General features: G+C 38.4%; 1 protein-coding gene across 2 annotated transcripts; it reads left to right on the forward strand.

Annotated features, from left to right (window-relative positions):
* The first annotated feature begins 1,076 nt into the window (after positions 1-1,076).
* Positions 1,077-44,968, forward strand: NAALAD2 (N-acetylated alpha-linked acidic dipeptidase 2). 2 transcript variants are annotated; one of them, XM_074372835.1, is made up of 19 exons: positions 1,077-1,451; positions 2,158-2,269; positions 10,025-10,211; positions 13,175-13,276; positions 13,983-14,108; positions 16,017-16,203; positions 19,313-19,406; positions 20,367-20,465; positions 24,229-24,314; positions 24,595-24,714; positions 24,815-24,897; positions 27,108-27,171; positions 28,528-28,595; positions 31,345-31,436; positions 32,651-32,741; positions 33,483-33,747; positions 36,562-36,643; positions 37,819-37,911; positions 44,544-44,968. In XM_074372835.1, the coding sequence occupies exons 1-19, from the start codon at positions 1,088-1,090 to the stop codon at positions 44,731-44,733; spliced, it is 2,505 nt and encodes an 834-aa protein (XP_074228936.1). In that variant the 5' UTR covers positions 1,077-1,087; the 3' UTR covers positions 44,734-44,968. The 2 variants fall into 2 exon arrangements, with proteins under 2 accessions (XP_074228936.1, XP_074228937.1); XM_074372836.1 differs by having other exon boundaries at positions 1,243-1,455.
* The last annotated feature ends 9,158 nt before the right edge of the window (positions 44,969-54,126 follow it).

Here is a 54,126-nt window from a genome sequence, read left to right on the forward strand (position 1 = left end):
TATTTAGTCTGGATTGGAAGTGTCATGGCATCGGTGCATGATGGGTACTTCTGATCTGCAAGGCTAATTTTATTGAAATGAGGGCATAATGAACAAAAGGTTACATTCGGACCCTGGAAATTCCTGCCTTTTCTGACCTTTCTTTGTTGGTCTCCAGGCCAAAAGGTGTGGCCCCTCATCAGCCCAAAGATTCCTGCTTTTCTTTCTCTGCCCAGGGACCCCCTGGTGCTTACATGATGTATGTTTTCCTGCATTTGGCCTGTGCCCCTCCTTTCTGCCCAATTCCTGCCCTTTGCTCTGTGTCCCCCTTTCTCTGCTCATATCTAGCTATCTGCCTGCTCTAACACCTTAAGTAAGGTCAGTATGGCTTCAGACAACGCAGTGTAGTTGGGGGTATTACCAGAGATGCACTATCCTCTTCATAGTCCCCTCGGCAGACAACTTTGCTCTGGCCGCGAAACTGATTTCAGTCAGATATGGGGAATCCGTTAGTGGATGCTAAAGACTTCCTCTAGGCTGAAATGGCTGAATGAAGAAGGTGTCCTGTTTTGGGGGGGCACCATCTTATAAACCTTCTTATCTTTTAAAGAAAAAGTCTGGGATAAACATGATAGATAGCAGGGGGAAGCAGGGAGTGTGACATTTGTTGAATACCTACCATCAGTTATGGTGCAAGGCACTTTCATGGTTAATATTAATTTGAACCTACAACATTCCAGTGAGGTAGGGGAAAAGCCCAGTTACAGAAGAAGAAACTGACAATTACAGAAATTTGGAGGCTTGTTCAGGGAAACGAAAACAAAAGAACCCAATCCCATCAGTTCGGATGTTGTAGGTGGCTGAAAAGCACGTGGTTAAGGAGCAGCCAGGACCAGAAATGCTCCCCAAGTGTGAGCAGTTAGAAATTAGCCAGAATCTGGCAGGAAGGTAATCAACACGGAAGGAAAAACAGTAGTTAAATGCATTTGCTGCCGAAATTGAGCAGTTCCTGGAAAGAGGCTGGTAAGCAGAGTTTTTCAGGGAACACTTCGGGACATGTTTAGCTGCTCCTTCCCACCCCAGGCCGACTTTGTCCAGGAGCAACAGAATGGACGTTGCCGGCCAACAGGAAGATTGTCTCCTCCCCTTGCAGGGCTTCCTCTCTCCCCTCCAAAACCCCCGGGGCTCACAGGGGCCAGGAGTTTGGGGCCGATTTCCACTCGCTTCTGGACGGAGCTGGAGGGCAGGGGCGGGGCTTTGCGCCCGGTCGGCGGCGGCCGAGGTGGGCGGCGACCTGGGCGTCCCCCGCGTCACCGGGCGCGCGCTTTCCGCTCTCCCGCGCTCCCGAACCTCGCACCGGCGGCCGGCGTCTCCCGCTCAGCCCCGCCGAAGCCATGGCCAAGTCCAGGGGTCGTCCGCACCTGTGGATGTGCTTGGCTGCAGCGCTGGCCTCTTTCCTGGGCGGATTTCTGGTGGGTAAGTGTACCGACCCGGGGCCGGGGCCGGGGCCGGCGCCGCCGCCCGCAGCCGCCCCTCCGCGGAGGAGCCGGGAGCCGGGGCTGCGGGGCTGGGCTGCGCGCGGGGCGCCCTGGCCGGCTGAGCGCCCGGCCCGGCGAGCTCCGCCGCTTCAGCCTTCCTAGTAGAGGGTGGCCGAAGTTCAAGTGTGTTAAATGCGCACCGCCTGCACGATACTGTTAAGGGCGGCTGCAAGGGCAGTTTAGAGTTGCCACTATCCGCAGGGGTGAAAAAGGTGATTTCACTTCCAAGCATCGTTAAGGAGGCAAAACTTGTAGCGAATATGGGCAGCGCTGCAAAAAGCTGCCCTTCCGTAATCATTTATCACGTAAATGTTTGTGGAATGCTCCCTGTGTGTGAGGCGCTGCGCTCTGACCCAGACCCCGGGGGGGGAACAGGAAAGCCAGAGGCCCGTGTGATGCGTGACACGTGGGGAAGCGAAAAGATACCCCTCCTCCAGACTCCTTTAACCGGCTCAGAATTAGCAGCAGAATTGTAAGGTTTTCTGCATCTGTGTGACTTTTTTTTTGTTATTGTTGTCAAGCTCACCATGATGTATTTCTCGGATAAGGGCTGTTTGGGGGGGGGGGCTTCTAGTTTTGTAAAGTCAAAAGCAGTTATGTGTGTCTGTAGTGTGCATACGTGTTTGTATTCTCCCTCCAGGCTGGCTTAGTAAGCCTCTCAAAGAAACAGCCACTTCAGTGGGCCCTCACCAAAATGTAAGGGGCGAACTGCTGTCTGAGATGAAAGCTGAAAATATTAAATCATTTCTTCGGTAAGTTTGTTTTGCATATTTGATGTTAAAGTGTTTAAAATATTGCAGAGAACTGTATCAAAACTGACTATATTCATGTGAGTAATCTTGTTTGTGTGAAATTACATGATAATACATAAATTCATGGTTGTTGAAAATGTTCCTTTATATCACTCTTTAGGTAAAATCTATTTGAATGTTGCAAGAGTAAGTCTTCCCTAACTTAATGTGCAGAAAAATTATCTGGTTGCTTTATTAAGAGATGTTTCAACTTCATGTAACTTTGGACTGCAACTGAATGTTATTCTTTGTTCACCGTGCCAGGGTTTAATCTGTGATTTTATTTAAAAGTCATACTCTGTCAGGAAGATTAAGATGGTTGTAAACTCTGATTTAGAGGAAAGGAGATTAAAGCTTCATATTCTGTCTGCCACAAATTAAACCTTTATCCCATGTTGCAAACATAAGTAACACAAATAGGACAAAATGAAAACAAAAGAATCAGTGGAAATCTGCCAGTCTCCTAACAAGAGAAAAAATAACTTTCAGGGGAGTAATTATGAACTCCTTAAAGGCAGTTACCATGACATTTATTTTTATATTCAGACTCTTTCAGAGGAGTATCATAAAAAGTTTTATTGAAGTATAATTTACATAAAATAAACTGCATATAAATCCTACAATTTGGGAGTATTGACAGATGTGTAATATACTCATCAGAACACCTCCTCAATCAGAATACAGAAAATTTACAACATGCCCTTTGCAGTTTATTTTTCCATTCCCTCCCTTACCATGGACTCCTTTGCATTTTCTAGAATTTTATATAAACAGAATCATACAGTATGTGCTATTTTGTGTCTTCTTTCTTTAAAAAAATTTTTTTTGAGGGAGGGAGGTAATTAAGTTTCATGATACCTTATTATGGTTTTAATGTACGTTCCGCTTGTGGCTAATGATACTGAACATCTTTTTCCAGGGCTTATTCACTGTCTGAAAACCATCTTCAGTGAAATTCCTGTTCCCGTCTTTGACCTGTTCTCTATTTGGATAGTTCCTTTTTATTTTGTTTTTTCCTCTTGTCCTATCGAGCTTTGAGAGTTCTTTGTATTTCCTAGATACAAGTCTTTTGTTGGCCTTGTGATGTACAGATATTTTTCCCAGTCTGTTATTTGTCTTTTCACATCTTAACAGGGTCATTTGCAGGTCAGAAGTGTTTAATTTTAATGAGGTTTAATTTATCAGTTTTCCCTTCTATGGATCATGCTTTGGGTTCAGGTCTGAGAACTCTGTGACGCGTCCTAGATCCCTTTTCTCCTCTTTTTTCCCATCGCCACATTTTATAGTTTACGTTTTACATTACAGTGTATGATTCTTTATAGAGCTAATTTTTGCATAAGGTGTCATGTTTGGCTGAGGGTCATTCTTCTACCTGTGGATGTCCAGCCGCTCTCGCCCCGTTTGTTGAAAGGCTGTCCTTCTTCCACTTAATTGCTTCTGCTCCTGTGTCAATAATCAGTTGGGCATATTTGTGGGAGTCTGTTTCTGGGCTCTCCGATGCTCTACTGATCTTTGTGTCTTCTCTCTGCAGCACCACACTGTCTTGATTATTGAAGCTACGTGGTAAGCCGTAACAAGGCATTGACTGATTCCTCCCACTGTGTTCTTTTAAACAATTGTTTTAGCTATTCTATATCATTTGCCTTTTAATATAAAATATATAATAAATATGTATATGTCTGGAAAAATTCTTGCTGGGATTTCGATAATAATTGCATTAATTTTATAGAGCAATTTAGGAGTGCTTGGCATTTTTACTATGTCTAGTCTTTCAATCCATGAACGTGGTAAGTCTCTCCAATTATTTAGGTCTTCCTTTATCAACATTTTGCAATTTTCAGGATGCAGATCCTATACACGTATTGTTATATTTATATCAAACTATGTCATTTTCTTTGCAGCAAATGTAAATCATACTGTGTTTAATTTCAGATTTCATATGTTTGTTGTTAGTATATAGAAACACTGTTGATTTTGCGTCCTGTGACCTGCCTAAACTCATGTCCTAGTTCTAGGAGTTTTTGTAGATTCATTAGGATTTATTTTCTGTGTAAGAAATCAGGCCATCTTCAGTTTTATTTCTCTGTTTCCAAACTGTATGCCATATGTATATGCATTTGTCCCTGTTGTGCTGATTGTAATTCCGATACTGTGTTGAATAAAAATGATGAGAGCAAACATTCTTTCCCTGTTTCTAATCTTAGCGAGAAGCAATCAGAGTTTCACCATTAAGTCTGATGTTATCTGTAGTTTTTTTGGTAGAAACTCTTTATCAGGTTAAGGAAATGCGCCTCTATTGCAGGATTGCTAAAAGGGTTTTATTTTAATCATGAATGGGTATTTGTGGGTTCTGGCCAGCAGAAGTCCCACCGAGACAGAATTACTCGAGACTGTGGAAAAAGTCAAGAGAGCTAGAGGGAGTTGGGAGCCAACTCCACGAGCCTCTCAAATGCTCCCACATTTATTGTGTGCAATCAAAGGAGAAATCACTAACAGTTGTGTAATGGAATGCAGGAATTTAGGGAAAGACAGGGTGGGATGGAGATTGTAGAAGTCACTAAGAGTACAAAGGCTTTGTTTACCTTTAGGGAAGTCACGGGGAGAGGGGAACGAGGTACATTCTTATAGATACCTTAGAGCAGACCTCCAGACCGGCCAGGTCCCATCCTGGGACAGAAGACTATCTAACAGCAGGCACGCCCAGTGTTTATAGCTGAGGGCCTGGGTTGCAATGAGCAGAGTGCTATCTAAAACCTCACCTATGCGAGCAAGGCATCCTCTCTGCTTTTTACGGCAAGAAGACGGGAGTGCGGATGCACAGGCGCCTGCTTGCAAGGCAGTTACTGAGCACATTTGTTCTTCTTTAAGGAGACAAGCGGCTGGGATCTGTTACAACTTGTTAACCCAATCATGGGCTCCCACAGGTATTAATATTGTGTCCAGTGGGAAAAAATGAAAAACATGAGAGCTGTGAGTTCTGTTTTATTTGGGGCTTACTGATGACTGTAGCCCAGGAGATGGCCTCAGATAGCTCTGTGGAGCTGCTCTGAAGAGGGGGTGGGTGGAAGTTGGTACACATGTGGTTTTGGTGAAGGGGGTACGTACAATCAAGCACACATCTCGGCAGACAGTGACTGCTGGTCATGGGGAGGCTGCTGCTGGTCATGAGGAGCAGATGTCTCCATTAAGGATTTTAGTGCTTCTCCAGCTATGAGAAGATGCAAAAAATTGGGTTCATAAAATTTTCTCCTGAAAACATCTAAGGATTGTTAGGCCTGGTCTACCATTTTTCCCAGAGCATAGAGTTCCTCATTCCTGCTCTCTACCCTGAATTCCTTTCGGGTGTGTTGGAGCTAGGCTACTGCAGTGGCTAATGACCTAGCCCTTGGAGTGCTGGATGGTGAGGGACACTCTAGTTGGCGGTTGTCAGGTGGTTTTTCTGCATTAATTTATATGATCACAAGACTGTCCTTCTTTTCTTCCTTGCTGGTTAATATGTTGATACCTTTATTTCTTTACTGATGTAAAGAAATGGTGTTACAAAATGCTCCAGGAATGTGAAATCGTCTATTTCCCCCATTAATTCCATGAAATTTTGCATTATATATTATGAAACTTATTTATTAGGCATATGTACATTAATATTGTTATGTGTTCAAGACAGGACTAACTTTTATATTTGTGAAATGTCTTTCTTTATCTTTGGTAATAATTTCTATCTTTAAGTCTATTATATTTTGTATAAATTAAGCCACATCAGCTTCCTTACACTTACATTTGCATGATATATCTTCTTCCACCCACTTACTTTTAAAATAAACCTTCAGTAGAGAGCATATAATTGCCACATGCTATTTTATTAATTTTGGTAGTCTGTGCCTTTTAATTTGAGCATTTAGTCTGTTAACTTAGAATGTAACTATTGATATGGTTAAAGTTAGGTCTGCCACTTTATTCTCTGTTCCCTTTGTTTTTGTTCCTTTACTTCTTATTTTCTGTCTTTTTTTTTTTTTTTGGTAGTGAGGAGAGCATTTGAAATTTTATTTCATTTCAGTTAATCTTTTGACTATACCTTCTTGCACTGATTTTTTTTTTAAGTTAGTCTTCTAGAGATTCCATTATACCTCTCTAATGCTTCACTCTAGTTTTACAGTTACTGTTGTACCGTTTAACATAAAATACAGAAAACTCACATTTCTGTTTGTCCATTTACCCTTTTCTCTACCATCCTTTATGTGATAGCTATCAAAAATATCCTATATGCATACAATATAAAACCTCACTAAATAATGTTATAATTTTTTTCTTTGAACAGTTATATGTCTTGGAAACCAATTAAGAGTTAAATATCTGAGAAATATAAAACACTATTTTTGTTGTTGTTGTTGTTGTTATTGCCAGTGGTCTATTTGTTTCTGGCAATTTAGGTTATCCTATGGTACTTTTATTTATTCTGAATAATTTTCTTAAGCATTTCCTGGGTCTGGTGGTGACCAAGTCTCTTAGTTTTTCTTCACCTGTAAAATCTTCATTTCACCTTAATTTTTGAAGCACGTTTTTCTTGCATATAGAATTCTAAGATGACCTTGTTTCTCCTTGTTTCAGAACTTTGAATGTTCTTTCACTGTTTTCTGGCTGGTATTTGCATTCAGCGGGAAGTCCACAGTCTTTTAAGTTAAATACCACATGTCTTTAATTTTCGGCAGCTTTACTGTGTGCCAGGCATAGTTTTCTTCCAGTTTATTCTGTTTATGGCTCTCTGAGCTTTTTGACTGTGTAAACTTACGTCTTTCGCTGCTTTTAGGAAGGTGGTGTTCATTATTTCTTAAAATTTTCTGCAGCATTTTTTCTCTTCTCTCCTTCTGAGACTCTAGTCAAATCCAAGAATCAAATGAACAAGGTGACCTGCATACAGAATAGTGTATTTCCTCCCCGTCTCTGTCCTGTGATTTGATGAGAGCACAAAGTTCCGTCTTACTTTCGATGGGTGAACTAGAGTGAACTCTCGTAAAGAGGAATGAAAGCAGCTATACTGTTCTTATGAAATCTGAGCTTGTTTATGATGGAGGCACATCAGATATCAGGAAACCAAAATAAAAATGTCTCGTTTGAGCTGCTTGTTTGGAGAGATAGGGAAAGAATCTGTAGGCAGTAAGATGGATGTCGTTTGAAGAAAGACTCACTCATTTCTCATGCAATACATTATAAATGGCAGATTGTCTAATTAAATGAGACAATGCTTATATCTAAAAATGTTCAAGAGAGCAGGTAAAATTTAACACTGTTGAACTCTATCTGCAACATATCATGATGTGTCCAAAAGAAGTCACCTAGAAAATTACATCAGGTGTCCGAAGCAACAAGTGGTGATGCTCTTGACCTAAGATTAACATTTATGTCTGTTTATTTTAGCCCTGCTTTGATGTGTAATACAGCACAAGGTGATAAGCTGTGTATGAATAGTGCATGATGTTGTCTTGTTGGAGTTGGGTTTTCTTTCCTTTACATCCAACTAGAAATTGCACACCAAGAATGATGACAAGAATAGAGGTAGAGTGAAACACACTGAATTAGAGGCCCAAGACTTTAGTGAATGACGAAGGAGTGACCACAGTTTTGAAAGCACCTAGAAGGCATGGGAGGCGGTGGCTTTTGGTATGAGCTTTAAAAGAGTTGTTATTTTTGGACAAAGAAAAAAGAAAACCATTTGAAAGAGCCAGTGGAGCGGAAGAAGGACTCCTAGCTGATCGTCCAGCCCTGAGACCCGGGGGAGCATGTGGAATAAGAGAGCTTGCTGGTGAGCAGGGTCCTCTCAGGAAACCAGTTAATGCCCGGAGTCAAGCAAACATTCAGAGAGGGCCCTGAGGCAATATAATTGTTGACAGAGTAGACGTTTATGGCCAGTGAAAGAGTCTTGGAGGGGAAGGAGGGATTCAAGATTGGTTTAAAGGGATTAATGGAGTGGGAGCTGGTTTCTCCGCAGCCACTTTCTTGTTGGCAGGGCCACCATTGATCGTGGTCGCCCTCCCCCGGGAAGGCATGTGTTCAGTGAGGGTTACCTTCCTTGCAGCCCGGGAATCTCTTGACTGGTCCACAATCCAATCATTATGACTTCCTTCGGGCAAAGGTTAGTTTGAGAAGAGGTATATGGCCCCGTTGTGCCTGATGAAGTGGGAAAAAAATTGAGCTGAGACCCTCTATAAAAAGGGTCTGTTTTCCTCTGTTAAAAGAAACAGAAGAGGAAGTAGCTGTTCTTGTTTGTACTTGTTTCTCCTGAACATCACAGCGTGAGTATGTGATGCCTGGAGCTGCAGTGTCCAACTTGGGACCATAAGGACAAATTCAGTGAAGTTATACCCTGGTGCTCTTTTTTTTTTTTTTTTTGCACCTCTGTATTTCATTTCCGTGGATTGCCTGTAAGATGACAGGCAGAACTTCTTACTTCCATCTTAATGTCAGGAAATACACCCCCCCCCCCCCGATTGTGAGAATGCTATTTGCTCATTATAGAAAATAAAACAATAATGAATTATGTAAAGTTGAATTTAAATAGCCCTAGCTGCTCTGGCTTTCCTAAACCTATAAAATAACTTCTGTCTATAAACACATTAATACCTTTTTTTTTTTTACAAATATTGCAAGATATTAAATATCAGTAACTTGCAGTTTTGATTCAATGATGTAGAAGTGGAAAGCTTTACAGAAGAGAAGATGTTTGAGGAGTCCTAATGGTTGGTTAATAGCTTACAGGTGGGAAAGGTGAATGACAAGAAGTGGTGATACAGGGAGATTCATGTAAATAGGATGATATTTACATCTGAGAGAAGACCTTGTGCAAAGGCTCAAAAGGTGGTCAAAAGGTGGAGACGTGTTGGTATATTAAATGATACAGAGCAGAGAAGTTTATAAGGTGAGTGATGGGAAATGAAGCGTCTCCATTTGAAAGGATGGATCAGATAGAAAAGGCTGAGATGCCGCGCTCAGTGTGAACTTTATAATGCAGGGTGGAGGGAGCCACAGAAGGGTTTTAAGCAATTCATTGATCAATATGATCAGATCAGTGATTTAAAAAGAAAAGAAAACTCGCAATTTCTCAAGGTGTGATGTCTGCAACTTTCAGATTCTAGCGTTGGAACTTAATAGAAAATAATGAACAAGTTATTTAACTACTCTGTTTCCTCATTTGTAAAATGGGGACAGTGGGAGAAGGGTTGTGAGGATGAAATGAGATATACCCGGTTAAGATCCTGGCATATAGTAAGTTTTCAGTAAGTACTGATTTTCCTTTTACTGCTGATCTTACTTGGCTGTCCTGTGGTTGACAAAAAAAGCAATTTACAGATGTATTATTGCCATGCTTATGGAGGGAGGGGGTTTGGGAAACTTGTGTTGAAGTATTGTTCACCTCAAGCAAAGTGGATTTCATTCAGAACTATGTGAAGTCACTTAACTGTTTCAAGTCATTTAGACCCAGGACCAAGAGAGCAGTGCCCAAATTCAATTCAGCCAAACTGTATGGTGTAATTCCTGGAGAACAGGCAAGAGCTGAGCACCAGAGAATATAAAATAAAAATGCGTGGACTTTAACAATTGGATGCAATAGGATGAAAACAGCTCTAGAAATGTATGTTAACAAGACTGCCTGGCAAACCTGATCTATTCTGAATTTTCTGAATGTATGTCGTCTTTTACCTCCCACTTTTATTTTCATCTTAGTTCTTTTACAGCACTACCTCATCTGGCAGGGACAGAACAAAATTTACTACTTGCCAAGAAAATCCAAACCCAGTGGAAGGAGTTTGGACTGGATTCAGCCGATTTGGTTCATTATGATGTTCTCCTGTCTTATCCTAACATGACGAATGCCAACTATATATCAGTCATGGATGAGCATGGAATTGAGGTGATGCAGAATTGTTGGTACTTCTTGTACTTTATAACTCCACCTTTTTATGTGAATTGGATTTAGGGTCAGGTAAAACTAGAAATTTGATAATTTATTTTATTTTTATTTATTTATTTTTTTACAAAAGTTAATAAGGTGCAAATGAATTATTTGGTGTTTGCTATGTGTTAGGCACAGGACTAGTCGTGAGGCCAGAATGAAGACTAGGACATGGTTTCTTTGCTTAGATAAAGTCAGGCAGACATTGGAACACATTTCAGATCAATATGGTAAGTGCTAGTGAAGAGGGTGACTAGGGTTCTCTACGCAGAAAAAGGTCGCTCAGCGCAGCCTGGGAGTTAGAGAAGGCTTCCTGGAAGAGCTGATAGGTGAGTCATGAGAGATCCTAAGCCACATGAAAAAGCAAAGGTAAGAGCATTCCAGGCAGAAGAGAAAATATTGGCAAACGCTTAGAGACATACTGTTCAGTATTGTTGGGGGAACTTAAAAAGGTTTTCTGTATTTCAAGAGAGTAAAATACACAAAGTAGGCCTAGAGATTATCATACTAAGTGAGGTAAGTCAAAGATCCCACTTATATGTGGGATCTAAGTAGTAGAAATGAATTTATTTCTAAAACAGAAACAGACTTACACACATAGAAACAAATTTATGGTTACTAAAGGGGAAGGGCAAAGGAGGGATGAATTGGGAGTATCAGATTAACCGATGCACACAACCATGTATAAAATACATAAACAAGGATTTACTGCAGCACAGGAGACTACATTCAATACCTTGTAATGAACTATAATGGAAGATGATTGAAAAAAAGAATATATATATATATATATATATATATATATATATATATGAATCACTTTTCTGTACACATGAGACTAACACAATATTGTAAATCAACTATACTACAATAAAAAAGTCATCACGTTGTACACTTTAATTATATTATAGCATTGTCAATTATACCTCAGTAAAGCTGGAAAAAAAAGAATTCAAAGTAGGCTATGATAAGAGAGAAACCAGTATATATGTTTTGGGGATGGGTCATAGAAGGACTTATACTCTGTCCTAAGGAGCTTAGAATTCAACATCAGTCAATGGGAACCATTGACAAATCCTAAGCAATGGAAGGATGTGGCAGGGAGGCATTGTAGGTAGTTTGGACCGTATGCAGGTTAGACCTGGACTACGCAAGGGGCTGAAGTTGGAGTCTTAAGACAATAGACCAGTAAAAGATGATAAAGCACTGAGTTGGGATGTTAGCAGGAATGAGGAAGAGGGATGGATCTGAGACATAGCTAGGAAGCAGTGTTAGCGGGACTTGATGAGCGATGGACTGGAGGAAGGAGGTGAAGACAGAGTTCAGGATGACTCCCGGGTGTCCGGCGTGGGTGGCTGGCGGTGATGCTGTTCATAGTGGTAGGGAATGCAGACCCAGAAGCACCTGGGGTGACAGAAGATAAATTCAAATTTAGATGTATTGAGTTTGGACATGCAAACTGAAGTGTCTCAGGCCCTTAAACATACAAGTCTGGAACTGGGGCTTCATAAGTATGTTAGCTATGAATAATATTCTGAGAGTCAGTGAAATCTCAGGAAGTTTAAAATGAGCCAAGCAGTGGACTGGGGATTTGAATGCATTTGAAATAAAAGGGGCCCACAAAGAAAGCTGAAAAAAAAAGTTGGAGAAGGAGGGGAATCATGACAGTGCCACCTTTGAAGCCCTGTTTTTATACTTAAGAGGGGAACTTCTAGTTACATGAGATTGCATGCACTTATAGACGTTTCTACTACTTTGAAGACAATAATAATGATAAACCTCATTCTCATCATTGCCAATGGAATTTATCTATTTAATTATAGAACCTCATTTCAGGATACTTGCGGGCAAAGTGCATTATTCTTTTTTTTTAATTGAAGTAATAGTTGATTTACAATATGTTAGTTTCAGGTGTACAGCATAGTGATTCAGTTATATATATATATATGTATATATATATATATACACACATACTTCAGAGTGTTTTCCGTTATAGGTTATTATTAGATATTGAATATTGTTACCTGTGTTATACAGTAAATCCTTATTGTGTATCTATTTTATATATAATAGTGTGTATCTATTAATACCATGCTCTTAATTTAACCCCCTTCCCACCTTTTTCCCTTTGGTAACCATAAATTTGTTTTCTATGTTTATGAGTCTGCTTCTGTCTTGTATACAGATTCATTTGTATTATTTTTTAGATTCCACATAGAAGTGATATTGTGTAATATTTGTCTTTCTCTGTCTGACTTACTTCACTTAGAATGATATTCTCTAGGTCCAGCCATCCATGCTGCTGCTGCAAATGGCATTATTTTATTCTTTTTTATGGCTGAATAATATTCCATTGCATGTAGGTACATATATTTCATTGTGTGTGTATATGTATATACCTCATCTTCTTTACCCAGTCATCTGTTGATGGACACTTAGGTTGCTTCCATGTCTCAGCTATTGTAACTAGTGCTGCTGTGAACATTGGGGTGCATGTATCTTTTCAAGTTAGAGTTTTTGTCTTTTCCAGATATGCAGCCAGGAGTGGGCTTGCTGGATCATATAGTAGCTCTATTTTTATTTTTTTGAGGAAACTCCATACTGTTTTCCATAGTGGCTGTACTGGTTTACATTCTCACCAACAGTGTAGGAGGGTTCCCTTTTCTCCATAGTCTCTCTAGCATTTGTTATTTGCAGCCTTTTTGATGATGGCCCTTCTGACTGGTGTGAGATGATACCTCATTGTGGTTTTGATTTGCATTTCCCTGATTAGTGGTGGTGAGCATCTTTTCACGTGCCTGTTTGCCAACTGTATGTTTTCTTTGGAGAAATGTCTATTTAGGTCTCCTGCCCACAAAATGTGTTATTCTTTAAAAATGATCTGGACTACTTCTAACTTGATGTGTTTCAATTCTTGCTAGATTTTCAAAACATCATACCTTGAGCCACCACCAGAGGGATATGAGAATGTTACCAATATTGTACCGCCATATAACGCTTTCTCACCCCAAGGTGTGCCAGAGGTAAAATAAAAGACATTTTTTATTCAACTCTTTAAACCTTGCTTTGTTATATAAAACCTAAGTAGAAGACCAAAACCGAGGAGATTAATTGGATCATACATGCTGACTCATACTTTGTTCAGTGATGTATGTACTGTCCATAAAAATAATTAAAAAAAAATAAAAAGAAAAAAATAAAATAAATACATAAAAATCAGACCCTGATGAAACAGATGCCACTCTTTGAAGTAACAGAGAAACTGCTGAACATGCCTTTAATTCAGTAAGGGCAACAGATACTTTTACAAGGTTTTTTTCTTTGTTCATAGTCTTTGTTACAGATTTATAGGTCTGATTTTATAGATCATATTACAGAAGTTCTTAAGTCAATACCATGGTTGGAAATTAAACATAGTTAGAATTTTTTAAATTACTTTTATTTATCCGGTTTCTGTGGTTCAGTGTACACTGATAATTTCTTCATAACAGAACACACTGTTTAAAATGTTTTATATATTGTCCTTTTTTGTTTTTTAAACTTTGAGGATACTGAAATATTTTTTAAAGACTTAACACAGAATTAGCATGTATCTATTTATTAAGCCCAAGACAGGGAAGATAACTTTTGATGATGCAGTATTGTGGAACAAACTTATTCTTTGGTTTTCTCTTTAATTATAGCAGTATTATATATTTTTTGTTTAGTTTAATTTTTGTTTTCCTACAGGGAGAGCTTGTATATGTGAACTATGCTCGTACTGAAGATTTTTTCAAGCTAGAAAGGGAGATGAACATCAGCTGTACTGGAAAGATTGTTATTGCAAGATATGGGAAAATCTTCAGAGGAAATAAAGTATTGTGTTATTTACTTTTATAGAGAGAAGAAGATAAGATATAAGCTATAAATATAAATGATCAGCTTGCATTACAGTTTCCAAAATTGCTTTAGATGTATATAAATTTGCTGTTTTTTTTGTTGGCACAAAAAATCCTGTCACATACCTATAAAGGAAAATTATTTTTAATAATTTTATTACCAAAGCAATATTTGTTTAATTTAATGGAAGGAGTTTTATATAAAGTAAAAAGTGAAAATTACCCCTGCATTGCTCAATTTCATTGCCCACACGTAATCAATTTTAACAATTCTTTCCAGACCTAGTTCTATGAAATATGAATTTAAATATGTGTCTACTTACTCATTCTGTGAATAACTTATTTTTTTTTTTTTTTTTTTTTACAAAGAGAGCATCAGGCACTATATGCTGCATAGCTTCATTTTTTCACTCAGCAGTAATTCAAGGGCATTCTTCCACACCCACACGTTGAGAGCTGCGCAATGACATGGTGGAGTGCGTGGGTGTCTAGATGCATGCAACCTGGGTTCTGGGCTGGTCTGGTGTCCCTATTCTCTACAACTTTTACTGTGAACAAATTACTTCTTTGCCAGTGTTTCCTCATGTATGAACTAGGAATGGTCATGATAGCACTAATCTCAGAATCCTCATTAGAATTAATCGACATTATGTCTGAAAGCACTTAACATAGTTACTGGTGCTTGGTAATTTCTTGATAACTGCTTATTGAGTAAATACTTTGTTATTTTAGATGGCAGCATAATATTTCACAGAATTGATAAGCAGTTTATTTAATCATTCCTCTGTTGACAGATGCCTGGCTTGTCTTAAATTTGTTACTATTATGAGTAATTCTGTTGTGAACATCTTTGTCCCTGTGTACTTGAACCTTTGTGTGAAGAGTTTTGTAGTATAGATTTGCTCCTAGGGGTTGAATGGCTAAATCATAGTGTACAGTTGACCCTTGAACGACACGAGTTTAAACTGCCTTGGTCCACTGATAAATACAGACATTTTTGAAAAGTAAACACTGCAGTACTACATGGCTGTTGGTTGGTTGAATCTATACATGCAGAGGAATGGCAGATATGGAGGGGCGGCTGTAAGTTATACTCACATTAACCTCTGCATTGTTCAAGGGTTTAATTGTATATTATTTCAAAAGTTTAATAGGCATCATCAAATTGCGCTTCAAAAATTTGTGACAGATTGTACTCTGATAATACAAGAGTGCTTTCTGAGGATTGGAAAGTGTTTGAGTTGATTGGGACTGATGGTTAGCTATCATTTGCTACAATACTTCTGGTAATGAAGAATTCAGTATCTTACAGGATTGATTTTCCTATTTGTGGTCAGTTTGGATTGTTAGAAAAGTGTTTGCAAAACACTTTGGGCAATGTTTCACACACTACAACTGTTCTATGTAGAACTGTAAATTATCTCCACAAATATTTGTAGAGTGCTTCCTCTATTTGCCAGATGTTGGAGGGTGGATAGTAAAAGTGAATAAGACATGGCCCCTGTTCTCAAAAACACCCTCAGTGTAGCAGAGGAGAAAGATATTTAAAAGATATTTTACAATGCTTTGATCTTATCCTATAACAGAAATATATACAAAATAAAAAAGACATGTAAAGAAGGGAAACATTAATTTTGCAGTTTTAGGGACAAAAGGAATGTTTCACAGAAAAGGCAGTAATTTGTTTGGAGTTATGTTGAATAAATGAGAGTTGTTAGGTCTACCAAGAGAGAAATCATATTCAAGGCAAAGAGAAATGAATGTGTAACAGCATGATAAAAAAGCAGCGTGTAGGTTTCCTTACATTATTAAACCGATTTTCTATTAGACAGGTAAGTCAGTCATCTGACCTTTCTACACTATAAATTGCACGTTACCCCCACAGGTTAAAAATGCCATGCTAGCAGGAGCCATCGGAATCATCTTGTACTCAGATCCAGCTGACTACTCTGCCCCTGGGGTGCAGCCGTATCCCAAAGGATGGAACCTTCCTGGAACAACAGCCCAGAGGGGGAATGTGCTAAATTTGAATGGTGCTGGTGACCCGCTCACTCCAGGCTATCCAGCTAAAGGTAAGGGATGAGCCCTTTTAGAAGGCATATAAATAAGCATCTATAGAATGACATCAAAACTTTGTGCAATTATATTTGGGATTGCTGTGGCTAGGAGTTCAAAAGCCTTTCTCTTGTATGACTTTAGTTTTAAATTTTCCTGAGGTGTGGACATGGAGAGGAGAGGGGTCAGTTCAGTTCTCTACCTTTAGTAAAGGTTCAGAAACACAGATCCTCATGTCCAAAGTAATACTACTCTTAACCAAACTAGAACTTAGGATTCCTGAATTGCCCAGTGGTTTTATTCTTCTCTAGATCACACAGTTGTATTTTAAAAAATACCGATGAGTTTTTATTGTGTGTGTTATTTAATATGTAGAATGTGAAAAGTTTTGACATTAGTGTAATCACTTCCAAGGTTAAGAAAAGAACATATCCATTACCCAGAAGTTTCCTCTCATCTCTGTAAAGCTTTCCTTTAAACCCTTCCTACCTACTTCCTTGCCAGTCCCTAGGCACTCATTGATTTGCTTTCTGTCAGCATAATTATTTTGAGATTTATGTATGTTGACATCTGTATCGGTATTTCATTTCTTTTTTTTGCTGCATAATATTCCATTGGATGGATAATCTACAGTTTGTTTATTCATTTACTTGTTGGAAGCTTGGATTGCTTTTAGTTTTGGGGATATTACACATTAAGCTGTTATGGGCAGTTGTATGCAAGTCATTTTGTATATGTATGCTTTTATTTCTCTTGAGTAAATACATGGAAATGGAATGGCTGGATAATGAGAGATGTATAACTTTTTAAGAAATTAAATGTAATCTTTCTCTGTTAAGTAGCTGTAGGTTTTTAATAGTTTTTTTTTGCATCTGTGCATCAGTTTTGCATAGATAGTCATGTCATCTGCAAATAAAGACAGTTTTATTTCTTTATTTCCAGTCTGGATTTTCTTTTCTTATTGTAATGGCTAGTGCCTCTAGAATATTGTTGAAAAAAGTTGTTAGAGTAGATATTCTTACCTTGATCCTGTCCCAAAGATTGTTCCAGTCTTTTTCCGTTAGCTGTAGGTTTTTAAGTAGATTCTTTTTGTCAAATTGAGGAAATCTGCTTCTGTTCTAAAGTGCTACAGGTTTTTATCTTAGCACATTTATCAGTACATACTGGATTTTGTCAGATGCTTTTACTGCATCTACTAAAATGATGCTTAAGTTGTTATTATTTACTTTTGTTCAATTATACAGATTGATTTTTGAATATTAAACCAAAACAACCTAGGATAAACCTTACTTGGTCACAATGTATTATTCTTTTATATATTGTTGGTATATTGTGGGATTAGTGCTAAAATTTTATTAAGAATCTGTCTTTAGTCATAAGGGATATTCTATAAGTTTATTTTCTTGTAATATCTCTGTCTCATTTTGGCATCAGCGTACCATTGGCCTCAGGGAATGAGTTAGAAACTATTTCATCTTCATTTTTCTGTAAGTGTTTATATAGAATGGGTTTGATTTTGTCTGTTATGTTGGTAGAATTCTTCAGTGAATTCATATGGGTGGGTCTGACATTTTGTTGGTCAGAATGTTTTAAACTACCAATTCAATTTCTTTAATAGATGTGGCTGTTTAGGTTATCTATTTATTCTTTGTTTGTTTTAATTGAAGTATCATCAGTTACAATGTGTCAATTTCTGGTGTACAGCATAGTGTTTCAGTCATACAGAGACATACATATATTCATTTCCATGTTCTTTTTCATTATAGGTTACTACAAGATGTTTAATATAGTTGACTGTGCTATACAGTATAAACTTGCTATTTATCTACTTCATATATAGTAGTTAGTATCTGCAAATCTCGAACTCCCAGTTTATTCTTACCCACTCCCTTCCCGCCCCTGTACAATGGAATACTACTCAGCCATAAAAAATAATAAAATAATGCCATTTGCAGCAACATGGATGGACCTAAAGATTGTCATTCTAAGTGAAGTAAGCCAGAAAGAAAATAGAAAAATACCAACAGCATAGTTTAGTCATGCATATACACATACATATTCCTTTTCATATTCTTTTTAATTATAGGTTACTGTAAAATATTGAATATAGCTCCCTGTGCTATACAGAAGAAATTTGTAGCTTCTTGATTTTACATATAGTAGTAGTATTTGCACATCTTGAATTCCCATTAATCCCTTCCCACTCCAAGGTTATCTACTTTTGAGTGAGCTTTGGTAGTTTGTCTCTTTCAAAGGTTTTGTCCTTTTCATCTAAGTTGTCGAATTTATGGGCATACAGTTTATAATATTCTGTTTTTATTCCTGATATTGACAATTTCTACATTTTTTATTCTTTTCCTGATCTGTCTTGCTGGGGATTTATCAATGTTATTAATCCTCTCAGAGAACCACCTTTGGATTTCATTGATAATCTTTATCATTTTTCTGTTTCCTGTCGCTTAGATTTCTGCTCTGATTTTTAGTATATCCTTTCTCCTGCTTATTTTTGCTTTATTTGCTCTTTTTCTAGTTTCTTAAGGTGGAATCTGATGTCATTTGTTTGATATCTCTCTTTTTTTCTAAGATAGGTATTTTAATGCTCTATACAATTCAATTTTGGCTGAAAGCCAATGTTCGCATTAGGTTTTAAGCCTGACAATACTTTTCAGTCTTCCTTTAAGGAGATTATTGTATTACTGTTTGAATGACATCTTTATAACTTACTCCCAATATCTCATAAATTCTTTAAAATTTTTTTTTCAGTTATCTCTAGTTTCAGAATCTGCAACATATTTTCCAGGCATCTGGTCAACTGAAGCTTCTCTAGATATCCTTGAAGAAATAAAATATTCTTGTAAAATTTAAGAGAATTATATGAAATGTCAAACAAGTTTGTAATATATAATTCCTGTAATTGATTTTACATTAAAATGTAAATGATTTAATTTCTTACTGTTGAATTGAATAGACCATATTAGGTAAAATAATCATTGACTTTGGAGAACTTTAAATTTTTAATATAACTTCAAACATATAGCAGATCTGCAATGGTAATAAAAGAAATTCCTTTATCCCCCTTGCTCATATTCTTCCTTTGGTTTCATTTTATGCTGTTGTCTTTTTTAGAGTATACGTTTAGACTTGATGTTGAAGACGGAGTGGGAATCCCCCAGATCCCTGTGCATCCCATTGGATATAATGATGCAGAAGTATTACTACGGTACGGTTTTCTCATTGGATTTGAGAATGAAATACTTTACATTAATACGTCCATTTTCTCTTCTAAAGCCAGTGTAACCTAATTATGTTAAAAGTAACATCTTGTACCAGAATTACCCCTGCAGAGCACATCTTTTTATTCTCTAAGAAGAGCAGTCAGTTTAGTGACTAAGAAATAATAAGAAAACATTGCTGTGTTTGCTACAAATGAAAGTCTCCAAAGCAAAACTATGTCCAAAGATAAAAGTACAGATTTGAGGTTTTCCAAATAGTTAGATTTTCTTAGATTTGATACTTGTATTTGACCTGCATTTTACAAATGTGATCATGCCCACCATTTACTGGATATGTGACCTTGTACTGGCTACTCAGTCTTTCTGTGATTCAGTTTCCTTCTCCATAAAAGGAAGAAATAGCTTCTCCCTGATAGAGTTAGTGTAAGTAGATGAGGTCATGTGTGTCAATATCTATAATATGATACACATTCAAGTAAAGTTTGCTCTTATTGTATTCAAAACTGTTGTTCCTTTTCAGATTTCCTAACTTCTACTTTTTAATGTATGTCCCAATACAACTTAATAATTGCTTTATGAGTGGCTACTGTGTAATCAGCAGCTTCTCTAGAAAGTAATTTCTTTTCCTTAACGCAGTCATGAAATTCGTCTGTTTGGAATTTCCTGGACCTCATGGAAAGAGGCTGATGCTTCCCGTTGCCCCTCTCTGTTTTGTTTTTTCCTTAGCTCTTGTCACTAACACAGGAAGTGTTTTCCTTATTTTATCTCAGCTATCGCTCTTGCCCCCATGTAAGCTCCACGAGGGAAGGGAATTTTACAGTACTCGGCACCTACTAAATCCTCAGTAGACACGTGTTAAATGAGTGAAATACCTCATCGTCACACTTTATGATTCCTTCTGTCGTGGTGCTCAGCTTTTTTCTGTGATTTTCATTTTCCCTTGACAGCTACCTGGGAGGCGCTGCTCCACCAGATGCGAGCTGGAAGGGAAGCCTTGATGTGGATTACAATATCGGACCTGGCTTTACAGGGCATGGTTCTTTCAGGTAATGTCACATCACTTCAGTATCCTGGAAAAGTTTTATGTTTAATGAAACAATACCTAGATAGTTCTTCTGCCCAATGTATTTTGTTTATCTTCTTTTTCTCATTTTTCATAATAAACAATTGATCTTTTGTATCACTTAAAAAGTACTTATGGATGGATGTATTAAATTCTTCTTCCAACAGCGATAGCACATTTGTTTCGTGGATCTTAAAAATTACTCCATTTGAGTAACACGTTTAACATTTTAACTTTCCTTTTCAACTAACATTTTAAAACAGTGTTTCAGGTAACTGTCAGAAAGCTATGCATGCAAAACGCTAGGTTAACTTAAGGGAAGGAATAGAAGAGAAGAGAGAAAGGAGCCGAACTTTGCTGATCACTTCCTGTGGGGGTGGGGTAAATGGTTGGAATGGGTGAGCTCTTAACTGTGATAAGGCTCGATGCACTTATCATTATAGTTATTATTGTTATTAACCCAGGACAGCACTGTTGTGGAGGAGGAATAATCACAGAATATGTGTTCACTGAGCTTAATTTTACAGAAACAGTAAGATTTCCACTGGATCAAGATCGGCAGGAAGCGCCAGCTGCAGAGAACAGCTTGTGCAGAGTTGGGAACCAGCATGGTGCAATCAGAACTCTGAGGAGTTCGATTTGCTTGGAATGTAGAGGGAAATGGAAATTCACACTGATGAGTCAGAGAAGATGTAGCTGTTTTTGTTGAACTAGAATCATTAGATCGGTCTTGTTTGCTAACGATTCACCTTAACAATGTGAATTTGGATTCTTAGAGTATTTTTTAAGTTCTATAAAAATTTGTTTTTAATTTCACGACTTTTAAGGTATTAGTTCAAATTTATTTCATAGGAATTTTAGAAATATTTTATGTAAGTGCTTATTTAACTTTGTAACTCAGAATGGAGTTATTTTAACATAAGAGACTTTATTATCTGATTTATTAATACCCTCTAGAGGGACACCACAATGAAAAGTATAGGCCTTTCTGACTTACAGACAGGCACATACAGACACAGAGAAAACAAAGAACATGTAGCTTCAGTCACAGTTCAAAAGTAAACTCAGAAACAGAAAATTTCCCTGGTAAAGATATCAAAAAGCTGTTCACATGCACCTTGGGCACAGATCCCTTAATTTGATTTATGCTCTAAGTGGATAAATACACAGAGTTTTAAAAAATTGCTAAAAACAAGATTCATTTCTCACCCAAAAGAGATCTTGATAATCAATTAATCCATTTACAGAGATAACCAAATTCCCAAACATTACCACCACAAATGGGGAATAACTTACCTGCCATATGCAAACTAGAAACATAAACAAAACCCAAAATAAGGAAAAAATTAAATTAGAGATACAGAGATTCAGCCAAGATGCAGTTCTGTTGCGGCTTGGGGTTTACATCTGAGAACCGAAAGAAGACTCGTCTGGGTTTAAGCTGCCCGTTCCTGGTTCTTCAAGGTGAATCCATTGTACAGCTCAGTGGGCCTTCCAAAAATGATAAACTATGATTTTTTTTTAAAGTAAAACCATAATTCTCATACAAATATAAAATGAACATATGTAAACATTTTATTTAATGTATTAGTAAGGGAGCTGGATAGGAGGTACTCAATTCAATGATAGCAAAAATGAACTTGTTAAGAATGTAGAAATGAGGGTGGTGCATAGCAAAAAAACTGATTTCTTCCACACTGGGTGCGGGGAGTCAATTGAACGTTCATTAGACGAATTGTGCATTTCAGTGGACATGAAGTATTTGTATCACTACATTTCTGCAAGTGAAGTTCTGTCTCTACAGAGTTGTAAAATAGTCTAGTCAAAGACAGTGATAGGCAGAGGTAACTCTGATGTATGAGTGAAGGTTTTTTTCAATTTTTCCATGCAGGAGTATATTCATTCATTTCACAATGGTTTATTGAGCATTTACTATACCCCTGGCACCATTCTGGGTACTGGAGGTTCAGCAGTGAACCAAACAGGCAAATACCTCTGCCCAGTGGAGCCTGCATTCTGGAGTTCAGTTTATTTGAAATGTGATAACAGGGCAAACAAATACAGTTGACCCTTGAACAACGCAGCGGTTGGGGGCACCGGCCTCCTGCCTGTGTTGAAAATCTGCGATTACTGTACAGTCAGCAGCCCTCTGTACCTGAGGTTTCACATCTATGTGTTCAGCCACCTGCGGATCATAGTACCATAGTGCACTTTTAGTGAAAAAAATCCTCGAGTGACTGGACTCACGCAGCTCAGACCTGTGCTGTTCAAGGGTCAACTGTAGATACGCCTTCCAGTACTTCTGGAGTCTGACACTGAAAACTAGGAAGATGTAAGGGTTAAAGGTGTGGATGAACTTCTTGGAGAGTCTGAACAGATGGCCCATATTTATTTTCATGTTTAGATTAAAACGTATTTTTCCTCATTCCTCATTATTATATTATTCTTTTCTTAATTTTCTTCATTTAGTGAATTAATATCAATGAAATTGGTAGCTCTTAGGTCTGTATATTTAGAAACACATGCTAAACAATATTTTTTTTTAATTGAAGTATATAGTCACAGTGTGTCAATTTCTGGTATACAGCACAATGTCCCAGTCATGCATATGCGTACATGTAATATTTCTGCTTTTTGCTGTTAAATTTATCTCTCAGTAGCAAAAATAGACCCTTTATTTAATGTCTTAAAATGCGGCCCCCCCAAAAAAAACCCCACCCTGATTAATTTTTCCCCAAAGGCATTAGTTGAATATTGGACATGAATTAAATATACATTCAGAAGAACAACATACTTTTGGAGGGAAAAACCAGAATCTGCAACTTCACAATATATAGGTTTTGACTTGTTAGTTCTTCCATTCAAAAATGAACCACAAATTAGAAAATTCGGGGATTCCCTGCCCGCCTCCTGTGACCCCACCAGAGGTAAAAACTTACTTTGTTCCCTTGTGAAAAAGAGGCCCAACATTTTCTCATGTCATTTTGGATTTATGAAATGTGAATGACATTTTTTTTCCCTGTCTTTCTGAGCTTTATTGTACTTTCCCAATAATTCTAATTTGGTTAATTGTAATTTGTGATGAATATTTAAAAGGTAGGCCCAAATCTGAACCACAGCAGTGATGGCCTGGAAAACTTTCATCGTATTGTTGTCTCGTACATTTTAGCAGGCGCTTTCCAAATTGCCTTTAACAATAGAATTTATCATGTTTCGTATAGGCATCGCTCAGTCAGCTCTTTAACACTGTACTTATAGACCACTTAAGTAATGTTGGAAAAAGATACTGAGTAGCAGGATTAATGTAACTACAAAACACATGAAAAACAGTCTTCTTTGTCCTTTAATAGATAATGGTCTCTCTGCTTTATTTTTGTAATTATGTAGGGTATAAAAGTTGTCGAGTAAATACCCAAGATGTTGAATATAGAATATTTTGAACTTTAAATACCAACCATAGAGCTTTGAGGAAGGAAAAATATAAAATTTTGACATAGGGTTTTTAAAATTTGACCTTAAGGTGCATGCTTAAATACGTAGGAATAAAATGTTACAATGTGTGCAACTCACTTGCAAATGGTTCAACAGTATTAACAATGACTGAATTTAGGTGGTGGTTATATGGGAATTTATCATCCTATTAAGTAGTTTTCTGTACTTTTGAGATTTCTCATAATAAAACATTGGAAGGAATCTGTTAGGCATAATGCTCTGTGAAGTAATTTGTTCCCTTTGTGAAATTCTAGGAAGGTTAAAATGCATGTTCATAACATCAATAAAATCACAAGAATTTACGATGTAATTGGAACTATCCGAGGATCTGTGGAACCTGGTGAGTTGGTGAATTAAAAAAAAATTTTTTTAAACATTTTTTTACAAAGATTACAAGAGAGAAGGTAAATTTTAGTCAACTCTTGATTATCCTGGTTGATATGAAATAATTAAATTGGAAAATAAACAATGGTAAATTCTAAAAGAAGACTCTACCTTATGGTGTTGATGGTTTTCCATGGAGGAAACTCAAGCAAGAGGAAGTTTAATTTAAAAACATAAGTTACTACTCTTTATAATGCGTTCTAAGTCATAGTTCTTTTGGACACCTTCTTTTCCAGACAGGTACGTTATTCTGGGAGGTCATCGGGATGCCTGGGTATTTGGAGGTATTGACCCAACTAGTGGGGCTGCAGGTTTGCAAGAAGTTGTCCAGAGTTTTGGAAAGCTGATGAGTAGAGGTAAATAATGTTTTTTTTGGAAAATGATAACAAATAGAGACTCAGTGATTTTTCCTTTTAGTCAGGTGTGTACCTAACTATATGTTAACAATGATTACAGGCTGGAGACCTAGGAGAACTATCATTTTTGCCAGCTGGGATGCAGAAGAATTTGGACTTCTGGGTTCTACAGAATGGGCTGAGGTAAATAAGATGGAGAACTTACTTTCTTGGTCAATGGGGAGCAAATATATGTGTCTCAGGATAATCACAAATGGGTTCCATTATCTAATATGGCTTTAATTTGGATAAATACTCAAGAGAATTTAAGAAACAGAGTTTGTTTTTGCTTTTACATCAGTTTGGCAAAACAATAATCTCTTAATTACTGGGCACAAACCAGTTTTTTCATTATTGTTGAAATATTTTAGTTTCTATTTGTATTTGTTTTGTGAAAAATAAATAAAATCTGTAAGCTCAGAAAATAGTCAAGCCTAGGAAGCTGTTTCTGACAAGTGAATTAACTGATCTAAAAACTGTACAGATCCTTTTGGTTAATTTTCAAGCTTCTGAAGCTTCCTTGGATTTCTTCTATCTAGGAAAACAGAAGATACTCTTTTAAGATGACTATACTTTGATTATAGTTTCACCTTTACGGATTCCATATAAAATTGTAACCATAGGTATAGTCTACCGTCTACAAAAGGGCCTGCGTGTTGAGTATAATGCAGTGATTCTGTAAATTGAATTACTTTACAATTTCAGGGATTTATTTTCTCTTTAGTTATGATTAATTTTCACTTGTCACTGGCTGTTAATGCTTTAACTTTAAGTGTCTCTCCTAGGCTCCCTTCTTTCATCTTCTTCCCTTAGGCTCTCTGTCCAGTAACTCTAAGTTCTTAAATGTGCAAGGTAAGCTTGTGTACTTTTTTAAAGGCAGCTGCACCAAAAAGCACCTTCCTTTGACCACCCTCTGTTTTGTTCATCTAAGTCCAGATTTTATAGAATTGATTTAAAGAATGTCATGTATTTCTTGCCATTGTGTCTGGTTTTTAAAATACTTTCCTTCTGACTCATTTCCTCATACTTTAAAATAATAATATGAATCAAATAAGTATGGGAATAAAATCACACAGTTACTTGTATTACCTTTGATTCCATTTATATTGCAAAGTCTTATTACTACATTGGTGTTATGAATATGCATTTTGGAATAGAGTTATTTAGATGAATCAGATCTCATTCATTAAGCTCATTTACTTTTAGAAATATGTAATTTCTTGTGAATACATGTATATATAAGTACATGTCTCTGTTTCTAGAATTTAAGCAGCTTACAATACAGATAAAATAAATCTAAGAGATAAGATAATATGCCTTGCATTAATTTTAATACATGTGGGTTGAAAGACAATTTCAGTATTGTTTCCCATTTTCTGCCAGCTTCTTGATCATATTCAGCAGCATATTTACCTTCTTCACATATAGTTAAGGAATCTTCTTTATTTCTACTGTAACTCTGTTGTAATGGAAACTCTGCCTCTGTTTATAGCAGAGTCAGCTGTCATCTGGCCCCTGTGGGCAGGTGCAGAGGCGAGAACCCTCATTTGTGGGATAACCACTCACAGCTTTAGATGTTTTTACTGTAGCATGTTCTTATAAGGTCGCAAGCTAGAGAGAGAGAGAAGAAAAGAGTTCTTTCTGCATATTCCCATCTGTGTGTGATGACATTCGTCTTTCTCTGCTGTATCTTTCTAGGATGTGTGTGTGTGTGTGTGCGTGTTCGTGAGCGATACAGAAATAATTTTGTCTCTTTCCCAATATCCATCCTTCTCTCCTTCTGGTTTTTTCCCTGTCCTCCCCTCCTTTTTTTTTTGTTATTTTTCTGCATCAATATCTTTTCTTTCAAAAAAAATTTGGATACATCGAAATCTCCAGCTTCTGTCTTTTAAAATGATAAATTTGCATGGGTCCCCAACGTCAAGGGGGTCTCATACTTCAGTGTATGTAAGGATTGCCTTTTAAAAAATATGGATTTCCAGGCTTACTTTGAGCAGTTCTTATCCAGTAGATCCAGGGTGATGCTGAGAATCCCCGAGCCTTCCCTCTTCATGCTCTGGTGCAGGGGATCAGGCACCACACTGTGAAAATAGTTTTCCCCTGGGTCTCCCAGCTTTTGCTATGAACAGTAGCTACAGCATCACTAATGTTTTTCTTTCTTGTTTTAATTGCATTAATATTGTCAGCCAACCAGTTAATAGCATTTTTTTAGAAATTAATGGTGAAAAGCATAGGTATTTGATTTATAATGGTATTTGCAGACCATCCTTTTACTGAATTAATTTGTTTATGTTGTTGATATTTCCACAATTGTAAATGGTGTGAGTTAAGTGACAGCTTTGCTTCAACCACAGGAGAATGTGAAAACACTTCAGGAGAGAGGGGTTGCCTATATCAACGCAGATTCATCCATAGAAGGTAAATTTTATTTCAGATTGTTATTAAATAGTATACCAGCATTTAAGTCTATCGACTCCAACTTGTAAACTATCTAAGATTATCCTCTTTCTGTAAGATGCCTCAATATCTCCATTTTCCATTTTACCAGAGAGAAAATCATTAATGATTCAAATGAATCAATATGATTCATAACTAAGCTGTTGGTCCTAATTTCCTTAGTACATTTACCGTTTGCCTATCTTGGTCTACTACTTAAAACTAGTATTTAATCACATTCTTCCTGTGGAGATATTTTTAAAATTTGGGCTACAATGTTTCATACAGAAATACTTCCTGTATGTACTGGAACAACTTTGAAGTAAGCCAAGACTATAGACTTCCTTTTGACCCTGACACGTGGCGTGTGTATCCCTAGGCTTCCATTGTATTTTGATTATTTCTAGACGAGTGTCCCAGGACACTTAGTAGTTTCTGACCTGCTCTAATCTAATGTCTTGATACTGAGTTGAATGAATGAATGAGAAATGAACATTGTGGCCTTACCATTTCTTTTGCCAAAGACCCCCTAAGTGCTACGGCTGTGATGAACAACGACCCTTACTAGGACGGTGGGAGCCGCTGCCTTAGCAGCAAAGTCTGCCTCTGCCGTCTTCCATCCTGAGTGTGTACATAAGCCTCTCTTACTCCTGAAGAATTATTTCCACCTTTTTTTTTTTTTTTTTTTTTTAAGTTTTAGCCAGACTGTCTATCTACCTACCTACCTACTTAGGTATCTATTTTAAAAATGTATTTGTTTTTATTGAAGTATATTTGATTTATAATGTTTGTTAGTTTCAGGTGTACAGCAAAGTTATTCAGTTGTGTGTGTGTGTGTGTACACACACATATATATACACATATATATATTCTTTTTCAGATTCTTCTCTATTACAGGTTATTACAAGATATTGAATATAGTTCCCTGTGCTCTACAGTATGAACTTGTTTATCTATTTTATATATAGTAGTGTGTATATGTTAATCCCAAACTCCTAATTTATCCCTCCCCTCACCCCTTTTCCCTTGGGTAACCATAGTTTGTTTTCCATGTCTGTGAGTCTATTTCTGGTTTGTAAATAAGTTCATTTGATCTTTTCTTTTTTTTTAAGATTTCACATATAAATGATATCATCTGATATTTGTCTTTCTATCTGACTTATTTCACTTAATGTGATAAATCTCTAGGTTCCACCCTGTTTTTAATTCTCCAGGAATGATGCCTTCAATTTGAAGTCTGTTATATCTTGTTTATAATTAGAGAATAAAGTTAGAATTAAATATAGGTTGGAAATTCATTTGGAAGTATTAAAATACTCTGCTTTGTTTATTTTTCAGGCAATTATACTCTCAGAGTTGACTGTACACCCCTTCTTTTCCAGCTGGTGTATAAGCTGACAAAAGAGGTATGTAAATAGATCTGCCTTAATGTTTTCTGATGAGTACATAAATGAATACCTCTTGTTTTCTAAATTTACTGATATTTAAACTATTGACAGACATAGCTGGTTTGTATAAATAACAAATCAGAACAAAATCTTTAATACACTACTTATGTGACCTAACTATGAAAATAGTAGTGCTAGTCTCTGTTCTAATAATAGTTCTTAATAATCGTGAACGTTTGTTGTAATGTGTAGGGTCTATGGTTTCACGTGGCAGAGTCATTTTGATCTAACAGGAAGAACACTGAGCTGGGATGGGAAAGCCTTGGCTGTGAAGATTGCCTTGGCTGTTCATTCATTCATTCAGCAAGTATTCATCATGTGGTTACTATAGGTCAGGCCCTATGAAATGAATTCTAGTGATAAAAGGATACAGTTGCTTAATCCAAATACTTTGTAATATAGGGAGGAGACAGACCTGTAAATGAGGAATCATACTTCCCTAGAACATGGATACTGTATACAATGGAGAATAATTATGGAAGAGAGAAGCTAAAACCCTGGGGTAGCTGGGGAGGTTGGGAAGCATTAGAGGGTGTTCACGGAAAAATTAGTGGTTGGCTGTAAAATGGAAGGATGTGAAAGTAGGGGAGCAGGTTTCCCAGCAGAGGACACAGGACCTAAAAAAGATGTGGTTGTGTGAAAGAACGTATTTCCTGACCTGTTAGGTAACGCAATATGACCTAAGCATAACGTATTGGTGAAAAAGCTGGTAAGAAATGGGGCCCGACAGACAGGCCCAAATGTTCATAAATCTGGTGATGGAGAAACTAAAGAATCTCTAACAAGCTTGTACGTTATCATATTTGTTCGTTACAAAGATTACTCTGTGTCAATGCGGTGAACAGGTTAAGCTGTAGTAAGTCTAAAAGCAAGATGGAAATGATTCTGCATGCTTATTTGGCATACAGGGATTTTATAACTGTTAGTTATTGATGTTAAAAGTACTCTGAAAACTCTAATGCACTCTGAATCACTAAAAATTATGTAATCTATTCGTTGAGTATCTATGTGCTTTATTTAAACAGTCCCCTGTTACAGAATTTAACTATAGAAACGTTTCTTTCAAGTAGGTATCACTTGGATGACAGTGGGAAGTAGGCATCCCCTCTCTGTGGGTCCTGTTTCCCAGTCGCCCTTCGTCTTGCCCTGTCCTTTTCACTGTCAGTGTCTTTAACATCTCCTTCTCCCAAGTGAGCATCCTCTCATTGGAATGTCCTATTAAAAACATCTTATCTAAAAGCAAACTGTAAAGACAATCCATATGGGAGAATCCTTCTCAGGAGATGCATTTAATCTCTGTCCTATAGAGGAGGCTCCTGCCTTTGATCGGAGGGGTAGTAAGAATTTAAGGCCAAGATGGAGAAGTTTAGGTCTGTCCCCTTTGTACAAAGGCAGATGCTTATCTGTGGCCATACCAAAACCCAGTAGAAAAAGGAGCCTTATCCGCCTGTAAACAGATGATTATAATTTTATCACCCTGAGTGTGTTGGCACAAACCATGCTGGTGACCTGGGGAGAGGGTGGGGGTGGTGAAGAGGGCTGAGCTTAGAGGGAAAGGCAGCTGCCTGAGAGAAGCAAGAAAGGAACGTGAGGGTGGGAATAATGGGGGAGGACCAGCAGTTGTGACCGTGTGGATGGCTGAGACAGACGAGCTGATCCAGGCTGCCCAAGCCAAAGACACACAGCTCTGGCTGGTGCTGGAACCGCCAGAGTGTGAATCCAGAAAGTGAGGAGGATTTTGCAGGTAATTCAGTCTAAGCAGGATGGAGGCATTGGAGCCGGGTCTCAGCTATTCCAAGTGGGCAGGAGCAGAGGAGAGAGCAGAGCCCAGTCATCTGGCTGGAAGTGGGCAGAACATCCCAGCAGCTCCAACAAGCTGGTGGGGAAGGGGAGGCCTCGGTGGAGCATCAAGACTGATTTTAAGCTGAGGACCTGGTGTGCGATGATGAGGGAATAACCAGCCAGCTCTGTGAAAGGCCTGAGATGGTGTCGGGGGAGATGATGTTAGTGTTACGATGGGCGCCTTTATCCTCATTTCCATGTGTGAGAAACTGGGGCTTAAAGGGGAAGCAGAACACCGAGAAAACACTGATAAGTACATACATATAAACTACAAAAAAAAAAAAATATGCAGTATACTGTGTACATGTATTACCATGCAGAATATGTGTGTGCAGTCAAATTGTGATAATTCTACCTGATAAAACTGAAAAGAAAAAGATTTCTTCTCACCCCGCTTGACCGAAAAACCAGGATTTATATTGACAGTTTCAAGCTTAGCTTCTTAATATCTGTCGATTGCCCCAAGGCCTCATTGTAGGTCATCTTGGACAAAAGCAGTTTACTAAAGTAAATATTCTGTATCTGAGGATTTCCCCCAGTGACTTCCCAGTAAAAGACATCTGAGGTGCTAAACATTAAAGTGATGACACGTGTTAAAAATCTGAAACGCTATTAAAAAGTTTACCAGAATAAGCAGGAGTTTTTTTTTCCTAGGGACATGGCAGAATTAGAAATAAATGAACAAGAATCTGGGCTGGATTTTTTTCCTTGCCATTTGTAAGAGCATATTTCTCTATAAAGAATATGATACTCAAATGTACATATAGGTAAAAGTAGAGGGCGATATTAGCTAACGTGTGGTTTTACATTGGCGTAAGTTCGGTGGTTCTGCCTCTCATTCCCAGTGTTTGACTTACGCTTCCAGATCTCCAGCCCCGATGATGGTTTTGAGAGTAAATCACTTTATGAAAGCTGGTTGGAAAAGGACCCTTCACCGGAAAATAAAACTTTGCCCAGGTAAATTACTTGTATGTATATTTTCTACCAGAGGAGCAATTTTTGAGTTTTCCTTTGCCCCTTCTTTCTCCAGACATGCAATTCTCAGATGTCTCAATAATTTGAGAGAGCAGATACGTCTCGTATTGCAAGTTTTTAATAAAAAGATTAGGCGTTATTTTGCATTCTTGCATAAAATTACATTCAGATATGTATTAAATGCATGAATAAATATAACTTCAAATGATACTGATAAATTAAAAAGACAAATGATGGATAATTTCTAAATTTACTAAGGGGCATTATCAGTAGCCATCAAATTATGTCTACCTGTAATTAGTTTAGATTTTATGCAAATATTAATTTATTTTTTTAGTTCTAATTTATACAACAGCAATGTTCTTGGATTTGTATTTGTTTTCTACTACAATACTGTTTCTAAATCCAGCAGTTGACAGTAGCAGTTGATAGCTTAATTTCATATTAAGTCTTGTGAAAGTTTAAACATATTTCCATTATAAAAGTTTTAAATGCTTAGTCAAAAAAATACCCGAGTAGAAAAAAGGTTTAAAAACATCCAAGATCTCAATCTCAAAAACATGTCTAATAGTTTGGAAGTATATAGTTAGGTTCTTACTGTATATGTAATTTTATATTCTGTCTTACTGACTTACCGTTTTTTTTTTCTGACTTACCATTTCTGAATGAAAATTTTCTGTGTCATTACGTTGTATTTATATATATGTATATAATGTATATATGTACGTTGTGGCTTTTTAATTATAGGTAAAGAAATATATTGTAATTAAATTTATTAGTGAAATAAACTGAGGCACATTTAGATTCTTCATAATCTTAAATATAGGCTTTCTCATGGCAATTTTCTTAATAGACAGTAGTTCTCTGAAGGCAGATCATATCTTAATTGTTTTTCCCTGGAAACAAGTGCCACAGATGCTGCCGGAAGAGAGCGTGGCTACCAGGCTGCCACATTTGGTGTCACTGCCCAGCTCTGGCTGTAGTCATTGCCGATTTGTGGGTTTATCACACCCGTGTCCAGGAGATGATAGGAAAGTGTCTTGAGGGTGTGGAATATACCTTTTCCTAATTTTTATAAACATGCCATGCAATTCCCTGCAATTCTTGGGACAGGATTCATTGCCCCATCTGTTTAACTTTATTCATGCATTTGTTTCTTCCTGTGCGTGTGTGTGTGTGTTATATTTTACATTTAGAATCAGCAAGCTGGGATCCGGAAGTGATTTTGAAGCTTATTTTCAGAGGCTTGGAATTGCTTCAGGCAGAGCCCGTTACACTAAGAACAGGGTAAGCCACTTTGCCATTTTGGACACACAGCACCTCGTCCACAGTGATTTTGCTAGGAATCCTGTCATTTAGTCGTTTGGCACGAGACACTGGGTGGATATGTGTCCTGGGAAGAATTTCAGGGATAGAGATAGACTGCAGGGCCCGCTGTACATGGGCTGGGCAATAATTTGGATTGTTTTGTGAATTTTCACTGCCAGGGTGTTCAGTGAAGTGGTGGTTGACAGGGTGGTGTGAGGTCCTCAGCTGACTTTACGGTCAGGATTGTGTAGGAGTGTAGTATGTGTTTACTGAAAAAAAAAATCTGCGTGTAGGTGAACCCCTGCAGTTCTAACCCATATTGCTCAAGTGTCAACTGAATAATCCTTCAGCTACGTCGATACTTAGCTGCCCAGAACTTTTCATTCCCAGTCAATTGATAATTTAAAACTGTGTTGATATGCAGTTTGAGTATGTGCTCCTTAATTTTAGTTATCAGATAAACAATAAGAAAAAATTTCAAGAAGCAGTAATATGAATGAAGATTATGTGAATTGTAAAGTGAATGATGGTAAAATTTTAACTTGGCGTACATTTGGTGATAGGGTTTTAGTTAATTAGACTTAACTTTTTTTACTCCATTGTAAGAAACTTGGCGCCATGTGGTTGTATTTTTAATGCATTCATTTTATGATTCTATCAGATATTATCATTTGAATATTTAATGTTTGTCTGTACTTGTCCCCCCCTCCCTTTTTTAAGAAAACAGACACTTACAGCAGCTATCCAATGTACCATACAATTTACGAGACGTTTGAATTGGTAGAGAAGTTTTATGACCCCACGTTTAGCAAACAGCTTGCTGTGGCACAGTTACGAGGAGCACTGGTGTATGAGCTTGCAGACTCTCAGATCATTCCTTTCAATGTTCAAGACTATGCAAAAGCTTTGCAAAACTATGCAACAAGTATCTACAATTTAGCTAAGAAACATGACCAAGAATTGAGAGACCATGGAGTATCATTTGGTAAGAAGTGGTGGGGCAGATATCTTATAATCATTAAGTTAGAGCTTTAAGATAATATCTCCTATTGTCACTAATACATAGTATTTCGTCCTAGAATGCATCCATGCCTCATTTATTAATCCTGACTTCTAGAAAACAAAAACCTTAAACACCTATTAAAAATGTGATTTAGTTTGATATCTGTAGGATGATCCATTTTGCTAAGTTGCTGCTACAAACATTGGGTTGGTAAATATTTTCCTTATATTGCTGCCTTTAAAAATATATTTATTGTTATAAGAACAATACTGTAAAAATATAACAATATTACACAAAGATTGAAAAGTAGAGAAAATCAATTCCATGCATATATGTATTAGAATTACCATTATTTTTACTGCATGTATCTTAGCGTTTATCTACGTGGAGGACTTTCCACAGTTTTAAGCATTCTTTCTTTTGTGTTCAGCCGTTTTGTGGCTGCTGTTCCACATCATGGATCTCCTACAAAGCAGAGATGAAACAGAGTGTAGTGTAGGGTAGGAAAGAGTTGGAGCATTGGGTCTGGAAGCAGTTTCCTGGTTCAAATCCTGGCTCTAATATGTAGTCACTGTGTGACCTTGGGAAAGTTACTTAACCCCTCTGTGTGTCAGTTTTATGATGAGTGAAATAGTAAATATATATATTTGTTGACTGACAGTGCTCATAATGTTAGCTATTACTACTGTTTTATTATAACCATTTTCTTTTATTGTTCTGGGAGTATATAATCTTAGTATGTGCCAAAATTATCAAATGTGTACTGAGTGCCTACTGTGTACCAAGTGCTGTGTCATGTCCTGGGAGGCATAAGGAAGTTTAAGAAAGAATCACTATCCTCAAAGAGCCTGACATCTCACGGGAGGAAGGAGAAGCCAGAATGCCAGGGGTGCGCTGGTCACTGGCGCACAGGGAGCGCACAGGAGCACCGGGAGTCACACAGGGGCTCAGTAACGGCCTTTGAGCATAATTGCATAAGAATTGGTGATTTTGGAAAGTTAGGATGAGCAGCAGGCCATAAGATCAAGACATAAAATGAAGCAAAGGAAATTGTGCTTACGTCGATATGATCGGAGAATCGCCCGGGGACGGGGGAAATGAAGAGAGATGGAGCCCTCAGCAGAGCCTGCCGCAGGCGGGCTTCACAGTCCCGTGCCGGCCAGCACCCAGTTCTTTTCCTAAGTGCCCCGTGTATTTTTGGTGAATTAGCTTTTATCAATTTGTGCAAGTCAGAGTCCAGTCAAGAGACAGATGACAGTTACAGTGCAGGACTCCCCTGGTGCAGGAGTCCTTGCAGACTTTCTGAGCGACCGAGGCTGCTCTTGTTTCTCCCTCATAGTCTCAGACTCTCCATCTCTGTTGCTGACTGTCCGTCAGCATTAAACCTTCTCATATCTTTTCCATCTTAGAAACATTTCTCCTACCCAACGTGCCCTGCTTCCTTCACAGCCAAAACCTTCATCTAACGTCAGCCAGCAGTCCCTCAGACATTGTATTGAAGGAGGAATGAGGAACGGAAGGATGGATAGATGGATATCCAGTCCCCACTTCCTGCCTCCACTTCTTTACCTGGCACCACCATGCACTGCACGGTCTTGTGTCCCTGCTCACTACTGCAAGTGCCCTTTCCAAAGCTGTCATTTACTCGTGTCACTAAATCCCAGGGACGTGCTTTGATTCTTCTCTATTTTGACTTCGGTGCTTCATTTGAAATTTAAAATTCCTTCAACACTCTTTTCCCTTAGCTTCCATAATATCTACTATTAGATTGTTTGATTTGTACGTGATTTAAAAAACAACTATGACTGTATCTCAAAGAATCTCTAGACCCCAAGAGATCTTGTTTCGTACACTGAATGTACTTAGGCTGAACGCACTACTTCCTTGCTTTGTGACCTGATAGAAATCCCATGTCTGGAGCCATGATGCTTCATCTACAAAATGAATATTGTATCTCCTGCATCACAGGATTAATGCAAGGAACAAATCAATATCATATGGTAATGTTCAGTTTAGAAAAGAATGAAAATGATAAACAGTTTGTTGTAATAAAAAAAAAATGATATACTGAGAACCTAATCCTTTTCCTTAGAAATTTTGTAAACTGAAGATTGACTAGGGAGGAGGGAATAGCTCCGTGGTAGAGCGTGTGCCTAGCAAGCATGTGGTCCTGGGTTCAAGCCCCAGTTTCCATTAAAAATATAAATAAAACCTAATCACCTCCCTCTTAAAAAAAAGTATACAGTGCTAATGTCAATTGTGCCTTAATAAAACTGGAAAGAAAAAGAAATCAGCTCTTTAAAAAAAAAAAAAGATTGCCTAGACCAAACTGGGTTCTAGTTCTCAGAGTTTCAATGTATCAGCTTGTCATAGGTTATGCTTTAAACAAGCTCTTAAACATACTGCTTAAAAACTGAAATTGGCATTGTTTTACTCTGTAATAATTACAGGAACATAGCTCATTTATAGCTGTATCCAGTGGCTGGCATGTCGTCTTCATATAAATATGTATTGAATGAATGCTGGTTTTCAGATAAATTGAGTTAAAAGGAATTTATGTTCTGGACTCTTGAAATTCATTATTTCAATTTTTGCCATTTTCAGTTTTATACATTATCTTTGTTGCAATACTTTCTAATAATTTCCATGAATCTGTAAGAAGACTCAGTAAAAAAGTGGCTTCAATCTCTGTTCATCCATAAACAACCTGGAACGGGGAGGGAGGGCAGGAAAATGAACCTTTGAAATCACTTGTACTTACTAATTTCCCTTCTACTTTTTAATTTTTTTAAAAAGATGCCTTATTTTCTGCTGTGAGAAACTTCTCAGAGGCTGCATCAGATTTTCACAGAAGACTTGCAGGAGTTGATCTTAATAAGTAAGTTAAGTTTCCCTACTGTTTAGAAAGCAGCGTGGTGACTGGAATGAACTGTGCACACTCGCAGAAGCACTGAGCGCTGAGTCCCTGCTGCTCAGGTCACGGTCTGTCTGTCAAGTAGCACCAGCATTAGCTGGGGAGCTGTTAGGAAGGCAGAATCTCAGACCCCGCCAGGACCTGCTGAATTAGAACTCTGCACTTTAACAAGACTCCGGGTGGTTTGTATTCACATTAAAGTTTGAGGATCATGGCTGTTAAATGGCAGACTAAAAACTCACCCCAAGACAAGGGCCAAAGTGACATGTCTTTAGGACTTTGTATGATAAGGATTCTGACTAGAGCTGTTAATTCCTAAGTCTGTGGGTTTAAGTGCATTTGTAGCACATTTTACTCCAGTCCCAATACTCCTGTGAACAGTGTAGAACATTTTTTTTCCTATTACTTTATTTTTGCATTAAATTTAACCTCTTGCCACTTTTACATTGAAAAATAATTTAAAAGGTATAACTGAAGGGATTATTTAACAAGCATAAGTTGTTCCATGTAATAGTCCTTGTCACATTTCTTTCTTTTTTCAGATACCATCAGAATAAGCTCCCCCCGTCCTATACAGGCAGAAAGCTGTGTCTGTCACTGGGAGGGGCCTCTCTCCCCCTTGGGTTGTGGGACAGCCCCGGGAACCCATGCAGCCCCCCAGGGAGCTTGCAGACTCCAAGTGGGAAAGGGCCTCCCTGCCCATGAGGTGCAGCTGTCTCCCTCCTTCCTTGCAGGCTCCTGCGTCTTTCCCTCATTCTGTGCTGTTCAGCCTTTATTCTGCTCCACTCTTCCACAGCAGAACGAAACGGGGTATCAGGAACAGCTTGATGGCCTGCCCTGTCTGCCTTTGCAGGAGCCTGGCTTTCCTCCTGCAATGAATTACAAGTGCCTTTCAGTTCTTTCTGATCAGTCTGTGGTCCTGAAAAACAAAACAAACCATTTTCCAATAGTTCCCTCTGCTTGTTATAAAAATTAGAAAGATGCCCCTGTTGTTATAGGTAGCTTATCATATGAGCTTTACTGTGTGTTTAATACGCATTTTCTTTAAAAAAAAAAACAACTATGATTTTAGAAGATTTTTTATTTAAAGATCCAGTTCCATGGTAAGGGTTTTAATCATCTGTTTGTTATTCTCAAAGCCCCACTGCAGTGAGAATCGTGAATGACCAGCTGATGCTCCTGGAAAGAGCGTTCATCGATCCCCTCGGCTTACCAGGGAGGCCGTTCTACAGGTAAGGGAGCAACAGGTGTTCCAGTGAAGGACACCAGATATGTCACTGTGACCAAAACCAGCATACCCGAATCTGTTTGAAATTCCTGTGATCTGCTGAGTGGAAAGTGGATATATATATCCGGAGAGAATGTGGGTAAGATTATGCGTAACATTATAATTTGTAATATCAGAAAAATCAATTTCATATTATTTATTGCTTTGATGCAGGTGTAAATGGGAGGTCATAGTTGAGAAAGAACTCTAACAAAATCTAAAGGCCGCAGCGTTTTAAAGCGGAGCTCAGAGTTCACGCGGCTTAGCCTTCTGTGTGGATCTTTTCTGCAGGGTCTCAGAGTTGTACCAGCCACCGTTTGAATTCTCCAGTGGTGCGAAGTTTACTACCACATGAGCAGGCTCACTCCATTTTAGGATAAGTCTACTTAATAGAAAGTTTTCTTCATAAAGATGTATTTTCCTGTCATTTTCTCCCTTTGAGTCTGTTCTGTTCTTCAGAGTCAAGTAGAATAAGTCTAGACCTATTTCCATATAACATTTCAGGTTTCTGAGGATGGTTGCTGTAGTGTTAAATTTTGATTGCATTTATACACACGTACACATATATTTATTCATTCATTTGTGCTTACATAAATGGGATCATAGACCACTTTGCAACTGCCTTTCTTTGGTAACAGTTTATCATAGAGGTCTTTCTGTGTCAGGATGTACAACTTTAGCTCTTTTCACCTGCTGCTTAGTGTGCCATCGTATGGCTCACACGTGTGATTTTTGTTTTAGTCCCTGCTGACTTTTTAATTAGATTTTTTTTTCCACAAGTACTTAGTGTTATGAGAAGTACTTCTATAGGATGTCCCTCAGTCCTACTTGAAAATTTATTTCAATATCTCTATTATTGATATCCAGGATTTCAGAGTCAAAGTATAAGCATATTTTAAATTTGATTAAGTAACTGCCAAAGTGCTGTCCAGAAAGACTGCAGTTTGAAAAATATGTTTGGAACTTTTAAATAAGCATAAAGATGATAATACTCATTCTACAGCCAGGGGAGGGGAGGTTCAAGGTGGCCATGTCGGAAGATCCTGAACTCACCTCTGGCAGACACACCGAATCTCCAGCTACATACGGAACATTTGCCTCTGAAAAAGACCTGAAAGCTAGTTGTGCAGCTCCTGCACATCAGGCAGAGGAGAACGAGGCCGTATGGAAGTAGGCGGGGAGGCTGAGACCCAGTCTCCCCGCAGACCCCACCCCACAATCAGGAGGGAGCTCACAGACCCAGAGCTTCTCCCCAAGGAGTAAAGGCTTTGTACCCCACATCAGGCATCCGCACCTGAGAGACGAGTCCCCCAGATTTCTGGCTTTGAGAACCAAAGCTGCATCCGTAAGACCAAAGGGCTTGAGTGAACTGAAACGGCTCAGCCTGAAAGGGCTTGCAGGGGCTCACTTGCCGCAGGGCCCAGCCCAGAACAGCCCTTGAAAACGCTCCCAGATTTATGTGAGAGATTCACTTGTTGATCTTAAGGCGCAGGTTGGAGGGGCAGGGCCCTGCTGGGGTGCTCTCCGAGATGGAGGCTGGTGGGTGCCAATTTCCGCTCTTCTCTGCCTTGCTAAAGCTGGTGGGCACCCTCTTTTTTCCCCCTCCTCCTCCCTGCAAGTAACAGTCTTCATGCATCCTCTCTCTGAGCTCCAGAGCACCAGCATCTCCTGGAGGGGGGCGTTTATGTGTGTCTGGTCCTCTGGTTTTTGCATCTGGCGTCCTGGGTTTTACAGCTGCCACCCAGGAGACACCCCTTGATGGCTTGGCTCTGGACGTGGGGGATGGGAGGCTTGTGATCCTGGGTCCGCCGGGGCTGTAAGAGTCGGGGCGATAGTTCTTGGCAGACTGCCACCCCCAAGGTACTGCACAGAGAGCAGACAGAGACACACCCCATCCTCCTGAGGAAGAGGCTCATGTGATTGTCCAGGAGCTCTGGCCTGAGGAACAGGCTTTTGTTCTGACAATTTCTAGAAGCCTGCTTATTTGCTCTCGGGGACAGAGGCTGGTGGAAGCAGTCTGCGCTCTCCCTCTGCCTCGCTCCAGCTTGACCTTGTCTCAGAAAGGCGCTTACACCCCTCTCTGGCACCCCAACTTCTGAAGCTGGGGCCGGGGACATCTCCATGGCCTGGCTTTGCTCGGGGTCCCTCAGGACCAGAACCTGTGAGGAGAGAGCCCTTAAACAGCTCCACCCACAGACGCAGCACAAGGCAGCGGACCCAGGAGCCATCTTCCAGGGCCGGATTCTGGGTTAAACGCACATCTAAGGATACGTATGTCAGAGGTATGAGAGGGACCTGGGACGGCAGGTGCTGTCTTCATGCTCCTCTGCCCTGCTGCAGAGAACCAGCATCTCTCTGGGGGAGTCCTGACACGTGTCTGATGCCTCAGGTTTCATGGCTGCCCTGCAGGGGCTGCCCCTTCATCCCCTGGCTCTGGTGGCCAGTGGGGCTTGCCTTCCTGAGTCCCACGGGCCACAGCAGTTTGAGTCAGTGCCTGGCAGGTGCCATCTCCAGGTCACTGCATAGACCGCAGAGTGGAACACACCTCTGTCTGTCTGTACGAGACCTGTGTGCTTGTCCTGGAACTTCGGCCTGAGGGGCAAACTTCAGGCGAGTGCACGTCTAGAGGCCTGCGGAGCTCCCCTCAGGGAACACAGGCTGGAGAACGCCCCCTTTGTACCTTCCCTCTGCTTTGCTACAGCTTGCCAGTACGCACCAGAAAGGAGCTGGAACATATGTGACTGTCACCCAGGGGACATCTCCACGTGACCTGGCTCTGGTGGCCACCACGGCTTACTCTTGCAGTCCTACAGGATGGTATATATTTGGATAGTTAAAAAGCTGCTGCCTGAGGGCCTGACTTCCTGGCAGCCCGGATCTGAGATACTCCCCTGTGGTGCCCTGACGGGTCCTGGAGCACACTCAGTTGTTGGGAGCTATTAAAATTAGGTGGCTTTGAGAATTACAAAGTTCTGAGAGATAATCAAGAGCTTGGGAAAGGTCAAACAGTAAGGTTTACCTACAGGAGGCTCTCCATCAAGACTGTGTTCATTTCTGTGCATTAGATGAAACAGCCACCTCTCCCAGAGTCTAGCAAAATGAGAAAACACAGGAATGTATCCCCCACTAAAAAAAGATAAAACCTCAGGGAAAAATCCTTAGAAATAAAGATAAGTAATCTACTTGATAAAGTCTTCAAAGTAATAGTAAAGATGCTGCCAGATGTGGGAGGAGAGTGGATGAACACAGTGAGAACTTCAAACAACAGAAAAATGCAAGAATGTACCAAATAGAAGTCATAGAGCTAAAGAAAGAACACAGTGACTGAACTGACAGATACACTAGAGGGGTTCACTAGCAGACAGGATGAAGCAGAAGAATCAATGACCTGGGACACAGGCCGCGGAACTCACACAAACAGAGCAACAAAAAGTGCAAAGTGTCTGAGAATGTGAAGACAGCCTAAAGGACCTGTGGGACGACAACAAGCAAAACACTCGTGTTAGAGAGGTCCCAGAAGAAAGAGAACAGGCTGGAAACTTGCTTAATGTGGGGAAGGAAACAGACATCCAAATCCAAGAAGCTCAGGCAATTCCACAAGACACCCATCCCAAGTCAAACTACAATGAAAATGTCAAAAAAGGTAGAGATGCGAGAATCTTAACAGCAGCAAAGGAAAAACAACTTATGTACCAGAGAACTCCCTTAAGACTGTTAGCAGATATTTCAGCAGGAACTTTGCGATCAGAAGGGAGTGGCATGATGTATTCAAAGTGCTGAAAGAAAAAAAAATTCCAACCAAAACGAGGAATAAAAATCATACAATCTCAATAGACACAGAAAAATATTTAGCAAAATTAAACATCCACTTATGATTAAAAAGCCTCACCAAGCTGGATATAGAGGCAATGTGTCTCAGCATAATATAGGCCATTTGTGACAGACCCAAGGCTACCATCTTACTCAGTGGTGAAAAACCGAAAGCGTTTCCTTTAAGATCAGGAACAAGGAATGCCCACTCTCTCCACTTTGTTCAGCACGGTATTGGAAGTACTAGACACAGCAACTGCGGAAAACAGACGTCCCAATCAGGAAGAAGTAAAACTGCCACTGTCTGCAGAGGACATGGTACCACATATAGAAAATCCTAATGACTCCACAAAAAAAAAGCTATTAGAAATAATGAACAAATTCAGTGAAGTGCAGGACACAAAATCAATACACAGACATCTATGATGTTTTTATAAACTAATAATGATCAGGAAGAAATTAAAGGGAAAAAAACCCCATTTATAATTGCATCAAAAAAATTAAATACCTAGGAATAAATTTAACCAAGGATGTGAAAGGACATGTGCTGAAAACTGTAAGAAGATGCAAATTAATGGAAAGATACTCCATGCTCGTGGAGATGGAAGCATTAATATGTGAAGCTGGCCACAGTACTCTATGTATTTATCATAAAATCATAAATAGTGTTGAGATTAGTAATGAATATATGGATCAGGAAAATTTGTACATATTTTAAGATAAAATGTTTCTCCTATGGAGTATATTTTAAACATTCATCTTAAAAGTTCAGAAGTACAAGTATTTATTACAGAATTAAAAAACCCGGTTGAAATTAACTTACACAAACTTAACTGAATTGTGGGTAATGCATTAAAACTGGTACAACAATGGCAATCAAATAATATTTCCTGTAAGATAATACAGCTATGTCGTTTAAAAAGCCACTACATTTTTGGTGGTTGTTTACAGGGTCACTAGAAAACTAACAAACATTCTGTAATGTAATGTAAAGAGCATTAAATAAAGCTCACTTTTCTTGTAAGCATCCAATAAGGTGCGCAGCAGTCTTCAAAAGCTGCAAAGAATTTGATTATGAAAATATAAAACATTTGCATTATTGTAACGCAGCACTTACTAATCACTATGTACTGAGGGAACCGTTGGAAAAAATGGGATCTCAACTCTAAATGCAGATGGTATTTCAGATATTTTCATTGTGGAGAGTGATGTGTTATCCTGATACACTTGAAACCTTAAAAAACTAGACCAGAGTTTGAGTTGTTACAGAGCTAGAATAGTTTAAGCTTTCATGAAGGGGTGTTAGAATTGATTACGTGGTGTCTGTTGTCTGAGCTCTTTTATAGCTGTCTGCTTCTTACCTGAGAGAATTATTGAAAGGATTTAGCCTCAGAACAGTAGCTAATATCTATTGAGCATTTATGAGCTGTCAGTCTATATGGAGTGGTTTCCGTCCATCATTTGATTCTCACAATAATCAGCTGAAGACAGTACTATTATTGTGCCTCTTTTCAAAGTTGAAGAAACAGGCACAGGGAGGTTAAATAACCAGTGTGAGGTCACAAGGTAAGTATGACAGCATTCTGATTTTCAAACACAGGCAAACTGGTTCCATAACCCTAGTCACTACTCTAGGCAAAGCCTGAATCATTACACACAGGGAACAAGTTTAAAGAAGTCAGGTAATTTGTCAAAGGCCACAGAGGTACTAGATACCTGGCCAATGAGTCAAACGAGCTTTATTTTATTCCTAGATCTATAATTTTATACTAAAGTCTCCCTTTGCAGTTCTCCAGAAGAGGGCACGTAGACTAAGCAATTCTATGACCTAAGATCTCAGCTTGTAGTTAGATTGGAATGTAAATGTTTATCACCATCTCAGCACATACATTTGTTTTAGCAAGAAGGAGCCATATGAGGCCATATTGAAATTTAAAAGCCAAGAGCAGTTAGTCCTGATATACTTTGGAAATTCTAGATTATTTCTTTGATCATTAATACTGATTTATAGAATTCCAAATTGTCTCACACTGTAGATTTACATCTTGAAGAAGCTCTAGGATTTAACTTTTGGATCTACTTCCTGATAAGAGGGTTTAATAAAATGTCCTTTTCAGGAAGGCAGAATTCCACATAATGGGGAGAGTGGCTTGATCTCTTAAACTACTTATGAGATGAAGTAGGTCATCAACTGCAAACTTTCCTGCTAGATCAGAAACTAAGCGTGTCCTTCTGGGCAACCCAGATACAGCCATTTAACCTTTGTGGAATAGGCTTCATTATACTTACCATTTATGATATTTGGGGAATACAAGTTTCTTTACTGCTTTTTAATGTCTAAAGAGTACTGGGAGCAACTGTCATTCTTGTTGAATCTCTAAAAAGCAACACAAAATAATTTTTTAAGTCTCTTCTCCCTTATTAAATATATCCACGAGACATACATGTTTTGTGGATGTCTGTGGCTGGCTAGGCAGTCAGAGGACTAATGCACGTAACTAACAGGAAAGAATCTACATTAGTCCAACTGTGTGGGTTGGCAACATGATTCATGAAATGCTTCTTAGTCTGCTCCTTTCTTTGCTTACAATTACACGACTACCTAAGTATCTCAAACCAATTATGCGTGTTTTCATTTTGGAGTAACAGAAGTAAATGACTGCAGACATTGAATACTTAGCAAGATGTGGTCTAACAAAAGGGAATGAGTAAAGAAAAAGCATATGAAATGTTAGTATGTATATTCTCTTTAGCTCAACCTGTCCTCTTTATGTTTTTTTCTACTAGGCACATCATCTTTGCTCCAAGCAGCCACAACAAATATGCTGGAGAGTCATTTCCTGGCATCTTTGATGCTATGTTTGATATTGAAAATAAAGCAGACCCTCGTTCAGCCTGGGCAGAAGTAAAGAAACAGATTTCTATCGCAACCTTTACAATTCAAGCAGCAGCGGGGACTCTGAAAGAATTGTTATAGTGAAGTGTCAGCCAAGTGGTCATCCATTAAAAGTGTCGCTGAAAGTCTGAGGGTAAAATCCTTCTTTCTTTTTGATAACTCATGAAGCCAGAGTATGCAGAAATCTTGCTTTTTATGTCATGTTTTGATTTTAGACTTCCACCTTGTTCATCTGCAGACAGATTTTTGGCTTTTAAAAATCTGTAACTTCATCATCAAAGTGCTAATCTAATAAAACAAAGCAAAAAGACTTCAACCATATGGTAGAAAGAGATAAAGTAACTGAAAATTCCCTAAAATAAATGCGGCAAGGAACTCGAGCTCTCAGACCTGGCTGGTAGGAATGTAACACAGTTCAGTCACTTTGGAAAACAGTCGGTCAGGTTCTTATAAAGTTTAATATAACTCCAACATTCTACTTCTAGGTAATTTCTAAAGAGAAGAAAAAACGTGGTCACTGAAAGACTCTTACATGTGTGTTCATAGCAGCTTCAAGTGGAAATAACACAGATGCCCATCAACAGATGAATGGATAGATTGTGGTCTGGCCACAGTGGAATACCACTGAGCCATAAAAATGAAGTAATTGCCAATACGTGTAATCTCACTGGCAGACATTGTTGAGGGAAAGAATCCAGACACAAAAGAAAGCCTAGTATGTGATTCTGTTTATATGAAGAAGCAAAGCTAATCTGTGACCGAAGTTAGAACAGTGATTGCCTGGGTCCAGTAAGGGGCAGGGAGGAGGCCTGCGGCTAAAGAGGCATAAGTAAGCTTTCTGGGAAGATGGGAGTCTTCTGCATCTTGATCTGGGTGATAAATACACAGGTATATACATTTGTCATCCTAATCAAACTGTAAACTTAAAATATGTAAAAATTATACCATAATAAATTTGATTACCAAAAAAAAGGGGGGGGGCGTCTGGCAAGGAAACTGGAATAGCACACCTCTTGTGAAACCACTGTGGAATACAAATGGTAAGGAAAAACTGAACACTGTACTTTCGGTAACGTCAACTGTATTGAATAGTCTAAGTGATGGGTGAAGAAAATACAGTTGACCCCTGAAGAACATGGGTGTTAGGGGCGCTCTGTGCAGTCGAAAGCCTGTGTGTAACTTTATAGCTGGCCCTCCATACGCTTGGTTCTGCATCCATGGATTCAGCCAACCATGGATCATGTACTACTGTAGTACATGGTGAAAAAAAAATCGGCGTGTAACGGGACCCATGCAGTTCAAACCTGTGTGGTTCACGAGTCCACTGTTGCCACAAACCTTCGTACTGATTCCTATTGAGTAGAAAAGTGTATCAGCAGGTGCAAACTTTCATGCAGAGCCTAAGACTCAGAATTAATGGGCAAAATAAGATGAAAGCTTCAAAAAGCACGGTTGTTCAGTTACTTAGCTAAAGAGTTGAGAATCAAAAATTAATAAGAAGTGACAGCTCAAAATTTGCAAGGAGAAACTACCCCTTGTTACCTGTGTTCGCTGACCAACAATACAATTTAATACAAGAGTGGGAGTGTCTACCTTGGGGACAAACATTTCCTATATGTTCAATATTAATAGGTGGTGATTCCCCATGATATATAAGTGGCCTTGACAGCAATGACCCTGAATCAGCAGGGTAAGTTTTAATATACTCTATTTGTTTAACTTAAAGAGGCAAGAGTATTCTGCTTTAAAGAGCAATAAAATGTTATTTATGAAGTATAAATTCATAAAGCATATGAAATGAGACTTTTGTAAAATAATTTATTTTAGCAAATGTAAAGACTTAACTTTATTACCATATTACCTTAGCATACACTTTATTTTAGGGTAGAGCCCTATGTTGCAGAGAGAACACTGAGTTACTGTGCTAAGTCACACTTCTCTACTGTCCCAGCTGAGGAAATCCCTACATGTTCGGGGGCATCCGTTTCCTCATGAGTAATGATTGTTAAGTTTCCCTCCAACTCTATTATTTCATTTCTAAAGGAGATGCAACAAAAGTTTATGAATCTCTTTTACGTTCTTCCCAGTGGCAGCCTTCCAGAAGAGACGTGTGTAGCTAAAACGGCATGTGTGGGTTGGAAACACGAGTCTGGAGAAAAATAGTAACCTTTGCAACTTACTGTTTAATTGGTAATTTTAAAAAAATAATCTTTGATCAAGAGTTGATCATGAGAATAGAACAAGTGATTATGTGTCATGCAGTGTAATAAACTCAGAGAATATGTACTACCACACAGAACATGTGTTTGAGCTATTTTTTAAAAAGTCTTCCCCCTAGGGCTATTTTATCTAGGAGATGCTTTATGTAAGCCACTTGGTAACCCAAAGCAAAAATCTGGAGTGGTCACAAAATGTGAAAAAAAGAGGCTGAGCAAATCATCATGGAAAACCACCCCTTTACAAAGGGAGAAACAGGGAAAAGGAAACAGGGGATATAAAACAACCAGAAGGCAAACAATAAGATGGCAGCAGTAATCACTAGAGAGAAATGAACTGAATTCACCAATCAGAAGTCACAGATTGGCTGGCTGGATTAGAAAACAATGACCTAACTATATAATTTCAGCTCTAGAGATACACACGGGCTCATGGTGAAGATTCAAAATAAGGCTATTATATGCAACCGAAATCCAAACCAAAGTGGGTAGAGCCATACTTAGACAAAATAGACTTCAAGCCAAAAAAATGATACCGAGAGACAGAAAGGTCATTATATGATGACAAAAGGGTCAAGACATCAAGAAGATAAAACAATCAAATATATGCACACCCAACATCTGCAACTTAAATGTATTAAGCAAATACTGAGAGATGTAAAGGCAGAAACAGACAATGCAATCTTAGTAGAGGACTTCAACACCCCACTGACAACAATGATCACTAATCATCCAGACAGAAAACCAGTAAGAAATGTTGGAGTTAAACCACACTCTAGAGCAAACGATCTTAACAGACATGGAACATTCCATCCAAGAGCAGCAGAATATACGTTCTTCTCAAGTGTATAGGGACATTTTCTACGATAGGTCATATGATATAAAAACATCTCAAGAATGTTGAAATCATACCATCTTTTTAGACAGTAATGGTATAAAGGTGTAAAACTATAAATCAACGACAGGAAGAAAGCTGGAAATCTTACAAATATATGGGCACTAGACAAGACACTTCTAAACAATAGAGAAAAAAATGGAAATGAAAAATTTTCTTGATACAAATGAAAATGTAAATACAACCTATCAAATCTTATGGGATGCAGCAAAAAGCAGTTCTGAAAGTTTATAGCAATAAGTTCATATATTAAGAAATTTAGAAAAATCTCATAAACAACCTACCTTTACACCTCAAGGAAACAGAGAAAGAAGAAATTAAGCCTGAAGTTAGGAGGAGGAAGGAAGCAGTAAAGATCAGAATGGAAATACATAAAATAGAGACCAGGGGGAAAAAAGAAAGACTTAAGACCTGATACTTTAAAACTCTTAGAAAACATAGGAAAGGACCTGAGCATTGGTCTTGATGATGATTTTTTGGATATAACAACAAAAATAAAAAACAAATGGGATTACATCAAATTAAAAACCTTCTGCACAGCAAAAGATATAGTTAACAAAGTGAAAAGGCAACCTGCAGAATGCGAGAAACTTTTTGCAGATTGTGTATATACAAGGTTTAATATCCAAAATATAGAGAGAATTCATACAACTCAGTAACAAAAACCCAAACAATTTGACTTAAAAATGGGCAGAAGACCTAAGTAGACATTTTTCCAAAGAAGATACAGATGGTCGTCAGGTACATGAAAAGATGTTCAGTATCACTAATCATCAGGGAAAGGCAAATCAAAACCACAGTGAGGTATCTCTCATACCTGTTAAAATGGCTATCATCAAACAGACAAGACAACTAGTACTAGTGAAGATGTGGAGAAAAGGGAACCCTTGGTACATTGTTGGTGGGAATGTAAACTGGTGCAGCCACTATGGAAAACAGTATGGAGGTTCCTCAGAAAATTAAGAATAGAAATACCATCTGATCCAGCAATTCCACTTCTGAGTTATTTACCTGAAGAAAACAAAAACTAAGTCAAAAAGATACGTGTACCGAAATATTCATTGCAGCATGATTTATAATAGCCAAGATGTGGAAAAAACCTTAGTGTCCACTGATGGATGAATAAAGAAAATATGATGCATATATATTATAATTATTCAGCCATAAAAAATGGAAGATATCCTGCCATTTGTGACAACAGATAGCCTTGGCACATTATGCTAAGTGACATAAGTCAGACAGAAAAAGACAAGTACTGTATAATATCACTTATATTTGGAATTTAAAAAAGCCAAACTTGTAGAAACAGAGAATAAAATAGCGGTTATCAGGGGGTGGGGGTGAGGGAAAAGACTATTGTTGTTTAAGGGTACAAATTTACAAGTAGTTAAAGCAGCTCTAGAGATATAATGCACAGTACAGGGAATACAGACAACAGTATCATATTACAATCATCAAACTTGTTAAGAGAACTTGGTCCAACTACCAAAAAACGGGTAACTGTGTTAGGAGATAGAGATGCTAATTATTACTGCAATGGCAATCATATTACAATATATAAATTATCAAATTAACATGTTACATGTCAAGTATATTAAAAAAAAAAAAAAGAACACCAGTCTACAAGAGGGATGAAGACTGATTTGTATCTTGAGTCCTTTACACCCAGCACAGGACCTCCTTAAGTCTCATTAAGTATCATACTTACACAAATGCAGAGGGAACATACAATAAACTCCCATTTATCCAGCACCCAGCTCAAAAAATCATCCCTCAGAAAAAGAAAGAAACAAAACAAAACTTTCTTCCTCTAAGCATATCCCATTCCTTGGTCCGTATCATGAATGAAAGATTATTTTTCATAAGGCTACTTGTAAAATAGCAAAAACATGTTTTGCTTGTCACAAGGTATATTGCCTGTTTTATTACTGACTTTTCAAATCAAATTTAAATAAGCCATACATTTCTAATATAATGCAATAATTTAGTCATTAAAAAAAATCTAAACAGGTTGCTTACTTTGTCTAATATAAAAGGAAACCAATAAAAAGTATGTGAAATATATGTATGTACTTTAATTTAGAAATTCTAAAGATTTACTCTAAAGAAAATTTGAAAGAATGCCAATGTATGTGACAAGGGTGCTTACTGAAACATTTTTATCACAGAAAACAACTAAATTAAATATTCCACAGTGGGGAACTGCTTAACTTAGAATAATAAATAATCATAAAACTGATATAAATATTTTTTATTTTCATAGTAAGTGGTCTGAATTATTGTTGAGTTAGAAAAAAATGTTGATAAAACAATGTACAAATAACACCACAAAATGTCAGCAGTGCTTATGTTGGGGCGGTGGGCTTACACTCTGTATTTTTCTGTATTGATTTAATTTCTTATATTGGAATATATCCCTTTTGTAATAAAAACTACAGTAAGGTGGTTTTCATTTTGAAGAGAAGACAGTATAGAAAATTTTAAGATGCAGTAAGTTCAAAACCAGAAACCTCTTCTTATGTTTTTGTATTTTACTAGTCTTTCTATTCTGAGGATGTAACACTCATTTACAGATGCATACATGGGCTATTTTAGCATTCTTCTTACTGAGCTCAGAATTTCAAAACTATCCATTGATCTTCAAACTTTCAAGTTTATACACGGAGATAAGATAGAAGAAAATAATCAGTTCGCCAGTCCTAACTGCTGAGGTGTAGAAATGAGTCTGGCAAAACACTAAATGTTAGAAATAATGACAACACTGTAATAGATTTTAGCCTCTGTCTTGTCATTGCTCTTTAAGTTTAGTGAGTCATTTGCTCTGTTTCCTTTCTTTTCAGTGACTCCGGTATCCATTCAGTTCTTCCAGTCCCAAGTGCAATTTATTCTAAATTCAGACCAATAATATCCTTCACTTAAATGATGCAAAAATTTCCTTAGAAATCACCCAACTTCCTTTCCCCTATTGTATCACAACTACAGTAACTTCAGCTCATGCGATCGCTGCTACTCTAGGAACTCTTCAGTAGGGACTTCCACACTCCCAGGAATGACACAGTAGGGATTGGCAGGCAATCGTTCCAGTTGCCAAGTAGGAAAAAAATAAAAGGATTAAACGCAGAGTATTTTTGGAGATACCAAAAAGTTGCAGAAGCAGTGAAGACTGAATGTACTGGAAGTCCTGCCTGGATACCTGAGAGCAACAACTGTTTACTTCCCTGGGGGCATCTGCCAGTTCTAGGCCTGGGCTAGAGATCAGCATGGCAAGGCATGTTTCTGGGGGAAGCCCGGCAGAGCTTCTGCTGGCTGGCTGAACTACCATGATGTACTGGAATCTAGAGGGGCCTAAAACCGAGGCTGAGATGTCTGCTTAGGGCCACTGTAAGAGCGAAAGCTTGGGGGCTAAGCAAACTAACAAGAGTTAAGGTCCTTAACAGGCCGTTGCCGTCTCTCAATCCAGGCCTTCTCACATCCTTGTCTTTCTCGGTCGAACCCCTCCTCTATTTGTCTGGTTAACTCCCACCCATTTTCCTTCAGGACTCCGGTGTCTACCCCTCCAAAACTCCATCTAAAGTCTACCAAACACGCTCTCACAGCAATCCTTTACAGGTTTATCTTTCGTATAGTTTTAATGATCTCTTGTCTTCCTTGGAAGCAGAGGCCCATGTGTTTGGTCAGTTATCCCCAGCACATAGGAAGTAATTAAAAAATGTTTTCATGAATGAAATCAAATAATTAAGCAAAGGGACAGCTACCATACTGAAGATGCTCACAAACCTCTATACCTTATCAAAAACATTAATACAATCTGAAAATTTCATACCTACCAACTCAGAACAATCCTTTCGGGAGAAAAAAATGCTAAGAAACCTGAAGCTCAACTAGCCTCAAGATTACCTGGTGAAGCATAATAATATGTAAAAAGATCACCATGGTAGACTACAGATCTCTCTTTGGAAGAAGTGTCCTATAGTTCACAATTTAATAATTTTATGTGTGGTTCTTGATTCATTAAAACACTCTAAAGCCCAGGTTTAAAAAGGCATCTTTCCCTGTAATTTAATGGCATATCTTCCCTCACTTTTCAAAATGAAAACTACTGTTACACAACTACTTTTCACCTGCCTGAAAAATGAGACTAGAATTCCATCTAATTAAATACCTTTCAATTCTGATTTTCACTATCCCCCAGTTCCGAGGCTGACCACAAAAGGCCAAAAAGTGGGCAGTGGCCCAATTCCTGGGAACCGCTGCCCCCTCCCCCAAACAGTTGGAATAATCCTCCCACTTGTTAGCGTATGAAATTACTGAGTCCATATAAATGAAACCCCCCCACACCCCAGGGCCACTCTCTCTTTCCCAGACCACCCCACGCCCTGGGGCCACTCGCCCTTCTGCGATGGACCACATTCTGTCTGCATAGTCTATCCCTGAACAAATCTACTTTCACTTTACTATGGCTTGCTCTTGAGTTCTTTCCTGTACGAAGCCAAGGACCCTTACTGGGTGGGGCCCGTCCCGGGACTTGCCCAAAACCTGACCCATGACTATCCTCTCACACCCCATTTTCCTGCAACAGTTACAGGTGGTTTAGGTAAGCACACTTGGGGTCTAAGTGAAAACAGTCCTTGTCAGTCTTAACCTCAGTGCTTGTGCACTCCTACTGCATGAGGCAAAGAACAGGGATTGTCACCGTTTTGGAATTAAAGATGCCCTCAAAAGTTCGGAACACTATCAACTTTGCATCCTCAGTTAGTCAAGTGGTGTATTTACATTACTGCCTATTCACTTCTGATTTCCAAATCCTGAGAGCCAGGTAAGGCCTCACTATAATCATCAGAACTTACCAACAGCTTGGTCTACTTCACCTGGATATTAAAAAGATTCCTCAGACTTACAGTCCTTTATGAAAAATCACTTCCTCCAACACCCTTTTCTTTAATATATTCCCTATCTTGCTTAGGTGCGTCTTCTGTTCCAAAGCGTAGACCTGACCCTTGAAATCTCACCCTCTATCCCTAATGCCTTTCAGTTCAAAACACATTTACCTCCCTCTCTTCCGACTGCTTGTTATATTCTATGCCCTCATCCTAACTGGTCTTGCTTTTTACATCATGTCTAATCGCAACTTTCATTAAATTGACCTTTCTAAAAATAAATGCAAGCCTTATTACAAATATATGGAACAATCTTAACGAAACAAGTGAGGGGGAAAAGGTGTTAACTAACTCTAAGTCTGTAGTCTAGAAATGAGTAAGACTAAAGGCCACTCCAGGTGACAGACCTGTCTGTCATGGGACATTAGCTTAGTAATTCTGACACTGCTGCACATGCGTACTAAAACTGAGCAAGCCGGTGGACAGCAGATTTTTTTTTGTGTGTGTGTAACTGTTAAGAGTGGGAAGTTACAGATAAGCAAGGAAAGGAGGCTGGAGTGACCTGTGTGGTAATAAATTAGTATTGGAGACGTAAGTATGAACTCATGTTTACCTTACTGTATATACAAATAGTTACTTACAGAAATGTTTATAGATGCGTGTATAGACAGGTGAGCATATACACATGTATTTCCTTGCTATCAGCTTGAGCCCACCCAGACACAAAGATACGCTAGCAACATGCACACCCAACATCCAGATACTGGTTTTCTAGTACCTTTCTCTAATAGAAAGAACCAAGGAGAAATGACTGAAGCTCTTGAAGTGCCAGGAAGTCAAAGTGCTAAAAAACAAACAAAAAACCCCAAAGCAAACCCACAGTGACAGGCCAGGGGTATGACAAAGGACTGCACAGGAGCAAACCAAAAGGCCGTAATAACCAAAGCTGGACAAATCTGAGAAGCAAAATAAAGTAACACAGGATTGTATTTCAAAGTACAAAAAAGAGTCTATATCAGTATAAACAAGTAAACAAATAAATAAATCAGGACAAGAGGCAAATCTCCCATGCGCAAAAATTCTCAACAATTTATGTAGATACTCCACCCTTCAGAGGTGGAACGTAACTTCCCACTCCTTTTCAAGTGTGGGCTGCACACAGAAGGAAACGAAGGCTAGAAAGCAGGACAAAGAGTAACTTTACAGTTAAAAACTGACATAAACACTACCTTAGCCGGGTGACCAAAATGGTAGGCCGTGTTGGCTGCACATACCCTTAATGCCACCAATGAGAACGGCATTGTACCTCTGTGGTTTTCTTTCTCAAAACATGCTAAATTTAATTCTAAGAAAAACACCAGACAAATCCTAATTGGGAGACATTCTACAAAATACCTGACCGGTCCTTCTCAAAATTCAGGGTTTTGAAGAAAGTCTAAGAAAAACTGTCAAAACCAAGAAGGAACCAAGGACATATGACTAAATG

Source organism: Camelus bactrianus, chromosome 10, assembly GCF_048773025.1.
Source record: "Camelus bactrianus isolate YW-2024 breed Bactrian camel chromosome 10, ASM4877302v1, whole genome shotgun sequence".
Taxonomy (NCBI): Eukaryota; Metazoa; Chordata; class Mammalia; order Artiodactyla; family Camelidae; genus Camelus; species Camelus bactrianus.

Coding starts and splice junctions, on each gene's coding strand:
- NAALAD2 (XM_074372835.1), top strand. CDS start 1,088: ATGGACGTTGCCGGCCAACAGGAAGATTGTCTCCTCCCCTTGCAGGGC. Junction 10,212..13,174: donor TGGATGAGCATGGAATTGAG/GTGATGCAGAAT, acceptor AATTCTTGCTAG/ATTTTCAAAACATCATACCT. Junction 19,407..20,366: donor GATGCAGAAGTATTACTACG/GTACGGTTTTCT, acceptor TTCCCTTGACAG/CTACCTGGGAGGCGCTGCTC.